The sequence below is a fragment of the Mchenga conophoros genome, linkage group LG3 (genome assembly GCF_057382185.1).
Source record: "Mchenga conophoros isolate Kocher_MC1m ecotype Shallow Benthic linkage group LG3, M_conophoros_male_GT1.1, whole genome shotgun sequence".
In the NCBI taxonomy this organism is placed as follows: Eukaryota; Metazoa; Chordata; class Actinopteri; order Cichliformes; family Cichlidae; genus Mchenga; species Mchenga conophoros.
Window position 1 is genome coordinate 69,876,297 of NC_140528.1, and position 72,089 is coordinate 69,948,385.

General features: G+C 41.3%; 3 protein-coding genes across 3 annotated transcripts; 1 reads left to right on the forward strand and 2 right to left on the reverse strand.

Annotated features, from left to right (window-relative positions):
* Positions 1–26,994: 26,994 nt before the first annotated feature.
* LOC146580325 (uncharacterized) lies at positions 26,995–31,309 on the forward strand. Its single transcript, XM_085266992.1, has 11 exons — positions 26,995–27,124; positions 28,815–29,060; positions 29,365–29,480; positions 29,549–29,590; positions 29,681–29,752; positions 29,835–29,900; positions 30,051–30,139; positions 30,246–30,357; positions 30,438–30,546; positions 30,632–30,702; positions 31,217–31,309. Exons 1-11 carry the CDS (start codon positions 26,995–26,997, stop codon positions 31,307–31,309), a joined length of 1,146 nt encoding a protein of 381 aa, XP_085123118.1.
* A 13,495-nt stretch (positions 31,310–44,804) lies between these two features.
* Positions 44,805–49,697, reverse strand: LOC146580326 (uncharacterized). The gene is made up of 8 exons (XM_085266991.1): positions 49,642–49,697; positions 49,050–49,524; positions 48,897–48,961; positions 48,594–48,784; positions 46,766–47,037; positions 45,225–45,286; positions 44,997–45,142; positions 44,805–44,893 (listed from the first exon to the last, which is right to left on the reverse strand). Exons 1-8 carry the CDS (start codon positions 49,695–49,697, stop codon positions 44,808–44,810), a joined length of 1,353 nt encoding a protein of 450 aa, XP_085123117.1. The 3' UTR covers positions 44,805–44,807.
* Positions 49,698–49,711: 14 nt separating this feature from the next.
* On the reverse strand, positions 49,712–50,579 carry LOC146580327 (uncharacterized). Its single transcript, XM_085268053.1, has 2 exons — positions 49,833–50,579; positions 49,712–49,741 (listed from the first exon to the last, which is right to left on the reverse strand). The coding sequence occupies exons 1-2, from the start codon at positions 50,577–50,579 to the stop codon at positions 49,712–49,714; spliced, it is 777 nt and encodes a 258-aa protein (XP_085124179.1).
* Between the last annotated feature and the right edge of the window lie 21,510 nt (positions 50,580–72,089).

Genomic DNA, 72,089 nt, shown 5'->3' on the forward strand with positions numbered 1-72,089 from the left:
CTCCGCGGCTGCTGAATGAGCTCTCATCTGGGACTCTCCTTAGCTCTTACTGGGACAGTGGCGCGGCTGCCCCTCTGTGGGTCTTCCTTGGTCTCTTGTGTTCTGGGGGCCTCTGGATGTCTGGAGTTTTGATCTTCTCCATACCTGCTTGATACCATAGAGGACAGGGCTGTGGCTCCCCACACTCTCTAGCAGATCATTACATGGAGAAACCTTTGGAATGCAAGCATGCTGATCCACACAGGTATGCACACAGGTGTACACATGGGTATTCACAGATGCGGACTACAGCTTTCTTGGCTGCTGCCTCAAAGCACACTGTGCGCTGTCTATCTTGCGTGCTGCACAATATCGTTTATTATTTAGTAACTATTGATATCTAAGACTAGCTAGTTTATTGTGATGGTGCTTTTTTTTATTATTATTATGTTGCTCTTTGTTGTTTGCTGTCTCCCCTGTTTTTTTTGTTTTTCTTTCTCTCCATACAGGTGACCCAGGAGTTTTTTTTGTTTGGTTTTTTTTTGTTTGGTTTTTTTTTTTGTTTTTTTTCTCTCTTCCCCCCCTTCTCACCATCTCTTCTCCCCTTTGGTTTTCTTTCTTCCTCTCCCCCTCTTTCTTTCATTCTTTCCCCCTGTCCTATTAAAAAAAAAAAAAAAAAAAAAAAAAGGATGACAAAGGATGAACTGAAGCTCCGCCATCACGTGATGTCACATGCTGCTGTTTCTGATGTCACTTCCAAGGAAAAAAAAAAAAAAAAAAAAAAAAAAGAAAAAGTAGAATTGGGCTGAAAGATCTATCGCTTTATCACCTATTCAGGTTGTAAATCATGTTTTTAAAAAGTAACTAATTACTTTTGAAAATAAGTAATCAGTAAAGTAACCGGATTACTTTTTTGATGAAGTAATCAGTAATTAGTTACTGATTACTTTTTTCAAGTAACTTGACCAACACCGATGATATACAGTACTTACTTCTGAAGAAATTATGTTGGGACCCTGAAAAAAATTACTATGTACAATAATGGATTTCTATACATGTGACATCAGATGAAAACTTTGGTTGTAAGATTCGAATAATTATTTGTTAAAAGCTAGACATTTTAAAATAGAATAAGAAAGAAACGTATTTTTTGTGCCCTCCTATTCCTGTTAATGCCTTACCTGCCCCCTGCCAAAACTTTGCTTCACCCGCCCCTGCACAGTTAGCAGTAGTGATGTGCGGATCAATCCTGAAATATCGATTCCTCCGATACCAATCATTTATGTTCTAGAATCGATTCTCACATTAAAATATCGATATTTTAGTAATTTAGAGTAAATTTGTAGTTTATCATTATCAGGAACACAGTGGAAAGAAACTATAACATTCGGATTGTCTACATTCAAAGGAACTACTTCCTCTTCCGCCTTTCATAGTCATGTGCGAAATACGGCTGTATAAATGTCTCGCAGCGCCTTGGCGTGAGCACTCACAACAATGGCTGAGCGTAATTGTGCGGAAGTAATTTACCTCCACAAACAGCTGAGACGTGGTTTGAGATACATGTGGCAAAAAAGTGCTCCAAGAGTGAGGTGTTGTGGCCGTAGCCTACTAGGGAGACATTCAAAAGGTCTGTTGGGGGGGTGATAAATACATTTTACAGGGTTTATTTATCGGATAAAATACGTTAAATCACTGTTATTATTGGCCGGCCCGGAAACGGGTGTCCAAATTCAGAGGCTGCTTCCCCATACGGAAAAGAAATAGTAAAAACTTATATGTGATTACTCATGAAAGGGGCCACTTTCATGAGTAAATCAAATAAGGCTTACATGATTTACTCATGAAAGTGGCCACTTTCACATTACTTTCATACATTGTTTTAGTAAGTATCCAAAACATACAAGTTTCATTATATAATTTTTTAAGGGATCTTATATCTGTTTTCACACTTATATGCTTTTCATACAAGTTTCACACAAGACAGATACAAACTTTATAAGATTTATACATATCTTTTCCATATGGGTCCACCTGAAGACCTGGCCTTCGCGGTCTAAAGAAAGCCGGGTTGTACGTCACGAGCTCCCTCGGTGGAGGGTGAATACAACCGGGCGCTGACGTAAACTCTCGACCGTCTCACACTTCTGTTTGACGTTTATTCAGCTGTGTGAAAACCCCGGAGGAACCCTCCTGAGGGATTAATAAAGTTTAATCTAATCTAATAACTTTAATCTCAGCCAAACCGATTTACTCACGAACAAATAAAACACTGAAAAAGCCAAACAATAACATTTTTAAGTTATCAAAGTGACTTATATATCATGTTTAACCCGAGTAGCGAAAGACCGCGGGGGTTTGAAAACAATGTGTCAGTTGGCTCAGATATTTGAAGTTTACACAGCCACATTCTCACCTAAAAATATGTTAAAAGTTTTTTGCGACCCAGAAAGACAAATAAGAGTGATATTAAAACTAAGTAGCTGCCACCATTGTTGGAAACTGGAATTTTTTTTTCTCTGCCCGTTCTGTTGGTTTTTGTCTTTTGCTCTTCTCCCCCGTCCCTCTTCTCAGCTGTTTCTCTTTCCCTCTTTCTTTCTCCCCTTCTTTCCCCCAGTCAAGTCTGTCCCGTATTCAGTAAGTGAAAATAAAATAAACAATAAAAGGTGAATCAAATGGACCATTACGGCAAGGCTGGGATGGTCAGTTTGGTAAAGTAAATCCGTTGGGCATCTTTCTTTGCCTTTAGACAACAATTCTGATGGCAAAAGAGCCAAACGGGACAGGCCAAAAAACAAAACAAAAAAAAAACAAAAAAACAAAACAAAAGGAAACTGGAATTGGCTGGGCCCGCTATGAATTCTGCGATATGGTTTTTCAGTTTTGTTGTCCGGGTGGAAAATCGGGAGAAATTCAGGAGAATGGTGGCTCCGGGAGATTTTCGGGAAGGGCACTGAAATTCGGTATTCTCCCGGAAAAATCGGGAGGGTTGGCATGTATGGTTGTGGCAACATCACTAACCTTGTCAAACACCTCAGAGTAAATCATATCGCAGAATATGAGGAGTGTATGTTGAGGCGAACTGAAGAGGAGGAGAGGGGCAGATGCTGCTAGGGCGAGACAGACGTCTCTCACGGAGTCCTTTAGTGCTGCAGGCAGGCAAGGTGTTCAAATAGGCACAACTTTAGTTTTTTTATTTCTATATGATGAACCCTGCATTATTAAGTGATAAGAATAAGTAATCTGATGCCCTGTAATCATTATGACGCTATAATTTGAGATACAATAAATAAAATAAAGTATCGGTATCGGATCAGTATCGTCGATACCACCCTGAATATTACTTGGTATCGGATCGGAAAGGAAATCAGTGGTATCGCACATCACTAGTTACCAGCTGTCCGCTACTTAGAAAAGGATCCTGCTGTTATTTGTCTCTCAGAAACAGTTCATAACTTCAACTCATTCATGTCACCTAAAAGGTAAACCTGTTTCTCCATCACCTGTTAAGCTCTGATAATTCAGTAAGGACATCTCCTGGTTTCATCTTCATGTTTCCCTCTCACCAGGATATTTAAGCCGATATCATGACCAACAGCTTTTACAGCTGTGGCTCCAACAAACATCAGCTGATACTAGAAAGTAATATTAAACAAATTCTAACAACAGCTGATCAAGCTTAAACGTGCTGCTGTTGTTTAATGCGACCTCCGCTGGTTTCCTCTTTCTGGCGCAAAGTGGGCAATAAACAAACAACAGAGACAGGACTTGCGGCAGAAATGCCGATCAGCTGATCATTTATAAGTTTCGTGATTGAAGTAGCAAAAGGAGAGAAGAGAGAAGAGGCAGCTGATAGCGTAAAGACACAGAATAACTCCAGCTTTGTGTCTTTTTTTTTCATTCTAGCTGAAGTACGGGACAAATCGCCTTTGTTTTCAGCGCAATACGAAACGCGTAATATTAACTCTGAATACGAGAGGATTACGTTTTTTACGGGACAGTTGGCAACTCTACTAACTAACCTTATGAATAGAATAAAGTTCACTATCAGTAACATCATAGCCCCTGCCCAGCAGTATAGAAACTCCGTCATGCTAGCTAGTACACAGTACGAGTTATTGTCACTGACTGTAAAAAGTCAGCACAGCGAAAATGAACTACACCAAAACTTGGTTCATATCTGACCCAGATAGACTGCAGGTCATAACTTCTTACCTGAAGTTCAGTTCACCTGACACTCGGACCGGCGGCCGCCTCGGGTCTCTCCTCCTCAGCCTCCCCTTTCCCTCATCCACCTGCTGGCCTCCACCACGTGCTAATTTTACTGAATCTGTGAAAGCTCCACCATAGCCAGTACCAAACAAGTGAGTTATTTTAACACATTTGCCAGCATCTGTCCAATCCACCATCTTTCACTGTTTTCACCTTTACGGGAAAAAAAAACAACAACAAAAAAACATCGGCCCATAAAAACGAAAGATTACCATTGGCCCACCGGGCAAATGCCCGGTATGCCCGATGGCCAGTCCAGCTATGATTGTCAGTTTGCAACAGATATAGTGTAATGTTCTTTTACAATCCAGGTGGTGGCAGTGCAAGAAAATTTAAAAAAAGCAATGTTTATTGTACAATGCTTTTGATAATTAGATTTTTGATTTCATCAGTTGTGTCACCCCTGAAAACAGGGGGGAAAGAATCACGAGTGTGATTTTGACTTTGCAATGAAAATGAACATAAATGTTTCACATTCTGTACTGCTTAATGTGACGTGGTGGAAGGGAAGACTAAATAATAAACCATAATACTAAAGTGCTTAATATACATGTATCGGAACATGTTTCCTCACCAAATGGATAATAATAGCCACAGTTCTAGCTCCTGCCGTTAGCTTAATGGCCGTTATACAGTACCAAACTGAGGCTCAAAACCGCTGTGTCTATGTGCACAAAACGACTATGATATGATCCGGCTCGAAGGACCAATTAAATGTCAGTGTGAATATTTATATATTTCTATTTCTCGACCATTGCGCAGCATGCACGTATGATAGCCGCTAGTTCTGCACTCTGTGCTGAAAAAGAGGAAGTAAGGGCTTTCGCTTCTAAAACAGTAGGCTGCAGTGTACTAAAAATGTCTGGTCGGGGTTTCATTTTTTCAGTTAGCTTCTGCATACAGCTGTGTTCGGCACCATCTACTTCCGCAGGAAGGAGAGTGCTTATCACAGTCAGGCAAAGCTAAAACTGCGCCTGTTTGCAGGGCAAGTTTTATGTCAATAAATGCTTTATCTGCCTCTGGTGTCCATTCTATTTCATCTTTCAGAGCTAAGTGTTTGCCATAGATCAGGTTTTGCAAAGGTTGGGCCAGCAGTGCATATTCAGGTATCCAACATCTGCAAAAGTTGCAGAGACCTAAATAACTCATCATTTGTTGTTTGGTGACAGGCTTAGGAGCATTTTGTACAGCTACTTTTCTGCTGTCTAACAGCTGTCTGCCTAGTCCTGTCAGTCTGTGGCCAAGGTACGTTACTTCTTGGCTCCACAATTGCAATTTATGCTGTGAGACTTTATGGCCTTGCTCTGCTAGATGTTGCAAAACTGTGTGTGTTTGCTTTGCAATCCGTCTGTGTGTAGCCTGTAATCAAAATATCATCAACGTATAGCAGGAATTTACCTGGGGCAGGAAGCGTGCAAAATGACATGGATTTTCTCAGAGCTTTTCTGGAATCCCTGAGGCAACCCTATATAGGTAAACTTCTGGTTGTCAAAAGTGAATCCAAATAGCTTTTGTGAATCTTGATGTAATGGCACAGAGAAAAACGCGTTCGAAAGATCTATAACTGAGAACCATTGTTCTCTTGGTGTCACTTGATTTAAAATTGTGTGTGGATTTGCCACCACAGGTGGAATTTGTTCTGTTATGTCATTTATTGCTCTAAGGTCATGTACTAGTCGATATTTCCCCGTGTTTGCTTTTTTCACTGGGAAAATCGGAGTGTTACAGGTTGTTTCAGTTGTATTTACTAAAATGCCTGGTTTTTCCATATCTGCAATTACTGGCCTGATCCCTGTTTTTGCTTCTGTGCTTAAGGGATATTGTGGTTTAACTGGCCTGTAAGTTGTGGTAGTTTTTACTACAACTGGATCTGCTAGATCTGACAACAGAGTGTTTGTGTTCAGAGCCTAGAAGTAATCGTTCTAGGTTATACACGTCCGTGTTTCCATTGCTCTTTGCTTCTTCTTCTTTGTGTTTTTTTGTTCATTACGTTTATACCTGAGGCATTCCTAGATACCCCCTAGTTTTTCAAAGAATTCACACATCTTACATATTTCAACTTTGAAGTTAAAGTTTTCTTATTTTTATCTCTCTCTCTCTCTCTATATATATATATCTATATATATCTATCTATATATATATCTATATCTATCTATCTATCTATATCTATATCTATCTATCTATATCTATATATCTATATATCTATCTATCTATATATATATATATATATATATATATATATATCTATATATATATATATATATCTATATATATCTATATATATATATATCTATATATATATATATATATATATATATATATATATATATATATATATATATATATATATTTAAACTTTGAATTGCTCACAGTTTACAGCTCTAAAACTGGGCATTTGTAAATCATGTACGTGAATTTGCATATGTTGCTTTTGCAGTGTTTCAGACTCCTGCACAATTCTCCGCTTAAGCAGTCAGTTTTCTTTCCCAAATTTGCTAACCCAAACTTTAAGTTCCCACCTTATTAACAGCAACCCTTGTCCTCAGACACAAGTTAGGGCCCACTTGTCAGGTTTATGGAGACATGGCGCTGTGAACAATTCAACCAGAAACTTGCTTTGACATGTCCAGTCATGTTAACCTATAGGTTTCTTCCGACCGCTGCACCTGGAGAATTGGTCCAGGTCTGTTTTGCTCCTAAAGAAACACAAGACATTTTCATTATTATCCTGAGCACTTAAACTACCCGTTTCCCTCTCTCTGGTCAGAAATACCAACTCATGTTATGTGTATAAGTGTAAGCAGGTCTTCATTACTTTTCCTATGCATGTTAATGTTCAGTGAGTGTGAGCTGCTTCCTTCATTGCCTCTGTATGTTATTATCAGGTTTAATTCATGCATCTTTTCACTGATTTCTTAATTCAAAACCATCTCACTTCTGATTTTTTCCAAAAATAATTTCACATGTAACAATTTGTGTATGTGTGTTTCCTTATTCATTGATAGACAGCTCCCTGTGCTGTCCTCTATGCAGCTTCTGCTCTAAAAACAAATAAATAAAAATGTTTAATTCGCTCATTAGCTTAGTAGTGTCCACATATTTAAATCAGCTTCTCAATCTTGTAGCTTTAGCTATTATCTACAGGGTTTGGCTTATTAGTTGTCATTATAAATGTGCTCTACATCTCAGTAATATTTATCTAGGATAAATGACAGGTTTTCAAGCAGGGTAAGTGCCTCTATGCACCTAATTGGTTTAGATATTGCCTTTATTTTCTTCATCTCATATGTCATTATACTGAGTTTGAGCAAACCTTAAGCTTGATGCAGACTACTTCATAACAATTATCCATCTCACATCATACTTACTAGGATACTTCTTGTCATTAATATTATATTTTTATTAATATTATCATCTTTTTCTTACTATATAATAACAACAGTATATTACAACATTTTATCAGTGTAAATCACTATACTACTACTCAGCCAATTTAATAGTTAGGATCATCTTACTCAGCAAACAGATAATTTAGAATTCATCCAATCTGTACAAATTTGCTTTTTCTCTTAACAGGTTTGTGCCTACTTTTTAGACTGGTCCTCTGTTTGCCTCATCTCAGATCCAACCTTCAGTCACATTCATTCTCTCTGTTGCATGCCGAAACAAGCAGTTTATTATTATTTTTATTTCTATATTTTATTTTGTATCCATCAAGGGCTTAGGGTGGGCTGCAGTCCCACCCTCACCCAGGCTGGAGACATTTACCTTTTCACACACTTTCCTTGGCTGAACAATGACACAGCCTTAATCTACCTTATGCATCTCTCTTTTTTATAGAAAAGGTTTTCATGTGAATGATTTCCTTTTATTTATTTTATACAATCTGGGCATGATCGTCATGCCAACTATATTTCATTGTTTAGTTCTGTTTGTAAGGTTCCTCTTAAAATAGTTACTGCAGAGGGACTGCAAACCATTTGGTTTCGTTTTGTAGAAGATTTCTTTACTAGGTATTTTATTGAGTTAAATATACAGACAGACCCGTGAAGCTGTCACTGGCACGAAGAATGAGATAAGTTATCAACATCAGGCTTCTACTTTCAAGCGATTCTTGAAAGCGGTTGTCGATTTTACGTGATGACAGGCAGTTCAGGGGGGCGGCCCAGAGGCTGACGGCCCAAGAGCCCAGAAAACAGTTCAGGGGGCCGGGCAGGCAGGAGACACCGGCGGCGACGGAGTAGGTCAGGAGGCCGACCGGGCGGGAGGCACCGGTGGAGGAGCAGGTCAGGAGGCCGGCCGGGCGGGAGGCACTGGTGGCGGCGTAGTTCAGGGGGGCGTCCATGACGGCAACGACGTCCAGTCATCGGCCGGACAGGACGTGCAGGACGAGCAGGCCGGACAGGACGAGCAGGCCGGACAAGACGAGCAGGCCGGACAAGACGAGCAGGCCGGACAAGACGAGCAGGCCGGACAAGACGAGCAGGCCGTGCAGGCCGTGCAGGACGAGCAGGCCGGACAAGATGTGCAGGAACAGACAGCATGGAGACCTCAGGAGCAGACGAAGCTGAACACTCGGAGGCCGGACCAGGCGGAGCTGCAGACTCGGGGGCCGGACCAGGCGGAGCTGCAGACTCGGAGGCCGGACAAGGCGGAGCAGCAGAGGCAGGACCAGACGGAGCTGCAGACTCGGAGGCAGGACCAGGCGGAGCTGTAGACTCGGAGGCCGGACCAGACGGAACTGCAGAGTCGGAGGCCGGACCAGGCGGACCAGCAGAGGCAGGACCAGACGGAACCGCAGACTCGGAGGCCGGACCAGGCGGAGCAGCAGAGGCAGGACCAGACGGAGCTGCAGACTCGGAGGCCGGACCAGGCGGAGCAGCAGAGGCAGGACCAGGCGGAGCAGCAGAGGCAGGACCAGGCGGAGCTGTAGACTCGGAGGCAGGACCAGGCGGAGCTGTAGACTCGGAGGCAGGACCAGGCGGAACTGCAGAGGCGGAGGCCGGACCAGGCGGACCAGCAGAGGCAGGACCAGGCGGAGCAGCAGAGGCAGGACCAGGCGGAGCAGCAGAGGCAGGACCAGGCGGAGCTGCAGACTCGGAGGCCGGACCAGGCGGAGCTGCAGACTCGGAGGCCGGACCAGGCGGAGCTGCAGACTCGGTGTGACCAGGTGGTGGAGCCGGTGGTGGCTGAACGGCCTCGCCAGAACCATCAGCAGACACTGGGACGTGCTGGCTGGGTCCTCCCGGACCCCCAGCTGACGAGGCAAGAGGCTGAACGGGCCCCTCGGACCCTCCAGCGGAGGCAAGTGGCTGAACGGGCCCCTCGGACCCTCCAGCGGAGACAGGTGGCTGAACGGGCCCCTCGGACCCTCCAGCGGAGACAGGTGGCTGAACGGGCCCCTCGGACCCTCCAGCGGAGACAGGTGGCTGAACGGGCCCCTCAGACCCTCCAGCAGAACCAGTTTGCAGAACAGATGAAGTGGGAGTGATGTCAGAGTGTCCAGAGTCAGAATGCTCAACAGTTCTGTTGTGGCGGCGGCCAGAACGCCGTTTCCTTCGGGATGAGGAAACAGGAACCGGTGGAGAAAAAGAGACCTCCTCCTCATCCTCTGACCACATAGCTGCCAGGAAAAAGGCAGGTGAACGAGAACCCAGCTGGTGTGGGGAGGGAGAGGAAGTCCGTGGCAATGTTGAGACAGAAGGAGAGTGTGTGTTGTCCTGGAGTAACGGTGGGGAAGATGTAGAGAGAGAGAGAGAGCAAGCTCACCAGCCTTGACTTGCTCTCTCCAGGCAGTAATGGTGTCGTCCAACTTAGTGTCCTTAGCAAACTGGCTAAGCCGGGGGTTAAAGCGAATGATGGCCTCCACCGCACTCAGCCCCACTGCCATGGTCCTTAAATCAGGGGACTGGGCAATGCGGTCAAGCAGGCTCACCATCCGCTCCATCTCAGTGTTGTACTCCGAGGAAAAAGAGTCTGTCGGGCGTCCATGTTCTGGTCGCGATCTTCTGTTAGGTGACGGCTGTGTGCAGACAGGAATAGGACCCAAGATGCAGACTCCAGAGAGAAACTTAAACCAAAACAGCTTTAATGCTGAACTCAAACATAACATAACTGGAAAAAGGTCAAAAATAAACTAACACCAGCGGATTGACAAAACACACAGCAAAATAAACGGTAGATCGCGACACGGACACAGAGAAACACAGGGCTTAAATACACAGAAGGAGCAATCAGGGAATGAATAACAGGAGGGAAACACAGCTGGGGCAAATCAGAACTGACGAGACAAAAGGAAGCGTAAACTGAACACACTGAGATAAGACAGAGACCTTCAAAGTAAAACAGGAAACACATAACACAGACTCACATGCAGGCACTACAGAGGGAACAGAGACGTGGGACCAGGGCAGACACAAACACTGACTGAACACGGGGATATAGGAACTAAGGATACACAGAGACGCGAACTAGACAAGGGGATACAGGTGATAGGTACAGTAGTATGTCCATGGATAATAAGACCAGACTTAACAATCTGGTTAAAGTGGCGGGCAAGGTTTCAGGGAGGTCTCAGGTCCAGCTTGTGGACTTTTATAACAGGCAGGTGCTGAGGAAGGCAACTTCTGTCCTGTTGTGCTCAGATCATCCTCTCTTTAACGATTTTCAACTGCTTCCATCAGGTCGTCGTTATAAAATGACTGCAGTGAAGACAAAGCGACACAAATTGTCGTTTGTACCTAGTGCTATTATCTTAATTAACAACACTAAATTGTAAGTGTTGTTGCCACTGCACATTGCACTTTTTTCGATGGAAAATCTAGGTTGTTTTATCAGGCTTATATTATATTATAGAATTTTTTTAATGAGTGTACGTGATGTGTTGGTTGTATGTTTGTTGTTTGTTTTGTTTTGACATACTGCGAATCAATTTCCCATCAGGGACAATAAAGTTACCATTGACCATTGACCATTGAGAGGAGACAGAGCAACTAAAGAAGACAGAGACATAAACCATAAGACAGAACTCAAAGAAACCAAAGACTAAAAAGTATAAATAATATAATAAACTCAAATACCCTGGGTCAACGACCCAGGCATCCTAACAGAATTTTAGCGTCCCTGGACTTTCAACCCTTACTGGAGGGCGCTCTGCAGAGACTTCGACGCAGGCTTGTCACGGCGTCGGGACTTGAGGAAGGATACCACTGTGAAATGGAGCATAATATTATTATTAATACCAGTCCATTAACAGCTTCGAAGGACCAATTAAATGTCAGAGATATTCAGTTAACAAACAGTCAGGTGAATAATCAACACTGAGATACTTGAGATATTTAACGTGCTGCACAGGTGAACTACTCAGAGAGCAATCACCCCGAACTGCAGTATTCGTTTATTTTTATAGGTTTCATCGTCAATATGCAAATATTATCACATTTCCTGTTACGCAGGTCCTGATGCTGTCTGTGTGCAAGCTGTGTGTGTGTGTGTCACAAAGTATGTGTGTTGCAGGTCAATTTCTAAGAATAATATAATGCAAGTCAACTTCTGCGGATATGTATTTCTGTACTGGTCTCTTGTCAGTGTCACAGGGTCAGCTTCCTGTTTCTACAGAAAACTGTCTGGTGAAATATGTATAACATAACTTTTGAAGCATAAGCAAATAAAACAATAAAAACTCCCTAACATTACCTATGAAATATCGTAACTTAACTATCTTAATATCCTAAATATTTTAGACCGCAAATATATAAACTTTTAAACACCTTTACCTGAAAATGGGGAAAAGAATCGCGAGGGTGACTTTCACTTGTTTCTCTCATGCAGTTGTTTATTGCAATGAGGAGAGCGCGCGAAAGCCCCCTAGTGGAGAATAGACTACTAATTACTAATCGATCCCAGAAAAGGCTTACTAGACGCAGAGGTCTCTCCGGCACACTGACCTCCAGGTCTGACTGAGCGGGTCCCTCCGGACCTCCGAGGTCCTCCGGTGGCAGGCTCGCCGATCTCCTGTTCCAGCTCGCCGAGCCCCTCCGACTGCGGTGCGGGCTCTCCCCGCTCGCCGAGCTCCTCCGGCAGCTGCGCTGGCTCCTCAGCTAGTCCATATGATGAATGGATTTCTTCAATCTCTGCTCCAATTACATCATAGGTATGGCTGCCTCTAATTCTCTTGCATGCTAGAGCGGCCTTGTTGCGTTGTAATGTGGAATTAATCCAGTGAACTGTTACACCCATAAAACATTTATTATTTACCGTCCAGATGTCAGCAGTGGTGGAAACAAACTCTGCCTCTTCGAGTGTAGCCTTCAAGTTAGAGTTCATTTTGTCATATTCTCTCTCAAGGTATCCTACAAATGACTTTCTCTGGGGCAGCTTGACACCACTTTTAGTTGGTATTTTTTCTATGATGCGTCGGAATGATTCAGAGTCAACAGTGGAAATCGGCAACGTCCTCGACGATATAAGCAGCGACGAGCTTCTTCAGTTCAGCTGCACTAAGTCCTGTCGCTCTTACGTCTAGTTTAACCTGTTTAGCAGGAGTGGGTCCATCTGAGGTTTGCCCGGTGGAAGTAGATGTGGTAGCCACAGCGGTCACGTCAGTGAGGGGATCCTGGGGGTTTTCTGTCAATTTAACATTCTTGTGGCAGCGTGCTAGGTGCTTGCTCAGGTTGGAAGTGGAATTTTTCGACGTAGAAAAAAGTTTTCTTCCGATGCAGAGTGTACAACGTACGCTTATGTTTTTGTCGCTTTTTAAAGAGTCAAATTCAAAGTAATGTCGGTATTTCCAAGTATTAAATGCTGCACGATCGTATTCTATCCCTCGCTCCATGTTTTCTATTATTGACACACGAGCTACCACAGCCGTCGCACTCGCTTACGTCACTGTCATGAGACATTCTCGCAAAAAATCACGGTTTTTGTAACGCAGTAACGCAGCGTTCCTATGGGAAAGTAACGGTAATCCGTTTTTGCAATAGTAATCCCTTACTTTACTCGTTACTCGAAAAAGTAATCAGATTACAGTAACGCGTTACAAGTAACGCGTTGCCTCAGGCTTTAAAGATCTGTACGAAATCCAACAACTCAATTTGTATCATGTCATCTCAATGAGAACAATCTAATAAGAGTGGTTAGTTGCTGAACTCACGGAATTCACAACACCGCATAAGATTTCAAACTACAGGAAAATCACTGGAGTTATAAGAGGCAGACAACGACACACACACCCCATGCATGCTATTGCTATTTATTGTGGATTAACCTGTCAAGGGCAAGAACAAAAGAATTCTGCCTCAAATACAGGAAATCATGGCTTTCCTGTATTTCCTACATTGTTGGCATGCTGGTTAGTGCTGTTGCTTGACAATAAGAAGCTCCTGGGTGCAAATCCACAGTCTGGCTAGTTTGCAGTGGTTTCTCTCTGGGTATTCTGGTTTCCTGCCACAGTGAAAAGTCATGCAGTTATTAGAGCTAGGTTAATTGATGATTCTAAATTATCCATGAATGTAAGTGTAAACGGCTGTTTGTTTCTATCTGATAGACTGGTCAGCTGTCCGGGGTGTACCCTGCCTGGTAACCTGTCACTTCAGGGTTATTTCCCAGCCCTGCTGTAACCAGGATAAAGATAAGAGGATGGTAGTTGTTGTAGACCCCTTCAATTTTTATGGTAACCATGATCTAGACTTTCTTGAACCGCATGCAATATGAAGACAACATGTAGTATTTAAGTGACCAAGTAGTATTTGGATAAAAGTTACTGAATAGTGTTGAAATAAACTGACAGAATTGGGAAGGATTAAAATATTCCAGGAGCTCAACTTACTCCATCTGAACATGTTTCAATCGTGTTTTATGAACACAAAATGCACAGGTTTACTGAATATGAAAAGGTTGTGTTGATTTAACTCAGTTGTTTAAGTTTCTGCCAAAGCAAAACATTTGTGTGCAACCAGTGTCCACTATTGAATCAAGTAAATCCAACATGGTTTTTTTCAGTGCAAAAAGGAGTTACAATACCTGTATTCCTACACAATATTGTCCCGGGAGGGAGAAAGACTTTCTGGTAAAGTTTTGATTGATTTTTGGGGTTTTCTTGACACTAGGTTGATTTTATCAGTGAGGTTTGGATTGTTTTCTTTCTCTAAGAGAGAGAAAGATGGTTTTATGCTTGGACATGTTTGCAATGGGCCCCAGTATTGGTTATTATATGAGTATTTTATTGGTTACGTTTGTTTTTGCATTTGTTACAGTGCACTGAAATAAGAAAATCTGAGAGGTGTGATCCACCGGTGGTGATATTTTGGTATTTTGTGAGTTCCTGATTTAACAAATCAGCTCTTTAATCCAGGCCTGAGAGATTGAACTTTAAAGCGCTATAAAATATTCTTACTGGAAACAGTCGCAAAGTATTTTTCCCCATGATTATAATGGGCTTGGGAGAAATTCACTTATATGGGACATTGATCACATGAGAAGTCCTGAGCCTAAAAGGATTGCAGCGAGTCAATCCAGTCTAAAAAACAAGGAACTGTTTTCCTTTAAAATGATGACGTCATCTTGCTGGTGAGGAAGGCTCGAATAGGTTGCGCGTGAGACTCCATTATCAGCAATATCTGGTATGAATGTGTGTGGATTTATGTATGTGTCTGGATGGTGATGGACTGAGGACTAAAACTTTTAACTGACTTGATATTGAGACAAAAACGGTACTGACTTTAGAATTAGTAAATGTCCACAAACAATTCACCCAGCCTGTAAAAGAAGGGTGGATGTTTTGTCTTGCTTTGTTTTGTTTTTGCAAGAACAGAAGGATGACAGAGACTAAAGGGGGAGGCTGTAGCTTCACATGAGTGTGAACTGCAGACTTAACCCTTTGGTTGCTAATTTTGAGTTACTGAGGTCTGCATTAAGAAAATTGTGTTTTAGTAGCTGTGTTTCGATTAATGTATCACAGTATATTGCTGGGAATGTTAAATGCTAAAGGGAAGAAGAGGTTTGATTTCACTCATGACTGAACATTTTATTATTAACCATAGCAGGCCACTGTAAAGAGTCAATTAACTTTTATAGAGGAAAAAAAAAACTCTATTCCCTGTTATCTATGGATAACAGGGAAATGGTAGGCTTGTCACATTCAAAATGGAGATATGTAACAATAAACACTGGTCCCCGTCATTTAGGTCCTTTCATTGAAATAGTCAGCAATTTAAAAGCAGGATAGAACCGACAGGGACATGTGATAGGAGGTGGTGCTGCACAAGAACAAGAGCAAAATAAAGAAAAATTATTGTGTTTAGCTTTGATAAATTCAAATTAAAATGTACCATTACACTCAGAGGATCAATATGAAATTCAATATATGCTAATTTTGTATGAAGTACATGACTGATAACTGTTCTGTCCTGAGCTTTTGTTTTTACAGCTAACTTTCACTTATGGTCAAATTCTCAAAATTTGACCCCAAACTTGAAAATTCTTCAAACATTTAGAGACAGAGTGGATAAACATAATGTCGCAAACCACATAAGGATGGAGCATTTGAATCGATAAGATGGTGAAATAACACGCAGTAAAATGTTGATCATGTTGATTATGTTTATTCCAGGGTGCAGAGCAAGGTTATTATTATTAACGAAAAAAATGAAACAACGAAAACTAGAAGTGAAAAAACATTTTCGTTAACGGAAATAAAATAAAAACAAAAACAGGAAAACTAACTAAAACTGTAATGAGTGTTCACAAAACTAACTAAAATTAACTGAATTTATAGCAAAATATGTTTAGTTTCATTGATGTGTGTGTGTCCTACAATAGTCAAGGGTGAAAATGAAGTTTAGTTTCCAGATTTTTTCTTGCTGTCTCATTATGCCAGCAGGTGGCAGTACGTTAGTCGAGTCGTCTGTGTTGCTGCTCCGTCCACGCGCAGAATCATGTCAGGAAAAGTCGGGAGAAAGCGCCAGAGTCCAATTTGGGATTACTTTGAATATGACTCTGTTTTGGATAAAGCTAATGTCTGGTAGTGGAAAGAGACAAATTATGAGGGACATTTATAAAGGGAAAAATCCCACAAACTTTAAAGTGCACTTGAAAAGCTCACACAAGAAGGCTAACCTAGCTTACCTTGAAAAGGTAAGGGAGCACACTCAACCCTCATCCCCAGAAAACAGAAGCTAACCTCATGCAAGGCAGCGTGATGCACCCCGAGACAACAGGACGGGGACATCTACATAACTGTGTGAGTCAATTGCCTTCAAAAAGATTATCAATTCACTTGAACCAAAATTACGAACACCTGGGGCGGCAAGAGTTAATAGTCTCAATACCCAAGGATAAGCAGAAGAGCATGACTGATATGATGAAACTGGGATTTTGTTGCACTTGATTATTGCAAACACAACTAAAACTATAACTGACACTAATCGAAACTAAACTGAAACTAAGGATTTTCAGAAAATAAAAACTAGACTAAACTAGCAAACAATTGGTAAAAACTAATTACAACTGATATAAAATTGAAAATCTGAAGTCGAAGCTAAATAAAAATAAAAACTAATGAAAATTGCAAAACTATTAAAACCCTGGTGCAGAGATTGGCAAATCTGACCAGAAAATGTTATAAAATGGATTGTCGGAACAGTCAGCATTAAAGTCACCTTTGACAGTCCAGACTAAGATGTCCGACGCCATGTTGGACATCTTCAGGGCGGAAAAGGGTTGGTGTGACCAAGGTGTGGTTTGGCTTGTTGTATGTATATTTCAAGATCATATGGCTCTGGATGGACCAGTTACCAGGGCATGGAAGGAGGACAGACTCATTAAATGGGGAGAAGGAATTTCCTGGGATTGAAGATCCTCTGGGTGAGTGGTTGACTGAAAGCATGCATAAAATAAAAGCTATTTTTCGTTATTGATTGGTAATACATTGATAATTGGCCACATTTACAACTGTATTGACTTGTTGTGGACGCAGTCTACTTCATGTTTAAGCACTCTAATTAACAGATTGAACATAGAGACATTAAAGGAAGAGTATGCAGCGCCACCCTGTCAGATGCCAGTCACGGTGGGGCTCAGTGATGAATCAGGTGAGCCGGATTCATGGCTGAAAATTCTCCTGGGCTGCTCGCATGGAAATTAACAAAATCAACATGAACATTGCGGATCCCCATCACGGCGCCAGCTGCACGCCCAAGGCTGGAGCTGAACAATCACTCCCTGATAACGACTGTGTTACGGCTATTCTTCCCATCCCATGCAAGGACACCTGGATTGGCTGGAGGACTGTTTACTTAGCCTGATAGGCCGAAGGACACTGTCTCAGCTGAACTATGGACACGCACACACATACACTTACACTGATAGGCACTCACTCATCCCCCCTCCCTTTCCAACACCTTCGATGCTTGTTTCCTGTGAGGGAACACGGCGGGTCTGTGTGCCGCGCTGGAATGGTAGCGCTGTGCAGGGCGGCTGCTGTGTTCGCTTCGGATTACTCCTCACCCCCCACCCACCCCTGTGGCTTGTCATGTCTTCACAATGTTGTGCTGTGGTCATTTATGTGCTTTTTTGTGCAGAGTTTTTCTGTTTCCTGTTCTGATGCTGTCCTACCATGGAAGCACAGCATGAGTAGGGGTCTCTTTTTTTCCTCTTGTACTTTCCCCATTGTAGTGTACATTTCAATGTTTTTTTTCTCTGATTCTACCAATCTCCGACCTGTATCCCCATGTAATGTTTGTGCTATATGTGTAAGGTCGGGGGGGGGGGGGGTCCCATTTCACTGCAGGGCAACCTGCATGTGACGAATAAAGCTTTGATTGAATCAAGACAAAGATTCCCCTGCTGTGGTCAGTGAGGGAAAAGCAGGGGGAAATAAAATTTAAAAGAGGCATTTATAAACGTTTATGTGTCAAGTTTATAAACAGGATAAAAGGGGTGTTTTACTGTTATTTCAGCATCAGCATTATTGTTACATCAGAATCATATAACAAGCATTGCATTGATCATTTATTGAAGCTTTTGACATTATACTAACATTTGTGTTCCAGTGATTGTTATAACCTCAGGTTAATCTTCTATTTACGGGTGTCAGGATAATCATATGATCTTTCATTGCAGGTGTAACCATGATCATTTTTATACATATTGCAGTTTGTTGCTCATTATAGAGTTGTGCTCAAGTTAATAAGGGTTAAAAGCTACAGTCAACGCGATGTTTGGCTGATCTATGGACTGGAGTGACTTCGAGCATAGAAGGCCGCACGCACTTACATGACACTGATATCATGCTTTTCTTTGTGATCTTTTATTCAGTTATATCTTTTGCTGAGTTTTAAGTAGTGGCAGTTAATTAAACGACATTCATTTAATATTTCATACTTGATTCAGAGCATTACACACAGATCAACTTAACAATCTGGAAAACCTTGTAGCTGCATTGTTGTGTCTCCATAAGGGACAGTTGGCTCCAGGAGATAGGTGGGAGTCAGTGCCTGTCCTCGAGGAGGAGAGAATCTTCCTTTGCTGTCTCAGAAGTAGTCAACAGGTCCATATTGAAGTGAAGTTCGTATTATTACAGGTTTTGTTTCTTGGCAATTCTGCGGATGCAGGCTCTGAGCGGAGCCGGGAGTTGAACAGATCTAACATGACAATTAAATTGATTTCATTCCCTAACACAGGATGACAGGACTGGAGCAACGACACTGGATAGGAGAAGGTCTCATACTTTCTAAGATATGAGGTCACTAACCTTTTCTTTTAATTTTCTAGCTCCATTGATTTGACACATGGGAATGTGTCAAAAAAGGGGGGGAAGTTGAGTTTTAACATCAAACAAGGGTTATATGAACATTTTTATGACTTCATTTGTGTTTTAATAACTTGGGTATGGTGAAGCTTAAGCTAATAGTGACCCAAGAGGTTTCCGGACTTTTTTAGAGATCCAGTGAGAAGCATAAATCATTATTTCCATGTTTAAGCATTAATCATTGAAATGAACTGAATAGCGTTTAGAAGATAAAATGCCTGTGTTCATGAGAAGCTGAGTACCACACTGGAGTGGAAACCGTGGGACAGTAGGCGGAAGCAAACACATGATTTTTGGGGGGCAAATGTTAGGATTAAAAATGGCTAATTTGTTTTTGATGTCTTTTGTTAAAATGAGTGGTTTTAATAATTTTCAGACACACCTTGCAAATGTGCTTATAATGAGTTGGCACTTGGTCTTTTGAAGGTCATAAGCTTTGTTCGGCGTGATGGTCCGGACTGGGATATTGCAGGAAATGCCTTGAGTGCAGAGGGCTAAATGCAAACACGCTTACACACACATAGGAGATGATTAGAATAAGTCCCTGGGACATTCTGAATATTCTAAACCAATTCTGAATCACCACAAGGTCAGTAGATAACAACATTAGATTATTAGAGCTAGGAAGAGAGGTGTTTTGGTTTTCTGTCTCTTACAGAGAAACGAACGGACACCAGACGAGGTCACAGATATACGAGGATCCTTCGCAGCAGAGACAGACGCAGTGACTGCCGAGACACCAACTGGGTTCAAGTGTCATGGCATTTGGGCTCCGATTAGTCACCTCAAAAGGATGGATCCCATAAACACAGCAATAACCATGAAGGGGTTGGCGGAAATCCAGGAACACCAGATCAACGAGGTTCGAGAGGCTCTTGGGCAAAAGGGGGACACGTTCCTGTTCCTTTTTCTGGGGGATACATAGGAAACACAGAACCCGAGGATACACAGATCGTTGTTTGAAATCGGGGCAGAATAATCCCTTGATCTGTGCAACGACTTAAGGGTTGTCTAACCCCTGAGGTTGAAGAAAGAAGAGCAGAGGATCATCCAACTGGAAGGCACTGGTAGCTGCAGCAATAAAATAAAGGCTAAAAGCTCCTTGGACAGAGGTTCTAGTCTGAGTACGTCTGAAGGGTATAAGGTAGCACCAAAATAAAGCTGTGGGAGAACTGGGGAGTGTCATCTGTACCTGCTATTGTTGTAATAATAGTTTTTCTTGCATCTGAACTGCGCAAACACAGAGGTCATCTCACATATGGTTCGCCCAACAGGGGGACAAAGGGCCTCAGGAGTGAGAAGAAATAAACTCAGCCACACTGGATTACAGGGTGTAGGTGAGCTCTTTATTCTAAAGAGCTCATCAGGGGGAGTGTGAGATTATAATATTATTTTATGCCATGTTAGACCCCTAATTAAAGATTGTGAATTATTATGTAGTCTTAGTTTGCATTATTCTCCTGAATTAGAAGAAGGTGGTAACTATTGCATTTGTTAAACTGATTTGCATTACATTAGACTGCTGATTTATTGTGAATGAATGATATTGTTTTATGATGCATTATACTGCTGAGTTATAAGAAATACTGTTCGCAGAAAGTCATCGCCTTATTTGTCTGATTAGAAGAGAACAGAATATACTGGAGTTTTCTGCCCCATCTCAGCAGGAGCAGATAAACGGGGAGCCAAGGTCGTAGCTTAGGCGCCGTGTGAGAGAAAGCATGTGAATGTTTAAGCTTTTATGATAAGGTGGGGGCCACTAGAGGCTATAAGAGTTTGATCAATGCTCCACCATTTTGAGATCTGAGGCTGTCTGCGTACAGTGTCCATCTCCCACGCGTGTGATCATTAAAATCATTGTTTGACTCAACCCGGCAGGTGTTCTGGGAATTTCTCCTACCCCGTAAACCGTCCTACCCGTTGTTCCTGAGCATGTGCGCGCATGCGCACAACACAAAAAGGGAAGCTAAGCGCATCCGGCTGTGATTTCACGCTACTCCATTGTCATATTTGCAGGAGAATAGGTAAGTAGTAAGTATTAGTACTTTTTATTGACGTTGATACTTGATTTTTTAAGCCTTTGTGATTGTTTGTCAATATTAAAGTGAAGTCACTATCTGCTTTCTACACAAAACTGTCGAATTTGCAGATTCAGTGAAGTCTGCTGTCAAGTTACTGGACACGTGGTATTTGCACAACACTTTTGAGTCCGCAGCTTCAGTGTTTTAAGGCTGTTTCGGTAATGTCGTTATTTAATAAGTTAAATTATTTGCATTGTCAACTGCACATATTGAAGCTCATAAGAAAATGTTTACTGACATTCGTAGATATGGAGAAGAAGTGGGAAGAGATTTACGCGTTCATTTCTGCGGGCTCCTACCCTTCAGGATATGACAAGGCTCAGAGGCAAAACCTCAGAAGATATGCCTCAAAATTCAAACAAAAGGGTCAGTAATTTATTGTTAATACTAACAACTCATATATGTGGTTAAATTAATTTCTAAATATATATTGTTTTACTGATTAAGATGGCGCCGGTGAGGTCGGCTGCCGTCACGACTGCTCCGACCACTTTTTCTTTGTCTTTGTTTTTTAAGTTAGTTTTCAGCGTTTCTAAATCGGCAAAATCATCACCATTGGGTACATTAGGTATGACAGTGACACTCTTGTTTCTATTGGTATACAATGTACTCACAATTCGAAGTTTTTAACTCCGGATCCGAGCTGGCCGAGTGAGATCTCGAGGGAGAACAAAGGGAAGCGGCGGCGGCCTAGAGGGAAGCGAGCCGGCGTCAGGAACAGGCTGAGAGCTCGTGCACACCGCACACCTCTGCCTAGCATCCTGCTCGCCAACGTCCAGTCACTGGAGAACAAGCTTGACGACCTCAGGGCCAGGATAAAGTTCCAGAGAGACATTCGGGACTGCAATCTCCTCTGCTTCACCGAGACATGGCTGAACCCAGCAGTGCCGGACCACGCCATCCAGCCGGCCGAGTTCTTCTCGGTTCACCGCATGGACAGGACACGGGACTCGGGGACGTCAAGGGGAGGCGGCGTGTGTTTAATGGTGAACAACAACTGGTGCAACAGTGCGAACGTTGTTCCTCTCACACGCTCCTGCACACCAAATCTGGAACTACTGTCCATCATGTGTCGTCCTTTTTATCTACCTCGGGAATTTACATCGGTCATTGTAAGTGCCGTTTATATTCCACCACAAGCGGACACGGTCACCGCCTTATGCGAGCTGCATGAGGCACTCACACAGCACCAGACACAACACCGGGACGCTGCGCTTATTGTGACGGGGGACTTTAATAGCGCCAACCTCAAACGCGCAGCGCCGAACTTTTATCAACACATCACCTGCCCCACCAGGGGTGAAAGGACACTGGACCACTGCTACACTACGGTCAAGGACGGCTACAAGGCACAATCCCGCCCCCCGTTTGGCAAATCTGATCATGCCGCCATCTTCATGCCAAAATACAAACAAAGGCTGAAACAGGAAGTTCCGGTTCAGAGGAAGGTCGCGCGCTGGACGGATCAATCGGTGGCCACGTTACAGGATGCACTCGATGACGCAGACTGGGGCATGTTCAGAAACAGCTCCGACGATGACGTCAACGTGTTTACGGAAGCGGTTGTGGGATTCATCGGGAAACTAGCGGATGATACCGTGGAGACAAAGACTATCACAACGTTTCCCAACCAGAAGCCGTGGGTGGATAAAACCATCCGCGATGCTCTGAGATCCCGCACTGCTGCCTACAACACGGGACTCATGACGGGGGACATGGACCCGTACAAAGCCGCGTCATATAACGTGCGGAGGGCGGTGAAAGAGGCGAAGCAGCGCTACGGGAGGAAACTAGAGTCACAACTCCAACAGAGTGACTCTAGGAGCCTGTGGCGGGGACTAAGGACAATAACGGACTATAAAGCACCAACAACCGGTATGACGAACGCGGCCGTGACTTTGGCAGACGAGCTGAACACTTTCTATGCTCGCTTCGAGGCTGCAGCTAAGGTCTCCAACAATGCTAGTGTTAGCGGCGCTAACGGCTGCAGACAGGAAGATACTGCCAGCACCGGAAACGTGCTCGTCATCTCCGAGCATGAAGTAAGGAGAGCCTTCAAGAGAGTGAACACCAGGAAAGCAGCAGGACCAGACGGCATCCCAGGTCGTATCCTAAGAGACTGCGCATACCAGCTAGCTCCTGTGTTCACTGAGATATTCAACATCTCTTTATCTCAGTCGGTGATCCCCACATGCTTCAAAGAGTCCATCATTGTTCCTGTCCCGAAGAAACCCCACCCTGCTTCTCTCAATGACTATCGCCCTGTAGCCCTCACCTCAGTAGTGATGAAGTGCTTTGAACGCCTGGTCAGAGACTTCATCATTTCTTCACTACCAGACACACTGGACCCACTACAGTTCGCTTACCGTCCAAATCGTTCCACAGACGATGCCATCTCTCATCTCCTCCACACATCACTCACTCACTTGGACACTAGAAGGGGGAATTATGTTAAAATGCTCTTCATAGACTACAGCTCTGCATTTAATACCATAATTCCCTCCACACTCACCACCAAGCTGGAGCATCTGGGACTCAGCTCATCTATGTGTCAGTGGATCTCCAACTTCCTAACTGGCAGACCACAGGCAGTAAGGATGGGCGGACATGTCTCAGCCTCCACCACTCTCAGCACTGGAGCCCCCCAGGGGTGTGTTCTGAGCCCCCTGCTGTACTCTTTGTACACATATGACTGTGTGGCCACTACCAGCTCCACCACCATCATCAAGTTTGCTGACGACACCGTCGTGGTGGGCCTGATCTCTGATAACAACGAGACGGCCTACGTGAAGGAGATTAGGAATCTGGAGAACTGGTGCCAGAGGAACAACCTCCTTCTAAACGTCAGTAAGACAAAGGAGCTGATAGTGGACTTCAGCACTAAGCAGGAGAGGAACTACCAGACCCCCGTCATCAACGAGTGCCCAGTGGAGAGAGTGGACAGCTTCAAATACCTCGGAGTTCACATCACGCAGGACCTGTCATGGTCCTGTCACATCAACACCGTGGTGAAAAAGGCCCGACAGCGTCTCTACCACCTCAGACGCTTGAGAGACTTCCAACTGCCCTCCAAGGTGCTCAGGAACTTTTACTCGTGCACCATAGAGAGCATCCTGGCGGGAAACATCTTAACCTGGTTCGGGAACAGCACCATGCAGGACAGACGAGCTCTACAGAGGGTTGTGCGGTCAGCTGAGCGCACCGTCCGCTCCGAGCTCCCTGACCTGCACTCAATCTACAGCAGGCGGTGCCGGACCAAGGCCAGGAAGATCGTGAAGGACCTCAGCCATCCCAACAACAGACTGTTCTCTCTGTTGAGGTCAGGAAAGCGATTCCGCTCCCAGAAGACCAACACAGAGAGACTGAGGAGGAGCTTCTTCCCGCAGGCGATACGGTCTCTCAATCACACCACCACACAGTACTGACCCACACATATGGTTCTTACACACACACACTGGACTTTCTGGACATTGTTTTTGCACAACACTGGTCACTATATTCTTCATTTCCAGTTAATACTTGTACAGCTGCTGTGTATATATTTATTTATATTTAGATTTCTTCATACATTCTTATATAGTTCTATATTGTGTATTGTGTATTTTGTTGTACAGTTATTTTATTTTCAACTTTAATTTATATATTTTATCTTATTCTTCCCAGTTAAATTTACCCTTCATTCTAATTTGTGTTGTACAGTTATTTCATTTTTAACCTTAATTTATATTTTATTCCTTCCTAGTTAAATTTACCCTTTTTAATTTTTCATATTTATTTCCTATCTTATTCATAGCCTTTTCCTTTTTTGTTTTCTTTAGGTCACGAGCAGTTGTCCAAGCATTTCACTACATATCGTACTGTGTATGACTGTGTACGTGACAAATAAAATTTGAATTTGAATTTGAAATTTGCAGGTGGAGAACTCTTTGTTGGAACCAGAAGAGTAGTAAAAACCATGGATGATGCCAGGAAGATATTTCATGAGTTTCATTCATCTCCAATTGGAGGACACACTGGCACACACAAAACGCTAAATGCAGTGTGTTCCAGATTTTACTGGTTTGGTATGACAGTTGACATTAAAACATGGGTATGTATTAACTGTTTGTACTGTTGTTAAATAGTGTTTAAAATAAGCAAATTTTTTGATATCAGTTAAAAGAGAAACTGTACACTTGCAAAATATAAATAAATATGGTCAATTAGTGATATTGTAGTGAACCTGTAGGCCTGGCAGAGATTTGAAGACGCGCACACAAACTATTGTTGCTAAATAGTTTGTTCATTAGAGAATATGTCATTAAGTGTTTTTGTTTTTTACAAATGAGAATGTTGAACATTTACGTGAACTCCATAAATATTTTTACCTTAAAGATTCTGGAATGTGACCAGTGTCAAAAAGTTGGGAAACCACTAACTGCTGTGCAACCGTTGCAGTGTATTCAGGTAAATATTATGCCCCGTTTACCCATCAAACTATGCTTGTAGCTCATATTCATAAAGGCAGGAGGGTTTGCCAACTAATTTTAACCATCAATGTTAATGTGTACATTATACAAATTGTTATTCAAATTATTAATTTGTCCTTGATAGGTGTCTGAAGTGTGGGAACTTATTGGTATAGATCTTACTGGACCTCTTCCTAAAACTTCAAGCGGCTTCCAGTATATACTTACTGCAACTGACTACTTTTCAAAATGGGTTGAAGCTTTCCCATTAAAAACGAAATCTGCATCTGAGGTAGCCCAGCACTTGTGCTCCATTATATATAGACATGGCTGCCCCAAAAGGATTTTGTCAGACCAAGGCAGAGAGTTTGTGAATGAAGTAAGTGTTAAATAATTTTCAGTTACATTTGTTAACTTTACTTCACTGGGGTCAAAGATTTTTTCTTGTGTGCTTGTATAAGAAGTATAACCTTGTCCTTATCTGTTGAAGCTCAACTCTGATCTTTGCAAGTTATTGCAAATTGAAAGAAGTGTCACAGCACCATACCATCCACAGACCAATGGTCTAGATGAAAAGACCAATGACAACATAAAAAGGTATGCCTAATTTTTATCTATCAGTTTTTAATAACATTACTTATGTTATTCAAACTTAATTGTTACTTAATAATTTATTAATTTCTTTACTTCTAATTAAACTTTCTGTCTTACTTACTGTGTTTACATATTTCTATGCCTGCATTTAGAGCCCTCCGAAAACTGGTGAATGACCAGCAGAATAACTGGGATCTGTATCTAGAGCCCACCCTGTTTTCACTTCGGTCAAAAGTACATACCACAACAAAATACACACCTTTTTTTCTGATGTATGGAAGAGAGGCAGTATTTCCATCAGAAGTGCCTGCTCAAGTGCCGGTGAGTGTTTGTCAAATTCTTTCTATGTTAGAACTAAGAATTGAAACCATTTAAGAAAAAAACCCAGTAATGTCTTTATGAATATGATATCATCTTGTTTTAATTGCTAATATCTACAAAATTTTAGATTTCCAACATCATTGGTAAATGGTAAATGGCCTGTATTTATATAGCGCTTTACTAGTCCCTAAGGACCCCAAAGCGCTTTACATATCCAGTCATCCACCCATTCACACACACATTCACACACTGGTGATGGCAAGCTACATTGTAGCCACAGCCACCCTGGGACGCACTGACAGATCTGCCAGACGACAAAAGGTACAGTGACTATGTACAGTCTGAAAGTGAAGCACAACATGCAGTTAAAGAAACTGCACAAGAAAACATTGCGAAGTCACAAGACAAGCAAAAGGTTGCATACGCCAAGCGGGCCCTGAAAAAGTACAAAAATATTGTGTACAATGTAGGGGATCAAATTCTGCTTCTAAATATGAGGAAACGTGGGCGAAAAGGAGGAAGACTTGAACCGGATTTTTCCGGTCCCTACACAATTGATGACTTCAGTGGAAAATGTGTTAGACTGAAAAACGCTGAGGGAAATACTTTAAAAAGTCTATACAGTATTGACCAGAGGTGTGGACTCGAGTCACATGACTTGGACTCGAGTCAGACTCGAGTCATTAATTTTATGACTTTAGACTTGACTTGAAAAAATGTTCTAAGACTTGTGACTTGACTTGGACTTTTACACCAATGACTTGGGACTTGAATTGGACTTGAACCGGTTTACTTGAAAAGACTTGATATTTTACCCCAAATATAAAATTTAACATGCATATTATATAGAGATTGAAAATGTGACGTCATTCACGGGTAGAACCGCAAAGGATTCTGGGAACTCGTGGCAAGCGGTACTAGCGCACGCAGGCTTTCAATTGAAATCAGTCACACAGCGATAAAAAGAAACACAAAAATGTCAAGAAGCTGTTGTATTATTAACTGCAATAGCTGGTCGCATGACAGCCACGGGAAGCCGACGGGTAAAGAGATCGGTTGTTATCGGATTATGTCGTTGAAGAGAAATTGTTCGAGCCGTGTTTCCAAAGTAACAAAGACGCGACGGATGGTCTGGATTGCAGCCATTCAAAGATCAAATATAACGTCCCAGAACACTCCAGCTCACAGGTTAGTCTGCTCCAAGCATTTACACGAAGGTCAGTGTCTTTTAGTACTTAATACGTCACTTTCATAACATAATTGGTGATATAGGTTACAAGCAAGTCTGGCGCTGAACAGAAATTGTCGCGCTATGCTCCTTTATTTATTGTGCATAAATAGTGAATTGTCCTGACACAATATTGCGTTTCGCTTCTGTTATTATGGTACATTGACAAAAACATATACTTTTATTCACAGGATAAAACAGGTTTTTTGTATCACTAATTGCCCAGTACGATTACAGCATACAGTATTATTGTCACTGCTACATTTCTGTGATGCTACCAGAAATTATTTCCACTACTAATTAATTACCGTTGAGCTCAAAGGTCCTATTAATAAACGGTTAACGAATGTGTATTTATGATGACAATTTGTGAGACTGGTAAACTTATGATACGTACGATGGTCTTTCGTTCTACACGGTGCATTTCAAGGTCCTGTACCCATCCGTCGGTAAACTGTACCTGGGCTTGTTGCAGTGACCGGAAGTTACTAAACTTCATGAGTGTATGCACTCACTCCAAGAGCCGTATAATTATAAATATGCATATAAATATGCTAAGATGAGATAGCTGACTTCATCTAACTAGCAAATGTTGTCCAGGCTACGTTGGTGATACAGTTTTTTTTAATGTGTATGATATTTTTGTCATGCGATTTTAAAGCCGGTCCTACAACCGCATCCAAGAATAACATGCAGCTTATCTCAGAACTGTCGGTGAAAATTATTCTTGGAGCTAGGTTTAATTGAGCTGCATTTTAAAGAGGTGCAATTTCACAATTTGTGTATATTTTCTAAGTTCACTATTTTGTCATGTGTTGAGAAAAACACAGATTAAAAAATTACATGGTCTAATATTTACATTTAGCATAACTGCAACATTATTTTTTCGTTTTTTTTTTTTTAAAGACTCGAAAGGACTTGAAATTCAAAGTTTCAGACTTGTGACTTGACTCGGACTTTTACACCAGTGACTTGAGACTCGACTCTGACTTGCCTGACATTACTTGAGACTTGACTTGAGACTTGAGGATAAAGACTTGAGACTTACTTGAGACTTGCAAAACAATGACTTGGTCCCACCTCTGGTATTGACCACATTAAACCCTATAGAAGAAGCCACCCTGTCCAAGTCTCAACTCCAACTGAATCTGTTGAGAGTAGCCCATCTTCTGAGATGTGGCCTTGCAGTCCTCAGCATCAACATGAAGCGCTGCAAAATAACAGATCCTCTGTCATTCAGTTTGCACCAAAAATAGCTCAGGTAAAATCAGTCCAAGCACCAGAAGAGCTTGTACCAGTGACCCCCCAGAAACCCAGCACGCAAGAAAAAGGTGGCATAGCTAAAAATCTCATTCTGACCGGTTGGTCAATTGTTGCCTGTTTGGCTAGTCAAATGGATAGAATGTTTTATTTTTTTCTCCCCTCTTGCTAATTTTGACCTGTTGGTCCAATTTTGGCTAATTTCTGATTTACATAAAGCTACTCCCCTCTGGCATGTTTATGTTGTTGGCCCGTTGGCCCTTGTCTGCTTGTGGCCCGTTGGCCCTTGTCTGCTTGTCGCCCGTTGGCCATTGACCGTGATTTTCAAATGGCAACTGTTATTACTAAAGAAACTTATCATATTTTGTTTTTTAGTGAAGTGGCTTTGGGCTGCAAAAGACACCGGGCGTGTGGAGGCAGTCGTTGGGCCATACAAATTGCATGACTCTTCTTTTCGCACACTGGAGGACAGTGGGTGGCTTTCTGATGAGGTAAGTGAAATAATCATTTTTGGTCCTAGTGGTGGTCTGTAAAAATAATCTTCTTTTAATCCAAACAGGTCATTGATGCATACCTGCACTGCCTCATTAGGAAACAAAAGGCAAGTAAGAACGTATGCCGGTTATTTCACAAAGGTATTTTATACAATTTTGTAATCTTTTTAAAAAAAAAAAAATCTTGCATTTTTCAGAAACCCGTGTATCAGTTGTCTTGCGTTGTTGCAACCTCTCTGTTTTCTGGGAAGTTTAAATGTGTCAGCAAGGTAATGTAGAGGTTATATTGGTTATATAGTGTATGTTATGTAAATAAATCTAAACCTTTATAAACGTAAAAATATTCCACAGATGTTGTTTCCGGCTGAGGACATTTGGTTGTGCCTACTGAACTCTGGTGCACACTGGATCCTTGTGGTACATGTTCACACCTCATGTGTTTTTTCTCTTTTTTGTTTTACTGTTCTTTTTAGCAGCATATTCTTATTTTGAAAATGCTTACAATTGATTATGTTTACTTAAGTGAGTGTAATACGCATATTCTACTAAATACAATTTTAATTTTAGGTTGTCAAAATCTCCTCACAATCTATACTGCTGTTAGACCCTCTTGGAAATGAAGGTTGTTATGAAAGGAAAGTTATGCGTAACTGGAGGTATTCATCATTCATTAATTATCTGTTTTAGGTTGTGGGGTTTTTTTTCTTTTTATTTAGAGCAAAATGCTGGCTAAATTTTAAAAACTTGTTTTGTTTTTATTAGGAATTTTCTGAAGATGAAAGGAAAGGAAGAGTCCCGAGTGGATTGGAAAATGGAGACTCTGCCACACAACAAGCACATGGACTCCAGCAGTTGTGGAGTTTTAGTGTTGAAGGTATTTAATAACCAATTGTATTTAATGTATTTAACTAGAATTAAGTTAATCAATTGCAATTACTGTAGCATATTTTACAGTTTGCTGAACACTACCTTCTGAGTGGAGAGGTTACTAGGGTGCTGACCACTCCAGAAGCCATTGGGCTGCACCGCACTGAAATTGCTTGCGGACTGCTAGAACAACAAAGTAAGTTGAGTCATGTGCTTTTGTATTGCAATAGCACTTTCAGTTTTGTTTAAAACTGTTAGGTTGAATGTCAGTGTGTTTCTAGGTAATGCTGATGACTACTGTGTGGTTTGTTCCATGCTGGAAGCCGATCCTGAGTCCAGTATGATTGAAATGGTAAAACAAATAAACCACAAATGCAATATACAGTGGCTTGCAATAGTATTCGGCCCCCTTGAACTTTTCCACATTTTGTCACATTACAGCCACAAACACAAATCAATTTTAATTGGAATTCCACGTGAAAGACCAATACAAAGTGGTGTACACGTGAGAAGTGGAACAACAATCATACATGATTCCAAACAATTTTTACAAATGAATAACTGAAAAGTGGGGTGTGTGTAATTATTCAGCCCCCTGAGTCAATATTTTGTAGAACCACCTTTATCTGCAATTACAGCTGCCAGTCTTTTAGGGTATGTCTCTACCAGCTAGAGACTGGTAGAGACATTGGTCTTTCACGTGGAATTCCAATAAAATTGATTCATGTTTGTGAATGCAATCTGACAAAATGTGGAAAAGTTCACAGGGGCCGAATACTTTTGCAAGCCACTGTAGTAATAATTTTCTCATCAAATTCATAATGTTGGTTAACACACTTACACACACCCCCCTTCTCCCTCTTCAGGTGCAGTGCGAGTTTTGTTCCAGATGGGTACATTTTGGATGTGCTCAATATGACAGCAGCCTGGTCAAGTACCTGTGCGACAAATGTGCATAATTTGTACACTGTTTCTTTTTCAGTTCTTTCTCCCTGTGTTCTGTTGGATCTATAAATGTCAAATATATGTATCTGTAAATATATTCAGTAAATATATACTGTAACTATAATGGAGTGAGTTCATTGTCATAGTTTATATAGTCAGGTGTTCCAATCACTTCAGTGGTGACAGCTGTATAACTTAAGCACCTTGGCATGCAGACTGCTTCTACAAACAAGTGCCAAACCATGCTACTGTTGTTATTATAAACTAGAAGCATAATTCTGATGGGAAGAATTACGTGCCAAAACATGCTACCTTTGTTAATAAGAGCAAGAAGCATAATTCTGACGGGAAGAATTACGTGCCAAAACATGCTACCTTTGTTAATAAGAGCAAGAAGCATAATTCTGACAGGAAGAATTGCGTGCCAAAACATGCTACCTTTGTGAATGTGACCTACAAGCACACTTTAATGGGTAAAAAGAAGTGTCAAACCGAACTGCCTTTATGAATATCAGCTACAAACATACTCTGATGGGCAAAGTTAAGTGGCAAACAGTCATATCTACTTAAATTTGTGCTGGAATTATTGTTTGGCAGCAGAAATGTGCATAAATTACATACAGTAGGACATTTTGCCAAAGTAGGGCAGTTTGTCATATGGCAGCGTAAAATTATCCTACTGGTAGGACGGTTTGCCAAAGTAGGACTGTTTGTCAGGGGACACCGTAAAATTATCCTACGGGTAGGACGTTTTGCCAAAGTAGGATGGTTTGTCAGAACACCGGCCCAGTGTTGTTCTTTTGGTTTTTCCTCTTGTATCCATCCCCAATATTTGAATCCGTAACACATGTTAACTCTGCTTGCTTGTTGAGATGCAGATTATGCTGTAGGTAAGGCACCACAACCTTGAGAAATAACATGAATCAATTATTTAAAAATGATACTGTTTTGTAGTTTCAGACAAGCTCTAGCAACACTGGATTTTGTTAACGCCCTGGAACAGCATCCTTCACTCTTCTTCTCATCCATGTGCTACACCAAGACCAGGCTGACAGCTGATGTTCTAGAAAACATCTTCCATCCACCTGGCAGCACCAGGCGTCAGTCGAGAGTACTAAGCCACTGGCAAGACTACCTGCTTTCCGTAGAAGGTATTAAATTTGGTTGAAACTGTAGTAATGTGTATATTTATGTCAGCATAGTGTAATGGGACTTTTTTTCAGTTTATTCTCATTAGAAATAACTTTTTTTTCCTCCTTTTCCATCCTCAGAAAAAAGTGGAAATCTGTCCATATGTTTGCAACTGGACTGAGGGAAATTCCTCCAGCAGCAATTCTTATGCAAGGGGCTCCAGGTCTCAGATTTGACTTTTAATCTTTAATGATGCCATCACCTAACAATTCCTAAAAATTACTTTAATTACAAATTAAAATATTTTTGTTGTATTTATTGTGTTTACAGTGGTCCCTCATTTATTGCAGGAGTTACATTCTAAAAAATAACCCGCGATAAGTGAAATCTGCAAAGTAGCTAGCTATATTTTTTACAATTATTATAGATGTTCTAAGGCTGTAAAACCCCATAGACGTGGATGGGGTAGCGCATGTGCATGCGGTTTGTCTTTTCTGGTCAGGGAGTGGAGAATCACACTGCAAAGAGAGCTATAGGATGCTTCCTCCCACTGTTCACTGAATCGCCCATCCACAAGTTTTGCAGTGCTGGCTCAATCGTCGGCTGCCACACCACTAAGATTAGTATAATACTCTAACTCAGTAACAGACAACAGTTTGATAAAATGCTATGTAAAAAAAAAAAGAAACCACAAGATTAGATTCTATAAGTTTCAAAGACATTTAGTTTATATTTTTTATATAATACAGTACATGTGTACGAATGACCGGCAATAATTCAGTCACTGAAATTATCCATGAAACTACACTCAACAAAAATATAAACGCAACACCTTTGTTACTGCTCCCATTCCCCATGGGATGGACGTAGAGACCTAAAATTCATTCCAGATACACAATATAACCATCCCTCCCAAACAGTGGTCACAAATCAGTCCAAATGTGTGGTAGTGGGCACATCTGCTATATTGAGATAATCCATCCCACCTCACAGGTGTGCCACATCAGGATGCTGATCTGACATCATGAGTAGTGCACAGGTGTACCTCAGACTGCCCACAACAAAAGGCCACCCTGGAATGTGCAGTTTTGTCTCACAGCAAAATGCCACAGATGCCACAAGCAATGAGGGAGCGTGCAATTGGCATGCTGACAGCAGGAATGTCAACCAGATCTGTCGCCCGTGCATTGAATGTTCATTTCTCAACCATAAGCCGTCTCCACAGGCGTTTCAGAGAATATGGCAGCACATCCAACCCGCCTCACAACCGCAGACCTCGTGTAACCACACCAGCCCAGGACCTCCACATCCAGCAGGTTCACCTCCAAGATCGTCTGAGACCAGCCACCCAGACAGCTGCTGGAACAATTGGTTTGCACAACCAAACAATTTCTGCACAAACTGTCAGAAACCGTCTCAGGGACACTCAACTGCATGCCCGTCGTCCTCATCGGGGTCTTGACCTGACTCCAGCTCGTCGCCGTAACAGACTTGTGTGGGCAAATGCTCACATTCGATGGCGTCTGGCACGTTGGAGAGGTGTGCGCTTCACGGATGAATCATGGTTCACATTGTTCAGGGCAGATGGCAGCTGAGAATGTCCCAGTTCTTGCATGGCCAGCATACTCACTGGACATGTCACCCATTGAGCATGTTCGGGATGTGCTTGACCGGTGTATACGACAGCGTGTACCAGTTCCCACAAATATCCAACAACCTCGCACAGCCATTGAAGTGGAGTGGACCAACATTCCACAGGCCACAATTGACAATCTGATAGACTCCATGCGACGATGTGTTGCACTGCATGAGGCAAATGATGGTCACACCAGATACTGACCGGTTCTGGGTCCCCAGACCCCCAATAGCGCAAAAAACTGCACATTCCAGGGTGGCCTTTTGTTGTGGGCAGTCTGAGGTACACCTGTGCACTACTCATGATGTCAGATCAGCATCCTGATGTGGCACACCTGTGAGGTGGGATGGATTGTCTCAATATAGCAGATGTGCCCACTACCACACATTTGGACTGATTTGTGACCACTGTTTGGGAGGGATGGTTATATTGTGTATCTGGAATGAATTTTAGGTCTCTACGTCCATCCCATGGGGAATGGGAGCAGTAACAAAGGTCTTGCGTTTATATTTTTGTTGAGTGTAGCTAAGTAATTCCTTAATGCGTGTAGATTAAAGAAACGTATTTTACCTGGATAAGATTGTCTCTGATGAGTCTAAGGTACAAAACATGCCAGCGACGATGATTACCTTTTACTAGCTCCATGAGAATTAAAAATGTACAAAAAAAAATGGAGCGACATTTCTGGGTCCATTTTAAAGTTTTCACGCTGTGGCGATAGCAACCGGAAAAACAGCGACCCGAAGTAAGGGCAGACTTGAACGAAGGGTAGAAGGCTGTCCAATTTCACAGCCACTCACTTCCGTCCTAAACGGCCGTCGAAGCCCAAAGCCTGAGAACTGGCTTTGTAACCCTTTCCATACTGACAGATGGCAGTGACTTTGTTTCACAGGTGTTTTTTTAGATAGTGGCATGATGTGTTGCTTTTTGAGATCTCTTAGCCAGCTTCACTTTGTCAGACAAGTCTGTTTCAGTGATTCCTTCATTCAAAAGTTCTGCCAGTATTCAGGGTGTGTTTGTTGAAGTGGAAATAAGCTTTCCAAAAACTATGGTTAATGACACTTTCATTATCTGTTGTCAGATAATCAGTGTTGGGTGTAATGCATTACTAAGTAGTGCGTTACTGTAATTAAATTACTTTTCCACTGAAAAAGTAGAGTAACTAATTACTATTCATTTTTAGGTATTTTCATTACAGTTACTTACAATGTACTTGCGTTACATTGTAAAATAATTAAACTCACTGAATATCATTATTTAATTTCAATAATTTGTCTTCTAAACCTAGAAGTAAACTCTGCCGCTTTAACATCGCTGTAGTGCAGGTGCACGTCATTTTGCGCCAGTTTGCTGCATAGTCGTATTCGAAAGATGTCGGACTCGGATGAAGCGAGTGGCTGTTTTATGAAATGGACATATTCCCGTGTCTTCACTTTTCTGAAACAAGCAGACAAGAATATTACAGTAATATGTAACCTATGTCCTGGGGAGAAAAAACTATCGGCTGCTGTTAATAGCATGAGTAATCTACTGAAGCGCCTGACATGAGAGCATAGACGAACACTTCTGAGTGATCCTTGTTCATCATCCATGGATAACACCGCGGCAACTCCTGCTAAGCAGGCAAAACCTGATTTTACTTCAGCAGCACAGAAAGCGTCTGAAGGCGAGCTTAAAAACATGATTGCAGCCTATATTGTGGAAGAGATGCTACCGCTGCCTACTGTAGAGTCTCCGTCTTTAAAACAATTTATTTTTTATTTAAAGAGTTTAATTTCTATTGTTTGCCCACTCAAGGTTTATAGGGTTTATAGAGCCCGCGCCTTGATCCAGGCCTGACGACAGCGGCGGACCATCCGTTCAGCAGCAGGCACGTCGACCTCCGCTTCCTGATGGCTGAAGATAGGAGGATGAAAACCATGACAGACCTCAAAGGGCGAGAGACCGGTGGCGGAAGAGACGTGAAGGTTATGAGACAACTCAGCCCACACCAGGTAACAAGGCCAAAGCGGTTGGGCAGAGACGAAGCACCGTAAGAAGCGCCCCAACTGTTGATTGGTCCGTTCAACCTGCCCATTGGTCTGAGGGTGATAGCCGGACGAGAGGCTGGGAGACGCTCCAATCAGGCGGCAAAAGGCTTTCCAGAACCTGGCGGTGAACTGGGGTCCCCGATCGGAGACTATGTCCTTGGGGAATCCGTGAAGCCAGACGACATGGTCCAGGAGGAGCTCGGCCGTCCGTTTGGCGGAGGGGAGGCCGGCCAGGGCAACCAGGTGCACCGCCTTAGAAAACCGGTCCACAAAGGTGAGGATGGTGTCAAGACCGTCCACAGATGGGAGGCCAGTAACAAAGTCAAGACCGACATGGGACCAGGGACGTCTCGGCACAGGAAGAGGGCGAAGGTCGCCAGCGGGCGGCTGGGTGGAGGACTTGGCCCGAGCACAGGTGTCACAGGCGGAAACGAAGTCATGGACGTCCCGAGTCATGGAGGGCCACCAGAAGGCACGACGGAGGAGCTGGAGGGTCCTGTCGGGCCCTGGGTGACCAGAGAGCGGAGAGGAGTGAGCCCAGAGCAAGGCCTCCTGACGGCACCGGGATGGTACATAGAGCCTCCCAGCCGGGGTGTCAGGAGGCCTTGCTCTGGGCTCACTCCTCCCCGCTCTCTGGTCACCCAGGCAAGGCCTCCTGACGGCACCGGGATGGTACATAGAGCCTCCCAGCCGGGGTGTCAGGCGGAGGCGGTTCGGCGGTCAGGGCATCCCGGATAGAGTCCTCCAAGGGCCACCGAAGGGGGGCAGCAAAACAATGAGACGGTAGGATAGGTCCAGGGTCTGACGTGAGGCCGTCCTGGGCGAACTGCCTGGAGAGAGCGTCTGCCTTGGTGTTCTTGGAGCCAGGGCGGTAGGCGAGGTGGAAGTTGTAAGGTTCGAAGAATAAGGCCCAACGGGCCTGCCTTGGGTTGAGCTGCTTGGCAGAACGAATATGGATCAGGTTCTGGTGATCAGTCCAGATCAGAAACGGTTCTTTCGCTCCCAGGAGCCAATGCCGCCACTCTTCCAAGGCCCACTTGATGGCCAGGAGTTCCCGGTCGCCGACACCGTACCGTCGCTGCGTGTCAGAGAATTTCCTCGAGAAATAGCAGCACGGGTGAAGTTTCCCATCCGGGCCGTGTTGAGAGAGGACGGCGCCAGCGCCAACATCGGAGGCATCCACCTCCACCACAAAATCTCTGGCAGGATCAGGGTGGAGCAGGACGGGAGCTGTAGCAAACCGGCGTATAAGGTCTCGGAATGCCTGTTTCGCACCAGGGGGGAGGCAGAAGGGCTTGGGCAGGTTAGCTGGTTTGGTGAGGGATGTCAGTGGGGCGACAATGGTGCTGAAATTGCGGATAAAGCGCCGATAGAAATTGGCAAAGCCCAGGAAGCTCTGTAGCTGCTTAAGGCTGGAGGGCTGAGGCCACTGGGTCACGGCTTGGACCTTTTGCGGGTCCATGGTCAGGCCATTGGAGGAGATGGTGAAGCCCAGGAAGGTAGTGGACCGCTGATGGAAGGCACACTTCTCCAGTTTGCAGAACAGCTGGTACTCGAGCAGCCTGCTCAGCACGGCCCGCACATGGCGAATATGGTCCACTTCGGTGCGGGAGTAGATCAAGATGTCATCCAGATAGGCAAACACCCACCGGCCCAGCATGTCCCGCAAGACATCGTTGATCAGATGTTGGAAGACAGCAGGGCTGTTGCAGAGGCCGAAGGGCATCACCAGATACTCCCAGTGTCCGTTAGGGGTGATGAAGGCCGTCTTCCATTCGTCCCCTTCCCTAATCCGCACCAAATTGTAGGTGCTGCGTAGGTCTAGTTTGGTGAAGATGCAGGCCTGGGAGAGGGAATCGAGTGCGGTGGATAGCAGAGGAAGAGGATGGCGGTTCTTAACAGTGATTTTATTCAAGCCCCGGTAGTCTATACAGGGGCGAAGCCCGCCGTCTTTCTTCTTGACAAAGAAGAATCCCGCAGCTGCAGGGGAGGTAGAAGGGCGAATGAAGCCCTGTTGGAGAGCCTCGGCGACGTACTCCTCCATGGCTTTGTTCTCTGCGGGTGACAGCGAGAACAGGCGACCACGAGGAGGGACCGCTCCCGGGAGGAGCTCGATGGCCATGTCGTAGGAGCGATGAGGAGGGAGAGCAGAGGCTCGCCTCTTACTGAAGACCTCAGATAGGTCGTGGTAAGCCGGAGGGATCTTATCCAGATCAATGGGCTCCGGGGGTGACGCCTCTTCTGACTTTGAGTCCTTTCCAGTCCGGAAGAGAAGGCAGCGGCGTGAACACTGGGGACCCCAGTCCAGGATCCGGCAGGAAGACCAGGAGACGTGGGGGTCATGTTGACGGAACCAGGGGTAGCCGAGGATGAGAGGAGAGGAAGTGGCCGAGACTACTAAAAACCGGATCTCCTCCTGATGATCCCCGACAGACATGCGGACTGGCTGGGTCTGGAACTGGATCGGGTAGGGTTGGAGTGGTCGCCCGTCTACTGAGGTCACCGGGAGGAATCGGTCGACGGAAGTCAACGGAATGCGAAGCCGAGAGGCCAGTTTCTGATCGATGAAGTTCTCAGCGGCTCCGGTGTCCAGGAGGGCTTCAGATGAGAGCCGTTGGTGTTTCAGGTGAAAAGTTACCGGTAACAAAAAACGAGAGGGGTCAGAGGAGTGGGAAGGGCCAGTCTACCTGGCGTCATCGTTTCCCGGCCGTAGCGGGCACTGGGGACGACGGTGTCGAGCTGATCCACAGTAGGCGCAGAGGCCCTCACGCCAGCGTCTCTCTTTCTCCTCTTTGGGGAGTCCACCCAGCTGCATGGGCTCCTCGCTGGATGTGCTGCTTGGGCTAGCTGTGGCTCCATCAGAGGGGGGAGGAGGTCGCGAAGACGTGGTCCTCTGAGGCTGGAAGGGTTTGGAGGCCCGAGGGGTATGGCGAGGCCGCGACATCACACGTTGGTCAATCTTCAGCGCGAGGTCCACGGCCTCATCCAGGGTTTTAGGGGCCTCACGGCCGGTCATCTCGTCTCGGATGTAGTCAGCCAGTCCCTCCAGAAAAATAGAGCGCAGAGAAGCGTCTCCCCACTGTAGCTTAGCGGCCAGGGTGCGGAATTGAGAGGCAAAGTGACAGACGGGTCGGCTGCCCTGGCGTAGATGAAGCAGCTGTGACTCCACTTCCACTTCGCTGCTCGGGGGAACAAACGTCTTCTTTAATTCCTCCACAAACAGGGCATAGTCATTGCAAGCTGCCGATTTATTGTAGTAGAGAGCCGCGGCCCATTCCTGAGCCTGGCCAGACAAGAGAAAGGGCAACCTTTGCACGAGCGGTGGCGTATTTAGTGGGCTGACACTCGAACAGTATGTCTAAAGTGGCAAGCAAACCATCAGGCCGACCATCAACTCCGTTCCACTTGTCTGGTAATCCGATCCGGGGTTCCGCGCTCACCGGCGCTGGCTGACGTTGCAGCGAGGTGACGGAAGTGGAACGTTGGAGGACAGTTTCGGTGAGGGACTCCACTTTTGTGCACATCCGATCTACCACACCGCGAAGATATAGAACTTCGGCTTTCAGCCGTTCAAATTCCGCTGGGTCTATAGCGGGCTCAGACATCCTGTCACGGCGGGCGAGCTACGCACAGTAGCGCGGCGTGCCGGTGTAGCGTGCTGACTAGACCCAAGCGCGGCTACGGCTAGCGGTGGGTTTGGAGCAGACACGCAGTTATTCTAGTAACGATCAGTGCACGTAGCGTGGCTTCGGAACTGTCGTTACAGACAGAGAGCGAGCGGAGCCGGGAAGAGAAAAAGGATTGAAGGGAAAAACACTCACGGTTGCTGAATCAGGCGGAGACTGACGTCGGCAGAGTTTCGGAGCTCCTGACACGAAGAGAATGATGTCTGAGCGGCGAACAGGTGGGTGGCGTCTCTCTTTTAACCCCGGCCCCGTGATCAGCTGATCACAGCTGATCACCGGCTGACACCTTTTGCGCGCCACGGACCGGTTTATGCCCGACAATATTTTCATGGACCGGCCTTTAAGGTGTCGCGGATAAATACAACAAAATAAAACTAGTACCGGTACCGAAAAAAAGAAAATTTATTCATAACACACGTGAAAAGACCAAGGAAAACCGAGTTAACGATAAAAAGGATAACAGAATAACGCTGAAAACTATACATTTCACACCTGAGCCTCAAATCTCCCGGCCCGGTACCAAACGACTCACGGACCGGTACCGGTCTGAGGCCCGGGGGTTGGGGACCGCTGCTCTAATGCACAGAGAACCAGTTGTGAAACGCACAGTAAGGAAATGGTCGGCAGAGACTGAAGAGGCCCTGAGGGACTTTTTCCATTCTACTGTGTGGGAGAACCTCTGCAGCCCCCTGGAGGATGACCTCAACAGCATCACAGACTGCATTACGGATTACATGAACTTGTGTGTGGACAGCACCATACCCAGCATAAAGGTATGGTGTTTTTCTAACAACAAGCCATGGATAAATCCTGAAATTAAGGCTCTCCTCAAGGAGAAGAAGAGAGCCTTTAGATCTGGAGACAAACAGGAGCTGAGAGTTGTCCAGAAGAAGCTGAAATGGAAGATAAGGCAAGGGAAGGAAAACTACAGGAGGAAGATGGAAGAGCAGCTGCAACAGGACAACATCAGAGGGGTTTGGAACAGCCTTAAGAAAATCTCAGGACAAAAACAAATCCCCCAGGCTGCAGGAGACTTGGGGTGGGTGAATGGCCTAAATAAATATTTTAATAGGTTTGATCAAACACCGACCCCTCCCACAGCATCGTCCCCCCTCCTGCAATTTCCTTCATCTTCAGGGACTGCCTGTCCTTCATCTCAGGACTTCACACCTCTCAGTTTCACACCTCCCAGCTCCCAGTCATTACACCCACCCCCGGCTTCTGTGGACTCCAACATACACCCCCCTCCCCCAAAATCCACTCTTTCTATCTCAGCACTTCAAGTGAGGAATGAGCTTCGCAAGATCAAGGTGCACAAGGCTGCAGGTCCAGATGGCATCAGCTCCAGGCTCCTGAGATGCTGTGTAGATGAACTGTGTGGCATCATAGGATATCTGTTCAACCTGAGCCTGTCACTGGGGAAAGTACCACAGCTGTGGAAGACATCCTGTGTGGTACCGGTACCAAAGACCTCCCATGCCAAGGACCTCAGCAGCTACAGGCCAGTAGCCCTGACATCACATCTGATGAAGACCCTCGAGAGGTTGGTTCTAAACCATCTGCGCCCCCTGGTGAGGTCTTCATTGGATCCGCTGCAGTTTGCTTACTAGCCTGGCATTGGGGTGGAGGACGCCATCATCTACCTCCTGCACCGAGCTCTGACTTACCTGGAGAAGCCTGGAAGCACTTTGAGGATCATGTTCTTTGATTTCTCCAGTGCTTTTAACACCATCCAGCCATGACTTCTGAGAGATAAGCTGGAGCTATCGGGAGTGGACCACCACATGTCCCAGTGGATACTGGACTACCTCACAGAACGCCCAGAATATGTGAGGTCACAGGGCTGTGTCTCTGATATGCTGGTCTGCAGTACGGGGGCCCCACAGGGAACTGTGCTGGCACCGTTCCTCTTCACCCTCTACACTGCAGACTTCTCCATCAACTCCCCACGCTGCCACCTACAGAAGTTCTCTGACGACTCTGCCATAGTCAGCCTCATCACAGGTGAGGACGACTCAGAGTACAGACAGTGGACTCTGGACTTTGTTGACTGATGTCAGCAGAACCACCTGCTGATCAACGCCGGGAAAGCCAAGGAGTTGGTGGTGGACTTCCGGAGACGCAGACCCACCACACTGACACCGGTGAACATCCAGGGAGTGGACATTGAGATAGTGGACTCTTATAGGTACCTGGGTGTTCATCTGAATAATAAACTGAACTGGAGCCACAACACTGATGCTCTTTACAGGAAGGATCAGAGCAGACTCTACCTGCTGAGGCGGCTGAGGTCATTTGGAGTACAGGGAGCGCTTTTAAAGACCTTCTATGACTCTGTGGTGGCATCCGTCATTTTTTACAGTGTTGTATGTTGGAGCAGCAGTTTATCGGCAGCTGAGAGGAAGAGGTTGGATAAACTCATCAGGAAGGCCAGCTCTGTTCTGGGATGCACCCTGGACCCAGTGCAGGTGGTGGGAGACAGAAGGACTCTGGCCAAAATAACATCTCTGATGGACAGAGTCTCCCACCCCATGCATGTAAATGTTGCTGAACTGCAGAGCTCCTTCAGTGACAGACTGCTACATCCTAGATGCATGAAGGAGCGTTTCTGTAGGTTCTTCCTCCCTGCAGCTGTCAGACTGTACAATCAAAACTGCTCCCAACAATCATAGATGTTTGCATCTGCGCTGTAACTGCAATAATTTAATCAACTGATTCGCACTACAACCTGGTTTGCCTCTTATCTGAAGTTATTTTTATTTAATAACTGTACAGTACTCTCTGTATATAGTAACCACTGTCCTTAATGTAAATATGTAAGAAAAATTGTGTATGTTTCTGTTCTGTGTCCTGTGTACTGTTTGTTATATATGTGTCTTTCTGGCTGCTGTTACAACCAAATTTCCCCTTGTGGGACAATTAAAGGATTATTCTATTCTATATAAGAAATGCATGTGTTGGTTTATTTATATGTCTGTATGTAGACATGTGTATTTAAAGTGGCATAGAAGGTTGCTGAAATGGTATTACTAATTTTTTCAGTTTTTATTTTTGTGTATTCTTTATTCATCCTTAATTTTTTCTTTTTTCCTATTATTTATGACATTTTATTTATTATCATTATTATTTATTTATTTATTTATTTTAATGTTGATATTACAGTCCTACAAAGTAAGTTGGGATATCTCTTCTTGGTAGTCCCAGGAGGTGTACAACATAGCCATGTCACCAGGTCACTGACTGACTTCTACACACAACATTAGTCATATACAATTGTAAATAAATATGCCATTACCAATGAGTTATTATTTAATTACACCAGTTACGCAACAAACAGGCCCCCTGTGACAAAGTGGCTAGGACAGAATTCATTTGCCATTTGTCACTTGCGTATATTGTTATTTTGTGTTCTGTTATTTTACAGTCAGCCATAATGCTTTAATTTAGACATTGCTGGTGTAACTTCTCTTAACACACAATATCCCAGGTTTTGTTTGTGGTAGCAGTAGTTACATCCTTTACATCCATGCATGTGTTTTAAAGCAAACACTACTAACCATCAGATCATCTGAATTTTCTTCTGTTTACAGGCACATGTCTGGTAAATTATGTTTCTTTATGTTGCTTTGGTTATACTTACCATAGTGTCCATGTTGTGCATTCAGGTCCTATATGTGAGACAGGTGTATGGGAAGGGCCGCCCACTACTTCCTGTTTATAGGGTCATGAGGTCAATGATTGCATCACTGGGTGCAACCAAATGGAGGGTTTTTCATTTTGTATAGTATTGTTTGTTTTCTTTAAAGTAGCCTTTTGAGTTATATTGCATGCAGTGTTTTACTTTACAAACTATTTAGTTGAGTAAATGAGTTTGTCAGTTTCATGCATGACTTTATTCCTGTTCTTTGTTTAGAATTTTATTATTTGGTTTGACCTATTTTGTTTCAATGGTAGGGACTAACGAGGTCAGGTGTGGGCAAAGTCTTGTATAAAGCCAGTGGGATTTTTGCATGCCTGAGTGATTGTTTTATGGTAAAAGGGAGATGCCAGCAATAAAGTATGCTTAAAAAGAACTTCAATTGTCTGCTAATTCTATTTACTTATCACCTTCCTTGCTGCTTAAGTTATGCTACATCACACCCCCTCACTGAAACACTGACAATGCTGAAAAGAAATGATGTTGGTTAAAAAGTAAGATGTAAGTAACATGTAAAACTAAGAATTTGATTTAATTATATGTGTATCAAAAATCTTTGATGGGAACCTAAAAGTCCCATGATAGTATTTCCTATTTGTTTTTCCTGATTTAAAAGAGAGAGAGAGAGAGAGAGAGAGAGAGAGAGAGAGAATAGCGGATTAAAGTGTGTTTAAAAATTAAGAGTCTTTAATTGAAGCTTCCTCAGTTTATCATGATAGACTTCAAAAGAACTTGCTTCAGAAGGAAAAAGGTGATATTAATGTTATTTTTTAATAACAATAGTATTTTAAATCATTTTAAATATCAGAATCACTTAGACTTAGATTTTTATCTGAATTATCCAATACAACACAAACATAATACATACAATACAAGAATAAGATACATACAACAAATATATTTAAATATTGACTGGTAAAAGTGACTGGTAATCATACAGGATATTTTCACACATCTTATATTTCCAGTATGCCAGGTGAGGTGATGCTATGTTGAGTATCACTTCTTTTCTTTCACAGTCAGATTCTTAAGCTGAGGAGATGCTTTATGGATAAAAAAAAAAACTTTGTCTCACTGATATGTCTAACTTATATTATGACTTTATCTCTTACATTATAAATTGACACCCAATGACCTTCGTCAGAAATTATGTTCAAATCTATACTGATTGATTACATAAAGGTTCATTTTAGCTTTAGTTACTTCTAAATCATACTATGAGTGCTCTTCATCAGAAGTTCCTCGTGGATTTTCTGTTGTAAAAATCATTTTTCATACCCAGTCACAGGAGACATTTCCTCAAGTTATTTCACAAAAGCATCAGCGCAGATGTTATTGCTGGCTTGACAGAAGCCATGACAGCAGCACCATACAGGAGGCAGTGAGGAGACTGATCTTGTGGCTCACTCCATGTGACACTTTTGTAAATGTTGACAAAAAGAGAAAAAAAATGCATTGCTTTCAGAAACTGTTCTAAAATATAGAAACATGTTTGACATGATTGTATTAAATATATCTTACGTGTGCCGTTCACAAATATAGAACTGGTTTCAATGTCGAAGGGTGTTATCTTGGCTGCATCAATCAAAACTTGCGCAATCTCATTTGCATTAGGGACCAGTGACAATGCAAATCCAATGTCCATGTCATTGACAATGGACCCATTACTGCAAAAGAAATAACCCCAAACTTTTTTTTAACTTTATTTAGTTTAAATATTTGTGAAATCGTATACCATAAACAATATACCTGAATGCAGTCACAGTGATGAAGCGGAATGAAGGAAATCTTTCCTGGTAGAAAGGTTCAAGCTGCAGAAATATAAATAAACACACTGTAAGTATGTATGCATTGCTTTTTGGGCTTGTGCTCCTTCACTTCCATGTCATTTGTGATATGTTATTTGCACTATGTAATATCATAGTGCAATTAATATTTCATATTTTCTTTCTGTTCATCCAGCTGCCCATTTTTTGAATGGTTAGCACATAATGAATATGTCACAGGTCACATTTATGCTTTATCTTTTTTCTTTGATCTCTTAGAAATCATGGCATTCAGTTGGTAAAAATAGAAACCCCAGCAGTATTTACTGTGGAGTTTTAGCTCAGTTATATGGTGCAAATATTTTTCCACATTGTTTATTGGATATAATGTATATGATTTTTTTTTTTAGCTCAGTCTGTATAATATTAGTAACAACGGAAAAATTGTTGACTTTAGAAAGGAGACCTGAACTAGGGCTGGGTATCGTCACTGATTTCTAGAATCGATTCAATTCCGATTCACAAGGTCCCGAATCGATTCGATCCACAATTCGATTTAATTCGATTCTATTCAATTTGAATCTGGGAAATTTTGACAGAAATATTATAATTCAGATCAGTACATTTACATATTTTTGTATCTATAAAAAGGAAGCTGACACACGCAAGACTTTATCAAAGGTGTGAGCATCACAGCAGATGCCTTTGTGTCAAAGTAGCTGAAGATAAAACACAGAAAAACATGAAGGTGGTTTTCCTGGCCTGGGATTTTATAAAAATATTCTGCAGTACATCAGAAATGAAAGAAAACCATTAATCAACACATGCTGTGCATCGTGGTCGAAGCAAAATAGTAAAAGTAAGAGTGAATTCATGATGATGATGATGGATCTTCTTTTGCTGCTGGTTCGGTCAAACTAACAGCTTTAGAATCAGCGCCGACAGATCAGAATCAGCAAGCTGTCGGCTTTCAGCCCCGACCGTGAGAAAGGCGACATCTAACTGATTCTGATCCGCGGGTCGCGCTGTGTGTTTAAGTCTTTGTGCAGAATCCGTGTTCCTGCTCTCATTTACTGTCTTAGCTGTTTGGTGGTTGTTGAAATTTTGTGAGATTTCACCTGAGATTCTGGCATTTCGGGCAAAATAAATTTATATTAAAAAATCAATTCAGAATTTTAATGAAATTAATGAAAAAAAAAAAAAATGACAAAGGATGAACTGAAGCTCTGCCATCACGTAATGTCGCATACTGCTGTTTCTGATGTCATTTAGAAAAAAAAAAAAAAAAAAAAAAAGAATTTTAATGAATCGTTTTTACGTTATCCAAGCCAGAATCGATTTTAATCGATAAATCGATTATAAAAACCCACCCCTAACCTGAACGTAGGGATAGAAAAAGGACTAGCATATCATTTGTTTGCTTTTTTAAGGTATGCCACAGAAATACTGTTATGTGACTTTATCTAAAAATTATGCAATTAATTAGAATACAGGCATTGTTCAACTTGAAGAAAACAAACTTACTGCTGTCCTTATCAGTGTAGCTCGTTGTTTAAACGCTGTGGATGATGAAGTCAGCAAGTCAGTCGTAAATATCCCTTTAACAGATCTGAATTTCACCGCCAGTATTTTGACTGGCTCAGCAGTTGTTACAGTTGTAGTGGTTGTAGGGTTCACAGTTGTAGTTGAAGCTGTAGTTGTATTTGTTACAGATGTGGTGATTGTAAGATTTGTTGTGGTTGCATTTGTAGGTGTAGTCACTGATGTTGTGGTGCTCACTGTAGTTGTAGTTGAAGCTGTTGTAAATGCCAATAAAGGAAACAAGGTGTTGCTTTAACAAACAGTTCTGAGACATCATGAGTTTTAAATATGATCTTATCAAATATTGTTTACCTAAATCACTGACTGAACGGTCTGTTGTTTTTTATACATATTAAATCTCATTTAAAGTGTATCGCATGAAATTGTTATCTTTGAGTTTTTTGAGAAAATTATTATATAAATAACTACATGGGTTTTTATGTCACAAACAAAACTGTATAATAATCTATCCATCCATCCACTTCTCCTTTTTAGGGTCGCGGGGGGCGCTGGAGCCTATCCCAGCTGTCATAGGGCGAGAGGCGGGGTACACCCTGGACAGGTCGCCAGTCTGTCGCAGGGCCAACACACAGAGACAGACAACCATTCGCACTCACATTCACACCTAGTGAAAATTTGGATTTTCCAGTTAACCTATCCCCACAAGCTGCATGTATTTGGACCGTGGGAGGAAGCCGGAGTACCCGGAGGGAACCCACACAAACACGGGGAGAACATGCAAACTCCACACAGAAAGACCCCGGCCTGATTTTGGAATTGAACTCAGGACCTTCTTGCTGTGCGGCAACAGTGCTAACCACCGTGCCACTGTGCTGACTGTATATTAATAATAATAATAATAATATAGAAAATATATTGTTATTATTATTATTATGTATAATAATAATAATAATAACAATATATTTTATATGAGGGCACCTTTCTAAAACCCAAGGTCACCTTACAAAGAGAAAAATATATCAATAAAACAGTAGATTAAAATAGATTAAAATAAATTAAAATACAAAAAACAACAAATAAAAAGAAAAAACAAGATTTGACAGCAATTAAGATATCTATTAAAGCGAGTAAGCCGGTTTAAACATGTGGGTTTTCAACTGTGACTTAAATAAGAGAAGGTAATCTATATTTCTTAAGACTGAAGGAAGTGAGTTCCAGAGCCAAAGACCAGAGTGACTGAAAGCTCTGTTCCCCATAGTGATAAGACGAGCAGATGGAACAACAAGAGGAGTGGCAGATGAAGATCTGAGAGAGCAGGAAACAGTGATGATATGAAGCAGATCACAGAGATCTGAGAGTAATCGATCCGGGAAGTAATAAGACTATGGACAAGGATGGCAGCAGCATGGGGAGTAAGGAAGGGATGAAGTCGGTTAATGTTACGTAAGTGAAAGTATGCAGACCGGGTTACGTAATTAATGTGAGACTGAAATGAGAGAGTACTGTCGAATATGACACCCAAACTCTTTACCTGCGGGGAAGGAAGGATTGGGGAATTTTCAATATTATTGGAGAGACTGTGAGATTTGATTAAGATAGAGGTTATGCCAACGAGGAAAACTTCTGTTTTATTACTGTTAAGTTTGAGAAAATTGGATGAGAGCCATGATCTAATCTCCATAAGACAGTTTAGGGGAGATAGGTGGGAGCGATGAATTAATTATGTATATGATGTGAGAAATGAATCTGTGTATTGCCTTGTTCAAAATGAATCCTTCAGGAGTGACATGTGTGACTTCTGTTTACTTACTGTTTACTTGGGTTGCTACGACAGATGTGGCATTAATAGTTAATGTGAAGTTGTTGGGCTTAGACACAGCTTCTACTAAGGTTTTTGCAACATCTGCAGCATGTGGGATTTCTGCAGGTGTTATCGTGTTGTTAAACACAACTTCCACTTCTGCTTCAGTATTAGATGCTCGTGTTCTGGTCCCAGCTTGTCTAAATGAAGAAAAAAAAATTTTAAATTTAATATCCTAAATGAACACTATTTTTAGTCATTGTCGATAATAAGATTAGTGTTGTTAAGAATGAACAAAAGTGAAAATCTTACCTAAATGCTATGACAATAACATGGCTGAAGAGTAAACCATATCGAGCTCTATAGATGAATTTATACTGTGCAAAACAAACAAGTAGAAAATTAATTAATTCAGATGTCGTTGTTTTAACAAAACTTGTGAATACATCTCAGTATTTAACTCACCATTACTACCACTTGTGCCTCAAGTGCCTTAAATTGTGGACTGGTTGTATTAGTGAGTGCATCTTCAAAGGGTGTAACCAAAACGGCTACTAGAATAAAAACTGGTCCACGGACCACTGCCATTGTTGCTGTCGTTGTTGTTGTTGTTGTTGACTTCGTTGTTGTTGTTGGCGTTGTTGTTATTGTTGTTGGCTTTGTTGTTGTTGTTGTTGGCATTGCTGTTGTTGCTGTTGTTGTACTTGTTGGGTTGGTGTTTGTAAGATTTGTTGTGGTTGCATTTGTAGGTGTAGTCAGCATTGGTGTTGAAGTGTTCACAGGTGTAGTTGAAACTGTTGTAGGCCTTGTAGTTGTATTTGTTACAGTTGTGGTGTTTGTAAGATTTGTTGTGGTTGCGTTTGTAGGGCTAGTGATCATTGGTGTTGTAGCGTTCACAGGTGTAGTTGAAGCTGTTGTAGACACTGTAGTTGTATTTGTTCCTGGTGTGGTGTTTGTAAGATTTGCTATGGTTGCATTTGTAGGGGTAGTCATCATTGGTGTTGTAGCATTCACAGGTGTAGTTGAAGCTGTTGTAGACACTGTAGTTGTATTTGTTACAGGTGTGGTGTTTGTAAGATTTTTTGTGATTGCGTTTGTAGCTCCTGTCAGCATTGATGGTGTAGTGTTCACAGGTGTAGTTGAAGCTGTTGTAAGCCCTGTAGTTGTAGTTGTTACAGGTGTGGTGTTTGTAAGATTTTTTGTGATTGCGTTTGTAGCTCCTGTCAGCATTGATGGTGTAGTGTTCACAGGTGTAGTTGAAGCTGTTGTAAGCCCTGTAGTTGTAGTTGTTAAAGGTGTGGTGTTTGTAAGATTTGTTGTGGTTGCATTTGTAGCTGTCGTCAGCATTGATGTTGTAGTATTCACAGGTGTAGTTGAAGCTGTTGTAGACACTGTAGTTGTATTTGTTACAGGTGTGGTGTTTGTAAGATTTGTTGTGGTTGCGTTTGTAGCTCCTGTCAGCATTGATGTTGTAGTGTTCACAGGTGTAGTTGAAGCTGTTGTAAGCCCTGTAGTTGTATTTGTAAGATTTGTTGTCTTTGCGTTTGTAGGGGTAGTGATCATTGGTGTTGTAGCGTTCACAGGTGTAGTTGAAGCTGTTGTAGACACTGTAGTTGTATTTGTTACAGGTGTGGTGTTTGTAAGATTTGTTGTGGTTGCGTTTGTAGCTGCTGTCAGCATTGATGTTGTAGTGTTCACAGGTGTAGTTGAAGATGTTGTAGGCCTTGTAGTTGTATTTGTAAGATTTGTTGTGGTTGCGTTTGTAGGGGTAGTGATCATTGGTATTGTAGCGTTCACAGGTGTAGTTGAAGCTGTTGTAGACACTGTAGTTGTATTTGTTACAGGTGTGGTGTTTGTAAGATTTGTTGTGGTTGCGTTTGTAGCTGCCGTCAGCATTGATGTTGTAGTGTTCACAGGTGTAGTTGAAGCTGTTGTAGACACTGTATTTGTATTTGTAAGATTTGTTGTGGTTGCGTTTGTAGCTGCCGTCAGCATTGATGTTGTAGTGTTCACAGGTGCAGTTGAAGCTGTTGTAAGCCCTGTAGTTGTATTTGTTACCGGTGTGGTGTTTGTAAGATTAGTTGTGGTTGCGTTTGTAGCTCCTGTCAGCATTGACGTTGTAGTGTTCACAGTTGTAGTTGAAGCTGTTGTAAGCCCTGTAGTTGTATTTGTTACAGGTGTGGTGTTTGTAAGATTTGTTGTGGCTGCGTTTGTAGCTGCAGTCAGCATTGATGTTGTAGTGTTCACAGGTGTAGTTGAAGCTGTTGTAGACACTGTATTTGTATTTGTAAGATTTGTTGTGGTTGCGTTTGTAGCTGCAGTCAGCATTGATGTTGTAGTTTTCACAGGTGTAGTTGAAGCTGTTGTAGACACTGTATTTGTATTTGTAAGATTTGTTGTGGTTGCGTTTGTAGCTCCTGTCAGCATTGACGTTGTAGTGTTCACAGGTGTAGTTGAAGCTGTTGTAGACACTGTAGTTGTGTTTGTTACAGGTGTGGTGTTTGTAAGATTTGCTGTGGTTGCATTTGTATCTGTAATCATTGATGTTGTAGTGCTCACAGTTGTAGTTGAAACCACTGTAAATGTAAAGAAAAGGAAACAGGTGTCACTTAAATGTCACAGTTCTGACATATTGTGAATTTAAAATATGATAATATTCAGTATTACTTACCAGGGTCACTGACAGTAACATTGGTAATGTTGAAGACCGTTATGTTTGGAGCTGCATTAATCAAAACATTTGCAATGTCAGTGTTATTAGGCACTGCTGTAGATGCAAACCGAATGTCAATATCAGTGATGATGGATCCGTTTCTGCAGAATGAATAAACCAAACATCGTTTTACTTGCATTAATTTATTATGTATTATATATTATATGGAATCTGCAAACAAAAAATAAATTACCGGAATCCAGTCACTATCATTGAGAGGTATGAAGGAAACGTTGTCTTATAGATAGGTTCAAGCTACAGAAACACACACAATCAAAGATCTGTCAGTACGAATCCATGCAATTAACCATTGCTTGACTTGAAGATCAAAACTTACTGTTGTCACTGTCATGGAGGATCTTTCTGTAAACGCTGGAGATGATGAGTTCAGCAAGTTGTCTGTAAATGCCTCTCCAATTGATGTGAACTTCAACTGCTTTGTTATAACTGGCTCAGCAGTTGTAGTTGTTACAAGTGTAGAAAACAAAGAGCAAGCAATTGACAACAAAGTAATTTTCATAAACACACAATGCTTTTTATATATATATATACATTGTAAATCCCGTCAAAGGTAGCCTTTCTTATGAGTAGCACATTAAAAAATTAAGTGGGGGTCGGGGATTGGGGGGGGGGGGGGGGCACACACATGATGATGTTAAATATAAATAGTTGTATTGACTTGTTTCAAAAATAATCTTTCAGGAGTGACAAGTGTGACTTCTGTTTACTCACTGTTTACTTGGGTTGCTACGACAAATGTTGTATCAACAGAGAGATTGAAAGTGTTGTTGGGATTAGACACAGCTGTGACTAACGTTTGTTCAACATCTTTAGCCTCTGGGATTTCTGCAGGTGTTATGGTGTTGTTAAACACAACCTCGACTTCTGCTTCAGTATCAGATGCTCGTGTTCTGGTCCCAGCTTGTCTGAATGAAAAAAAGAAAGAAAAAAACGTAAATTTTTTATTAAATATCCTAAATTAACACTATTTTTAGTCATTATTGATAATAAGATTAGTGTTGATATAAATGAACAAAAGTAAATACCTTACCTGAATGCTATGACAATAACATGGCTGAAGAGTAAACCATATCGAGCTCTATAGATGATTTCATACTGTGCAAAACAAACAAGTAGAAAATTAATTAATTCAGATGTCGTTGTAATCAGCTGGAAATTTAACAAAACTTGTGAATACATCTCAGTATTTAACTCAGTATTTATACTGTGCAAAGCAAAGTAGAAATTAATTAATTAATTCAAATGTAGTTATAATCAGCTGGAATTTTTAAAGCACTTGAAAATCATTCTTAGTATTTTACCCACCACTACAACCACTTGCACTGCAAGTGCCTGAAATTGTGGACTGGTTTTATCTTCGAGTTGAGGCACATAGGGTGTAACCAAAACTGCTGTAAGAACAACAACTGGTGCACGAACTACCGGCACTGCTGTTGTTGCTGCTGTTGTTGTTGGCTTTGTTGTTGTTGTTGTTGTTGGTGTTGTTGTTGGCTTTGTTGTTGTTAATGCTGCTCTTGTTGTTGTTGTTGTTGTTGCTGCTGTTGTTGTTAATGCTGCTCTTGTTGTTGTTGTTGTTGTTGCTGCTGTTGTTGTTGGCTTTGTTGTTGTTGTTGTTGTTGTTGCTGCTGTTGTTGTTGGCTTTGTTGTTGTTGTTGTTGCTGCTGTTGTTGTTGGCTTTGTTGTTGTTGTTGTTGCTGCTGTTGTTGTTGGCTTTGTTGTTGTTGTTGTTGTTGTTGGCTTTGCTGCTGTTGTTGTTGGCTTTGTTGTTGTTGTTGTTGTTGTTGCTGCTGTTGTTGTTGTTGTTGTTGTTGGCTTTGTTGTTGTTGTTGTTGTTGTTGTTGTTGTTGTTGTTGTTGTTGTTGTTGCTGTTGTTGTTGCTGCTGTTGTTGTTGGCTTTGTTGTTGTTGTTGCTGTTGTTGTTGGCTTTGTTGTTGTTGTTGCTGTTGTTGTTGCTGCTGTTGTTGTTGGCTTTGTTGTTGTTGTTGCTGTTGGCTTTGTTGTTGTTGTTGCTGTTGTTGTTGCTGCTGTTGTTGTTGGCTTTGTTGTTGTTGTTGCTGTTGGCTTTGTTGTTGTTGTTGCTGTTGTTGTTGCTGCTGTTGTTGTTGGCTTTGTTGTTGGTGTTGTTGTTGGCTGTGTTGTTGTTGTTGCTGTTGTTGTTGGCTTTGTTGTTGTTAATGCTGTTCTTGTTGTTGTTGTTGTTGCTGCTGTTGTTGTTGGCTTTGTTGTTGGCTGTGTTGTTGTTGTTGTTGCTGCTGTTGTTGTTGGCTTTGTTATTGTTGTTGTTGCTGTTGTTGTTGGCTGTGTTGTTGTTGCTGCTGTTGTTGTTGGCTGTGTTGTTGTTGCTGCTGTTGTTGTTGGCTTTGTTGTTGTTGCTGCTGTTGTTGTTGGCTTTGTTGTTGTTGCTGCTGTTGTTGTTGGCTTTGTTGTTGTTGTCGCCTTTGTTGTTGGCTTTGTTGTTGATTCCGCCGTTGTCGTTGGCTTTGTTGTTGTTGCTGCTGTTGTTGTTGGCTGTGTTGTTGTTGCTGCTGTTGTAGTTGGCTTTGTTGTTGTTGGCTTTGTTGTTGTTGCTGCTGTTGTTGTTGGCTTTGTTGTGTTTGTTGCTGTTGTTGTTGGCTGTGCTGTTGTTGTTGCTGTTGTTGTTGGCTGTGTAGTTGTTGTTGCTGCTGTCGTTGTTGGCTTTGTTGTTGTTGTTATTGCTGTTGTTGTTGCTGTTGTTGTTGGCTTTGTTGTTGTTGCTGCTGTTGTTGTTGGCTTTGTTATTGTTGTTGTTGTTGTTGGCTGTGTTGTTGTTGTTGCTGTGTTTGTTGGCTGTGTTGTTGTTGCTGCTGTCGTTGTTGGCTTTATTGTTGTTGCTGCTGTTGTCGTTGTATTTGTTGTTGTTGTTTTTGTTGCTATTGTTGTTGACTTTGTTCCTGTTACTGTGTCAGTTGTGGTGATAGCTGCAGTTAAACCTTCAGTTGTTGTTGAATCTGTAGTTGCTGTAGTTTCTGTAGTTGCAGTTGAACCTTCAGTTGTTGTTGATGTTGTACTTGTTGTTGTACCTTCAGTTGTTGTTGATGCTCTTAATTCTGTAGTTCCAGTTGAACCTTCAGTTGCTGTTGAGGTTGTAGTTCCAGTTGAACCTTCAGTGGTTGTTGATGCTGTGGTTGCTGTTGTTTCCGTAGTTGAAGTTGATCCTACAGTTGTTGTTGAATCTGTAGCTGTAGTTGTACCTTCAGTAGTTGTTGAAGCTGTAGTTGCTTCAGAAACTGTTGTTGCTTTTGTTTCTATAGTTCCAGTCAAACCTTCAGTTGTTATTGATTCTGTTCTTGCAGTTGTACCTTCAGTAGTTGTTGATGGTGTATTTGCTGTTTTAACTTCAGTTGTTGTTAAGGCTGTGGTTGCTGTTGTACCTTCAGTTTTGGCTGATGCTGTAGCTGCTGTTGTTGAAGTTGTAACTTCCGTTGTTGTTGATGCTGTAGTTGCTGTTGTTTCTGTAGTTGCAGTTGAACCTTCAGTTGTTGTTGATGCTGAAGTTTCTTTTGTTTCTGAAGTTTCAGTTGTACTTTCAGTAGTTGTTGATGGCGTAGTCGCTGTTGTGCCTTCAGTTGTTGTAAAGGCTGTGGTTGCCATTGTAACTTCAGTTGTTGTTGACGCTCTAGTTGCTGTTGTTTCTGTAGTTGCAGTTGAACCTTCAGTTGTTGTTGATGCTGTAGTTGCTGTTGTTTCTGTAGTTGCACTTGAACCCTCAGTTGTTGTTGATGCTCCAGTTTCTGTAGTTGTAGTTGAACCTTCAGTTGTCGTTGAATCTGTAGTTACTGTTTTTTCTGTAGTTCTAGTTGAACCTTCAGTTGTTGTGGATGCTGAAGTTGCTGTTGTTTCTCTACTTTCAGTTGTACCTTCAGTAGTTGTTGATGGTGTAGTTGCTGTTGGGCCTTCAGTTGTTGTTAAGGCTGCGGTTGCTGTTGTTTCTGTAATTGCAGTTGAACCTTCAGTTGTTGTTTGTGCCGTAATGACTATTGTACCTTCAGTTGTTGTTGATTCTGTAGTTTCTTCAGATACTGTAGTTGGAGTTGTACCTTCAGTTGTTGTTGATGCTGTGGTTGCTGATGTACCTTCAGTTGCTGTTGTTTCTGTAGTTGCAGTTGAACCTTCAGCTGTTGTTGATGCTGTAGTTGCTGTTGTTTCTGTAGTTGCAGTTGAAACTTCAGGTTTTGTTGATGCTGTAGTTGCTGTTGTTTCTGCAGATTCAGTTGTACCTTCAGTAGTTGTCGATGCTGTTGTTTCTGTAGTTCTAGTTGAACCTTCAGTTGTTGTTTGTGCCGTAATGACTGTTGTACCTTCAGTTGTTGATGCTGTAGTTGCTGTTGTTTCTGTATTTGCTGTTGAACCTTCAGTTGTTGTTGATGCTGTAGTTGCTGTTGTTTCTGTAGTTGCACTTGAACCCTCAGTTGTTGTTGATGCTCCCGTTTCTGTAGTTGTAGTTGAAACCTCAGTTGTTGTTGAATCTGTAGTTACTGTTTTTTCTGTAGTTTCAGTTGTACCTTCAGTAGTTGTTGATGGTGTAGTTGCTGTTGTGCCTTCAGTTGTTGTTGATGCTGTAGTTGCTGTTGTTTCTGTAATTGCAGTTGAACCTTCAGTTGTTGTTAATGCTGTAGTTGCTGTTGTCTCTGTAGTTGCAGTTGAACCTTCAGTTGTTGTTTGTGCCGTAATGACTGTTGTACCTTCAGTTGTTGTTGATTCTGTAGTTTCTTCAGATACTGTAGTTGGAGTTGTACCTTCAGTTGTTGTTGATGCTGTAGTTGCTGTTGTTTCTGTAGTTGCAGTTGAACCTTCAGTTGTTGTTTGTGCCGTAATGACTGTTGTACCTTCAGTTGTTGATGCTGTAGTTGCTGTTGTTTCTGTATTTGCTGTTGAACCTTCAGTTGTTGTTGATGCTGTAGTTGCTGTTGTTTCTGTAGTTGCACTTGAACCCTCAGTTGTTGTTGATGCTCCCGTTTCTGTAGTTGTAGTTGAACCCTCAGTTGTTGTTGAATCTGTAGTTACTGTTTTTTCTGTAGTTTCAGTTGTACCTTCAGTAGTTGTTGATGGTGTAGTTGCTGTTGTGCCTTCAGTTGTTGTTAAGGCTGTGGTTGCTGTTGTACCTTCAGTTGTTGTTAAGGCTGTGGTTGCTGTTGTTTCTGTAATTGCAGTTGAACCTTCAGTTGTTGTTAATGCTGTAGTTGCTGTTGTCTCTGTAGTTGCAGTTGAACCTTCAGTTGTTGTTTGTGCTGTAATGACTGTTGTACCTTCAGTTGTTGTTGATTCTGTAGTTTCTTCAGATACTGTAGTTGGAGTTGTACCTTCAGTTGTTGTTGATGCTGTAGTTGCTGTTGTTTCTGTAGTTGCAGTTGAACCTTCAGTTGTTGTTAATGCTGTAGTTGCTGTTGTCTCTGTAGTTGCAGTTGAACCTTCAGTTGTTGTTTGTGCCGTAATGACTGTTGTACCTTCAGTTGTTATTGATTCTGTAGTTTCTTCAGATACTGTAGTTGGAGTTGTACCTTCAGTTGTTGTTGATGCTGTAGTTGCTGTTGTTTCTGTAGTTGCAGTTGAACCTTCAGTTGTTGTTGATGCTGTAGTTGCTGTTGTTTCTGTAGTTGCAGTTGAACCTTCAGTTGTTGTTAATGCTGTAGTTGCTGTTGTCTCTGTAGTTGCAGTTGAACCTTCAGTTGTTGTTTGTGCCGTAATGACTGTTGTACCTTCAGTTGTTGATGCTGTAGTTGCTGTTGTTTCTGTATTTGCTGTTGAACCTTCAGTAGTTGTTGATGCTGTAGTTGCTGTTGTTTCTGTAGTTGCACTTGAACCCTCAGTTGTTGTTGATGCTCCCGTTTCTGTAGTTGTAGTTGAAACCTCAGTTGTTGTTGAATCTGTAGTTACTGTTTTTTCTGTAGTTTCAGTTGTACCTTCAGTAGTTGTTGATGGTGTAGTTGCTGTTGTGCCTTCAGTTGTTGTTAAGGCTGTGGTTGCTGTTGTACCTTCAATTGTTGTTAAGGCTGTGGTTGCTGTTGTTTCTGTAATTGCAGTTGAACCTTCAGTTGTTGTTAATGCTGTAGTTGCTGTTGTCTCTGTAGTTGCAGTTGAACCTTCAGTTGTTGTTTGTGCCGTAATGACTGTTGTACCTTCAGTTGTTATTGATTCTGTAGTTTCTTCAGATACTGTAGTTGGAGTTGTACCTTCAGTTGTTGTTGATGCTGTAGTTGCTGTTGTTTCTGTAGTTGCAATTGAACCTTCAGTTGTTGTTGATGCTGTAGTTGCTGTTGTTTCTTTAGTTGCAGTTGAACCCTCAGTTGTTATTGATGCTCCCGTTTCTGTAGTGTCAGTTGAACCTTCAGTTGTTGTTTGTGCCGTAATGACTGTTGTACCTTCAGTTGTTGTTGATTCTGTAGTTTCTTCAGATACTGTAGTTGGAGTTGTACCTTCAGTTGTTGTTGATGCTGTAGTTGCTGTTGTTTCTGTAGTTGCAGTTGAAACTTCAGTTGTTGATGCTGTAGTTGCTGTTGTTTCTGCAGTTTCAGTTGTACCTTCAGTAGTTGTCGATGCTGTTGTTTCTGTAGTTGCAGTTGAACCTTCAGTTGTTGTTTGTGCCGTAATGACTGTTGTTTCTGCAGTTTCAGTTGTACCTTCAGTAGTTGTCGATGCTGTTGTTTCTGTAGTTCTAGTTGAACCTTCAGTTGCTGTTTGTGCCGTAATGATTGTTGTTTCTGCAGTTTCAGTTGTACCTTCAGTAGTTGTCGATGCTGTTGTTTCTGTAGTTGCAGTTGAACCTTCAGTTGTTGTTTGTGCCGTAATGACTGTTGTATCTTCAATTGTTGATGTTGTAGTTTCTTCACATACTGTAGTTGGAGTTTTACCTTCACCTGTTGTTGATGCTGTAGTTGCTGTTGTTTCTGTATTTGCTGTTGAACCTTCAGTTGTTGATGATGCTCCCGTTTCTGTAGTTGTAGTTGAACCTTCAGTTGTTGTTGAATCTGTAGTTACTGTTTTTTCTGCAGTTGCAGTTGAACCTTCAGTAGTTGTTGATGGTGTAGTTGCTGTTGTGTCTTCAGTTGTTGTTAAGGCTGTGGTTGCCGTTGTAACTTCAGTTGTTGTTAAGGCTGTGGTTGCTGTTGTTTCTGTAATTGCAGTTGAACCTTCAGTTGTTGTTAATGCTGTAGTTGCTGTTGTCTCTGTAGTTTCAGTTGTACTTTCAGTTGTTGATGCTGTAGTTGCAGTTGCTTCTGTAGTTTCAGTTATACCTTCAGTAGTTGTTGATGCTGTTGTTTCTGTAGTTCCAGTTGAACCTTCAGTTGTTGTTTGTGCCGTAATGACAGTTGTTGTTGATGCTGTAGTTTCTTCAGATGCTGTAGTTGCAGTTAAACCTCCAGTTGCTGTTGTTTCTGTAGTTGAAGTTGAACATTCAGTTGATGTTGATGTAGTTTCTTCAGATAATGTAGTTGCAGTTGTACCTTCAGAACCACAGTTTTGTGCAACAGTTGGTGTAGTAGCAAGCTCAATTGCCACTATTTGTGAAAAGTAGACAGATGATTACACTTAACACACATGCTACTGAAAACACATGCATATGTATGTATATATAGATATTTATGAATACATTTAGATAGATAGATAGATAGATAGATAGATAGATAGATAGATAGATAGATAGATAGATAGATAGATAATCTATAATAGATAATAGATCATGCTACCATACGCCAAACTGATCAAGAAGAAGAAAAACACTTAAAAGAAGCTGTTAATTGACATGATATGAAAGCATGTTACTACACAATATGTTCAGATGTTACTAAAATATGACAAATTAAAATCTGAAAAGCTAATAACTGAAAAGTGTGGCATATTGTGTATGTATGTATTTTTATTTTATTTTATTTTTTTAAGAGCTGCATTCTAATTTTTGTAAAATAATCAGTTACTTACCCAGAATGGTTAACAAAACGGTCAATGTTCGACAAGCCCCCATTACAGCCTCATGTACCTGAAATATTTGAGAATATGAATGTTTGTTATAAATTGATGTGGAAGTATTTATGCATTGACATAGCTTTTATTTATACTCTCTCCCTCTTCAGACACACTCCCACTGCATGTTTGGAATCATCATCATGCTGAAAGTTGAAGTTGTTTCCAGTCAAATGCTCTTCACATTGATCTAAAACACCACAGCCCCTAAGCGTTTTTTTTTTTTTTTTGTTGTTGTTGTTGTTTTTGAAGCTTGTCTTTTTTTAGGCCTGTAACCTATACTTTTGTCCTCCATTTTTTTTCCAAATGTTTAAAGAACACACGTCATACGATGCTCTTTGGAAATCACTTTTTTTGTTCAAAAGTACAATTAAAATTATCTTTGCCACCATTAGTAGATTCATTTTTTTTAAAAAGTACTTAATGGTACTTAATTATTTTTGTAATTGATAACACACTAGTTCCCACCAATGTAATTGAGCATTGTGTGGCACATCCGACATACTGTTTTACTTTTAGCACATGATTCTCCTTATGGGGACCTGATATGTTTAATATGCTGCTGAGAATATAGCCCAGAAGAAGCGTATAGTATAGCTTTTATTTAGGAGAGAGCAATTTCTCTGTAATAAACTCTCTTTTCCAAAGATGAGTGATTTCTCGATAGATAGATTTATTATTTTATCCCTTTGTTGTTTCAGCAACATTAAATTTAAAAACTGTACGTTTGAGTTAAAATATATATTTATAATCTTAATTAATGACAAATTAAAAAAGCATGAACATATATATCGGTCCATTTACAAATATTAATTAATTTATTCACTTAATTAATAACAATGTAATAATGCAATTATCAATTGCACTACGATGATGTCGGCGTAAATGTGCAGTCATATTCGTTGTGTTCCCGCTAGTGCTTTCAGGTTAATCTCGTTGAAATTACCTTAACGCCACAACACGGCAAATCTCCGTTAACGAGCTACCGCCGATCACTCCGTGCATGGGGCTAGACGGCCAACACGTTAACGAGCTAACTGCGCTAACACACTAGTTCACACCAATGTAATTGAGCATTGCATGGCACATTCAACATACTGTTTTACTTTAGTCCATGACTCGCTTACCTTCAGGGTCATACGTCACATGAAAACCAAAATAATTCCAAACGCCAGATCTGAATGACGTTCAATTTGCCTGTTGCAAGGAGAGCTTAACTTCTGTCTCGCTAGCTTGCCCTGCCCTCTTCCTTCTGACGATGCTGTCTGTGTTGAGCGCTCAGTGGATCTGCGCTCGACAGTGCAGCCTAGGCGGAGTAGTCGAACACAGATTCACTGAGCGCTCAACACAGACAGCATCGTCAGAAGGAAAATTGATAAAATAAATTACAAATGTTGTATTGTTCGATACATATGCGTACCGAACCGAAAGCACTGTATCGAACGGTTCAATATCGATACGAATATCGTTGCACCCCTAATATATATATAGTTTAGTTCCAAAACTACTTGCTGCAAGCCTTATTCATGCCATCACAAATCTATACCTACCCAAGCACTGTTTCACAAAGACTTATGTAAATACACTTTTGGCAAGCTTGAATTCAATATCTTGCCCGGGGATAATTTGAAATACTTCGAAAAAGTTGACTTTTCACTCTTAAAAGTGAAAAAAAAGTACATTGATACTAATGTGAGACCAGACTGATAAAGAATGTGTCTTCAGGGACACAAAAACAAGAATGGAAAGTTTATATTGCAGAGACAAGAAAAAAAATAGTGTCCAAAAAAGCAAATCTGTATTCTAAAAGTTGTAACAGAACAACTTCAGTTTATGAATTTACTGTGCTTTTTCCGATTTTCTAACAGTATAGCCATTTTTACTGGATACACTACTATAACATAGACAGTAGAAGTAATAATCATGCTTTTTTCTTTTTTTTTACCTTGATACATTTTTTTTCATCACTTTTAGGCAACAGCTAAAGTTGAAAACATTTAGGGTTAAATGTACTGTCTGCAGAGAAAAAAGTTTTCTACGGTGTGAAAAAATATCACAATAGAATATTATTTTTCATCATAGCTTCAGGTTAAGTGTAATAAATGACAATAACCATTACACAATAAATTGTAATACAAAACGCCTAGCACAAACTCAAACACTAAATTTACATATAGACCAAAGACCCTCACCCTAGAGCCGTAATTGACAGAATCCTTATTCAGCCTCCCTTGTGCTTGTCTGTTCTCTTGTGATGCCACCAGTTTGTTCGGGCATTATATACTTGCTTCACAAGTATGTGATGCCCACACACAATTCTATTGAAATGTTTTGAACTGCCAGTTGAAGATGCAAAGATAAAAAGATTTTTAAAAAAAAGAAAACAACAACAACATTCCTGAACAACTTTTAAGTCAGTTTCATGGTCCAGTCATCAGCATTGTTAGTCAGCATTCCACTGATGTGAACAAATCAGATGTCAAAATATTATCTAACAAGCTGTATACTTTGAATTCAAATACTTATGATGAATAATCTGAAAATGCATAAAATACATAACAAGCATTTTGAGATTAACTATATATATTTCCATAAATCTTCAATAGATGTTTTTAATATCCTCTTCCTACTTTCCCACTGTGACAAAAAATACAGACAACCAGATGATGTCTGTCTTGTTGGCTTTCACTTTGGAAGAGTAACAAAAGACAAGTATTTAAAAATGTATTCATTGCAATGTTATCTTTTCATACAATCCACTGACTTTCAATGTGAGATCTATTTGCTCAAAATGAAACCACAAATGCACAGTGACAAGTTTTAAGGAGTATTTGTGTGCCACTCAGGGTAAATAAAGCTTAAAATGTCTTTCCAGGAAGTCACATTTATTCCGCTTGAGGTTGTATTGTACCAAATTTTCCATACAGCTACAACAGCAAGTCCACACGGAGTGACAAGACATGTATTGATTGATTGAGTGATATACATGAAAAAAAAAAACATTGTCTTCTACTATAACAGGTGCTCGAAAAGGAGTGGGAAGAAGTAGTACTTATATACTAACCGCCCTTCACATATTTAAAGCTCAGTTGTGTAGTTGTGCAGCTTTGTATTATTATTTGCATGATTTCCACCTGATCTGATTTCAGAACGCTTTTCCCAACAATCTGTTTTTTGCCAATCCTGTGTTTTTCTTTCAATCATTTCAGTATTCTCAATAAAGCTTTAGTAGTTGCTAAATTTACCCTATGAAACTTGACCAAGAAATTGGCCAAAAATCTAAGCAAAATCATATCAGAAAACATCAGAGTGACAGCCTGATGTAATCGAAAAAAAGAAAAAACATTTTAATATGCATGTGATGGATGATTAACGCCACAACACGGCAAATCTCCGTTAACGAGCTACCGCGGATCGCCCCGTGCGTGGGGCTGGACAGCCAACACGTTAATGAGCTAACTGCGCTAACACACTAGCTCCCACCAACGTAATTGAGCATTGCATGGCACATCCAACATACTGTTTTACTTTTGTCCATGACGCGCTTACCTTCAGGGTCATATGTCACATGAAAACCAAAATAGTTCCAAACGCCAGATCTGAATGAGGGTGGGGGAGGTTCAATTTGCCATGTTGCAACGACAGCTTAACTTCTGTCTTGCTAGCTTGCCCTGCACTCAGTGAATCTGCGTTCGACTACTCCGCCTAGGCTGCACTGTCGAGCGCAGATCCTCTGAGTGCTCAAAACAGACAGCATCGTCAGAAGGAAAGGTGATAAAATTAATTAAAAATTTTGTATTGTTCGATACATTTGCTTACCGAACGGAAAGCACTGTATCGAACGATATTCGTATCGATATTGAACCGTGTCGATATTGAACAACAAAAACAACAAGCACGCATGCTACAAACTTTACCCGAGTCATTTAGACAGCCGTTAGCACATGATTCTCCTTATGGGGACCTGATATGTTTAAAATGCTGCTGAGAATATAGCCCAGAAGAAGCGTATAGTATAGCTTTTATTTTGGAAAGAGCCATTTCTCTGTAATAAACTCTCTTTTCCAAAGATGAGTGATTCCTCAATCAGATACAGGGCTCGCAAAATTTTTCCAGTCGGGCTACCAAAATCTATCTCTGCCCTGCCCATCGGGCTATCGCAGGAAGGAAAAATATATGTCAATGCTTTTACATTCTTTCGGAAATGTAGCTGGGTAATTATGTCATTGGCATTGGTGAGCCACTGTCAATATGTGACATATTGAAATCGCGTTTGAATTTGCGCTTGTTTTTTGCTTTCACTTTGCAATCGCGCGAACTGTGTATAGAGAGCGACAGCACTGATCTGTGAGTGATGATAATTTGCGCACCAATTCCTCTGACATCGTCTTATCAATCGTTAGCTTACTATGCAAACATGACAAGTGAAATCTCCCGCAGCTTAAACATGTGAGAGGTTGATCTCACATGTGAGAGGATCGCTGAGCATTATGTGAGTGTGTGTGTAAAAACAGCAGGATATATATTTTAGTTCTGCTGAGCCAAATAAGACAGGTCAGGGTGAAGAAGTGACAGCCAAAGAAAAGCTTACCACAAAACGGAAAAGTTATGACAAATCAGACTATAAGGCAAAAAGAAAGTGCAGCTTTATGGTTTCATGGACAAAAGAATTTCTTGTGGCTGCAATATGACGAGCTAAATAACCAGGGCTGCACATAAGTGGTCCGCAGGTGCGCATTCGCTGTCAAAATAAAAAATGCGCACAAGATAAGAAGTTGCAACGCGTGTTTGCGTACATAAGATTTTCAGGAGGACAGACATTTGTTTAGAACTCTTAAAGATGTCGAAGAAGTTCCTTTAAGCAATTACTTTGGTGTTCCTCCACCTCCAAAGAAATGTCAGAAGGAGTCCGAACCACAAAAGAAGCGCGTATTCTCGGAAAAGTAGTTGCAGGAGGTGAGCTGGCTTCAAACAAATGATGAACGCACAGAGATGTGGTGCAGAATGTGCCATGAAAATTTAATAAATGACAAATTAAAAAGGCATGAACATTTTTTTTGTATCGAAAAAATATCGAACCGTGACACCAAAGTATCGAACCGAACCGAACCGTGAATTTTGTGCATCGTTGCACCCCTAATATATATACCTATATACCTATATATATATATACCTATATATATATATATATACCTATATATATATATATATACCTATATATATATATATATATACCTATATATATATATATATACCTATATATATATATATATATATACCTATATATATATATATATATATATATATATATATATATATATATATATACCTATATATATATATATATATATATATATATATATATATATATATATATATATATATATACCTATATATATATATATATATACCTATATATATATATATATACCTATATATATATATACCTATATATATATATATATATATATATATACCTATATATATATATATATATATATACCTATATATATATATATATATATATATACATATATATATACATATATATATACATATATATATATATATATCTATATATACCTATATATATATATATATATATATATATATACCTATATATATATATATATATATATATATATATATACCTATATATATATATATATATATATATATATATATATATATATATATATATATATATATATATATATATATATATATATATCTCAGAGCTTGTTCTTGTGCTTCCATGATTAGTGCCTCTGAGCTGTCTTTCAGTCCAGCTTTGTCCAGCCACTGGTAGGATTTCTGGATATCAGCCACCACCTCTATCTGCCGGTGGTACATACCGTGCAGGGTCTTCCATGATGGTTCCTCGTCTCCGTCCTCTTTCTTGGGTTTCTGCTGCCGATACCAAGCTAAGATCCTGTGGGACTTCCAGATACAGACGGACAAAATAGTGGTGGCTAACCAACATAGTGGTGGTAGACAAACAGAAGAAGACGGCCGTAGTGATCGATGTAGCAGTTCCGAATGACAGCAATATCAGGAAGAAGGAACACGAGAAGCTGGAGAAATACCAAGGGCTCAGAGAAGAGCATGAGAGGATGTGGAGGGTGAAGGTAACAGTGGTCCCCGTGGTAATCGGAGCACTAGGTGCGGTGACTCCCAAGCTAGGCGAGTGGCTCCAGCAGATCCCGGGAACAACATCGGAGATCTCTGTCCAGAAGAGCGCAGTCCTGGGAACAGCTAAGATACTGCGCAGGACCCTCAAGCTCCCATGCCTCTGGTAGAGGACCCGAGCTTGAAGGATAAACCGCCCGCAGGGGCGTGCTGGGTGTTTATATATATATATATACAGTCAGGTCCATAAATATTGGGACATCGACACAATTCTAACATTTTTGACTCTACCACCACAATGGATTTCAAATTAAACGATGTGCTTTAACTGCAGACTGTCAGCTCTTATTTGAGGGTATTTACATGCAAATCAGGTGAAAGGTGTAGGAATTAAAACAGTTTGTATATGTGCCTCCCACTTGTTAAGGGACCAAAAGTAATGGGACAATTGGCTTCTCAGCTGTCCGATGCCAGGTGTGTGGTATTCCCCTCATTATCCCAATTACAATGACCATATAAAAGGTCCAGAGTTCATTTCAAGTGTGCTATTTGCATTTGGAATCTGTTGCTGTCAGCTGACAAGATGAGATCCAAAGAGCTCTCACTATCAGTGAAGCAAGCCATCATTACGTTGAAAAAACAAAACAAACCCATCAGAGAGATAGCAAAAACATTATGCGTGGCAAAACAACTGTTTGGAACATTCTCGAAAAGAGGGAACGCACCGGTGAGTTCAGCAACACCAAAAGACCCGGAAGACAACGGAAAACAACTGTGGTGGGTGACTGAAAAATCCTTTCCCTGGTGAAGAAAACACAGTTCACAAAAGTTGGCCAGATCAAGAACACTCTCCAGGAGGTAGGTGTGTGTGTGTGTGTGTGTGTGTGTCAGTCAATAATCAAGAGAAGACTCCACCAGTGTGAATACAGAGGGTTCACCACAAGATGTAAACCATTGGTGAGCCCCCAAAACAGGAAGACCAGATTAGAGTTTGCCAAACGACATCTAAAAAAGCCTTCACAGTTCTGGAACAACATACTATGGACAGATGAGACCAAGATAAACTTGTACCAGAATGATGGGAAGAGAAGAGTATGGAGAAGGAAAGGAACTGCTCATGATCCTAAGCATACCACCTCATCAGTGAAGCATTGTGGTGGAAGTGTAATGGCGTGAGCATATATGGCTGCCAGTGGAACAGGTTCTCTTCTATTTATTGATGTGTGACTACCGACAAAAGCAGCACGATAAATTCTGAATGGTTTCAGGCTATATTATCTGCTCATATTCAGCCAAATGCTTCAGAACTCATTGGATGGGGTTTCACAGTGCAGATGACAATGACCCAAAGCATACTGCAAAAGCAACCAAAGAGTTTTTGAAGGTAAAGAAGTGGACTGTTTTGCAATGGCCAAGTCAATCACCTGACCGGAATCCAATTGAGTGTACATTTCACTTGCTGAAGACAAAATGAAGGGAAAATGCCCCAAGAGCAAGCAGGAAGTGAAGATGGTTAACTTATCTTTCTTGTAGAACTGTGCTCCAAATAAAGAACTTTGTGTTAAAAAAAAGGTTGTTAATCATTTACAAATCAATATTGTCTGTATGTACAGCAATTTCCCCCCCAAAAAGTGAACATGCAAAACTGCGGCGTTAAGCAGTTGAAAAATTTGGGTGCGCCTAACTTTTGTGCTGGTACGGAAAAAAAAAAGAAAAGATAAGGAACCATGTTTAGTTACAGGCTCATGGGAATCTTTTCTGTTGATCAGTGATAATGCACAATTCATTCTGTACTTCCTGATAATGACACAGAAGTCAGGCTGCTACATTACAAATACCTTAACTATGAAGTGGCACAGTTGGACACGGGAGCAGTCAACCAGGTGTATCACCTTGACCTCCTCAAAGCATAGAGAGAGGCTGAAATCACTTCTCTGGTGAGTCTGGTGAAGGAGAGAGATGAGTTTGGCCAGAGGTTCAAAATTTCATCATTAACCCCTCACTCCATTGTGATGATCATCTCACACAGGCCCACAGAGTGAATGTTTCTGCATTCCAATGTTGTTTTGCAGATGTGTTCTTCCAGCTGACCGTTCCTACTAATCTCATAGAACACTATTTGAAAGGTGGCCTTATGTGAAGGTGCATGACGTTACAGGTTACAGTGGGGCAAAAAAGTATTTAGTCAGCCACCGATTGTGCAAGTTCCCCCACTCAAAATGATGACAGAGGTCAGTAATTTGCACCAGAGGTACACGTCAACTGTGAGAGACAGAATGTGAAAAAAAAATCCATGAATCCACATGGTAGGATTTGTAAAGAATTTATACGTAAATTAGGGTGGAAAATAAGTATTTGGTCACCTCAAACAAGGAAAATCTCTGTATTCTGTATCTCTGTATCTCTGTAAAGTATTGTAGACCTGCACCAGACTGGGAAGAGTGAATCTACAATAGGCAAGCAGCTTGGTGTGAAAAAATCAACTGTGGGAGCAATCATCAGAAAATGGAAGACATACAAGACCACTGATAATCTCCCTCGATCTGGGGCTCCACGCAAGATCTCATCCCGTGGGGTCAAAATGATCAAAGATCACATGGATGATACAGCAGAGGATTGGGAGAATGTCATGTGGTCAGATGAAACCAAAGTAGAACTTTTTGCTATAAACTCAACTCGTCGTGTTTGGAGGAAGAAGAATACTGAGTTGCATCCCAAGAACACCATACCTACTGTGAAGCATGGGGGTGGAAACATCATGCTATGGGGCTGTTTTTCTGCCAAGGGGACAGGACGACTGATCCGTGTTAAGGACAGAATGAATGGGGCCATGTATCGTGAGATTTTGAGCCAAAACCTCCTTCCATCAGTGAGAACTTTGAAGATGAAACGAGGCTGGGTCTTCCAACATGACAATGATCCAAAACACACCGCCCGGGCAACAAAGGAGTGGCTCCGTAAGAAGCATTTGAAAGTCCTGGAGTGGCCTAGCCAGTCTCCAGACCTCAACCCCATAGAAAATCTGTGGCGGGAGTTGAAAGTCCGTGTTGCTCGGCGACAGCCCCAAAACATCACTGCTCTCGAGAAGATCTGCATGGAGGAATGGGCCAAAATACCAGCTACTGTGTGTGCAAACCTGGTAAAGACCTATAGTAAACGTTTGACCTCTGTTATTGCCAACAAAGGTTATGTTACAAAGTATTGAGTTGTATTTTTGTTATTGACCAAATACTTATTTTCCACCCTGATTTACGAATAAATTCTTTACAAATCCTACCATGTGAATTCATGGATTTTTTTTTTTCCACATTCTGTCTCTCACAGTTGAAGTGTACCTCTGGTGCAAATTACTGACCTCTGTCATCATTTTAAGTGGGGGAACTTGCACAATCGGTGGCTGACTAAATACTTTTTTGCCCCACTGTATCTGAGAAAATTGTTTAAAAAGAATTGGCTGAAATGCTAAAAATGGGCGCGATAAAAGAGCCCCTTGATGCAGCCCCGTCACTAGGGTTATGTGTCCTGGATCCAAATGCTGGATCCACTCAGTCAACTACACCAGGGTCAACAACAACTGCTGGGTCAAAGATGACTTCTGAGTCAACTATGACTGTGACAACTATAAATACTGGGCCAACTACAACTGGGTCACCTAAAGCTGCTCAGTCAACTACAAGTGGGTCAACAACAGCTCCTGGGTCAACTACAACAGGGACAATAACAACCGCTGGGTCAACTACAACTGGATCAACAACAACTCCCGTTTCAACTACAACAGGGACAACTACAACTCAAGTTACCATGACTGTAAGTCGAAGAACATTAGGAACTTCACCTCCAGCTTCCACTTGTTGTTGTTATTGTTGCCCTAATTGTGTGACAAAAACAGAAGTTTAAGTGTCATTTAAAACTCATGAGACATTTACAAGCGATTTGCTGCTTATTTGCATTTAAACAACAAGTAAATCTGATAGTTGCAATAGTAAGTATCTTTCTTAAAGTCAAACAGCTTTTAAATATATACATTTGAAATAATTAGATTTCAAAAATTATAATGATACTATGTTCTTATAACAAGCTATATTTTCTTTTAACTCATATAGTCATAATTTAAAAATTATTAGATAGTAATGATCTCCTCAGATTGGAATTAGAAAATTAAAATTACATATACAATTAAAGAAATATCTAAAATAATCTGAAATTATGAAAGTAAGTGAAATCACAAAATTCTAACTAAATAGTGCAAGTCAAAGTTAGTGAATTTATTCAAACAGTAACTGGGAAGTTAAAAAGCATGAATCATTAAAACAAAATTACATTTCTACAGTCTATTTCAGATAGATAGATAGATAGATAGACAGATAGACAGATAGATAGATAGATAGATAGATAGATAGATAGATAGATAGACAGACAGACAGACAGACAGACAGACAGACAGACAGACAGACAGACAGACATCATATAAATATTAGAGATGTGCAAAGCAGCCGGTATTTGTATCTGTATTTGTTGAGGGGGGAAAAGTATTTGTATTTGTATTCGTTGTCAAGTAAAATTCAAAATAGGCTTAAAAATCCTTTTTTATTTGCATTACACTTCTAATTAATATTAAGTATTCTTTAATTATATCCATTACAGTAATTGTGGATATGCAATATTAGTTGATGTTTTTCCATAGATCCAGCAATGAACATGTAACAAAAAAGGTCATTGAAAAGAAAATAACATAACAGCCATTGCATCATCCAAACCAACAACTAATAAAATACCATTGTGAACATAATGAACTCCACCACCACTCTAGCTTCTTGGAGGACGCTGAACAGACAACGAAACTGACTTGCAGAGGCAGAACATGGTTGTGATGATGAATTGGTGCTGGTGGGGGGAGTTGGCAGACAGTACCAGGAGAGGATGCTTTAAGTGCCTGTGATTGTGTATAGCAGATGTTGACACGTTTAATATGTGTGCCTCTGCTGATTTGACCTTTGCACACATTACATATCACTTTGGTTTCATCTGCAGCACCGACGGTAAAATGCTTCCAGACTGAACTTGATCAAGTTTTTTGTCTCATTTAGGATCAAGAGATGGCTCAGCAGCAGCAACACTCTTTTCTATTTGATTGCCCTAATCCATAAGTGACGGGAAACTATGCTAAGGTTAACTAGCCTATAATCTACATCTTGCTGTCTGCAAAAGACACAGTAACTTAAATATACCATACTGTATAACTCCCACAAGTGCATACAATTCGACACAACTACACAAGAATTGTTTTAACCTTTTAAACCAAATGTTAACGTTACTCTGTCAACAGCCTATTGTCTAAATTACCAAGCTAACAGAACTACGTAAACAGAGCGAACATGAGAGCACCCGAATGCAGACGTCATTAATGCAGTGCAATGGAATAATCTCCCGATCTTCGCAAAAGTTATAAACTGCCTCCAGAACACAGTTATGGGACAAAAAAAATCTATTCAACAAAAATAGTGATGCAGTTCAGCCTTTTTTCGCTCATCCGACCCTTCTCTCTTGCTGTGTGGAGCAGTTTTTCCTTGTTCCCAAATACAAATATTTTCTAGATAATAAAGATGCCATCATGCCTGATATGAATAACAACCTTCAATGGCTAAGATAGAGCTGTTTGAGAGATTAATATGTTCAGTACCTGAAGTACAAAAGGAGAAACAGAGCAACAGAAAGATATAGATTTTGTTTGTGATAGTAAAATTCCAAGTACAATGAAGTGCCACTTGAAATGTGTCTTAGTCATTTTAGACCTATTGATTTATTTATTTATTTTTTTATCTGAGGAGATCCATCACATTCATATTAAAATGTTTTTCTTTTTTCAATTACATCAGGCTGTCAGTCTGATGTTTTCTGATATGATTTTGCTTAGATTTTTGGGCAATTTCGGGGTCATGTTACATAGACTAAATTTGGCAACTACTAAAGCTTTATTGAGAATACGGAAATGACTGGAAGAGAAAGTTAAGAGTGGCAAGAAACCATTCTGAAATCAGATCACTCACTACACAACTGAGCTATAAATATGTGAAGGGCAGTGAGTATGAGTATTACTTCTTCCCACTCCTTTTCGGGCACCTGTTGTACTACAAGACAATATTTTCGGGCCATTTGTTGTGGTGCATGTTCGGTTTCCTTTTCGGCAAATAGATCTCACATTGGAACTTTTGAAAAGATAACATTGCAATGTCTACAGATCACATTTTTAAAATACTTTTCTTTTGTTCCTCTTCCAAAGTGAAAGGCAAAGGTTAACTTACAAGACAGATGTCATCTGTTTGTCTGTATTTTTTGTTAATCACTGTAGGAAATTAGAAAAAGGAAATTAAAAAAAACTATAAAAGAATTGTGGAAATATATACTTTTATTCTCAAAATGCTTGTTGTATATTTTATGCATTTTTCCATTATTCATCAAAAGTATTTAAATTCAAAGTATTCAGTTTGTTAAATAATCCTATATGGAAAATAAATAGAAAAAACTTATAAAAGATTTGCATAAGATTTGGCTTACTTCATATAGTGAATCATATAAGGCTTACATGATTTACTCATGAAAGTGCCCACTTTCTCATTACTTTCATATATTGTTTTAATAAGTATCCAAAAGATACAAGTTTC

Coding starts and splice junctions, on each gene's coding strand:
- LOC146580327 (XM_085268053.1), bottom strand. CDS start 50,579: ATGCTGACGGCAGCTACAAACGCAACCACAACAAATCTTACAAATACA. Junction 49,742..49,832: donor CAACAGCTTCAACTACACCT/GTGAACACTACA, acceptor CTACAACTACAG/GGCTTACAACAGCTTCAACT.
- LOC146580325 (XM_085266992.1), top strand. CDS start 26,995: ATGAGGAAACGTGGGCGAAAAGGAGGAAGACTTGAACCGGATTTTTCC. Junction 29,481..29,548: donor GTGGGTGGCTTTCTGATGAG/GTAAGTGAAATA, acceptor TAATCCAAACAG/GTCATTGATGCATACCTGCA. Junction 30,547..30,631: donor CGGACTGCTAGAACAACAAA/GTAAGTTGAGTC, acceptor GTGTGTTTCTAG/GTAATGCTGATGACTACTGT.
- LOC146580326 (XM_085266991.1), bottom strand. CDS start 49,697: ATGCTGACAGGAGCTACAAACGCAATCACAAAAAATCTTACAAACACC. Junction 47,038..48,593: donor CGTAGCAACCCAAGTAAACA/GTAAGTAAACAG, acceptor CATTTACAACAG/CTTCAACTACAACTACAGTG. Junction 44,894..44,996: donor TATATTTGTGAACGGCACAC/GTAAGATATATT, acceptor CATTTACAAAAG/TGTCACATGGAGTGAGCCAC.